This window comes from Symsagittifera roscoffensis, chromosome 2 (genome assembly GCF_963678635.1).
Source record: "Symsagittifera roscoffensis chromosome 2, txSymRosc1.1, whole genome shotgun sequence".
Lineage (NCBI taxonomy): Eukaryota > Metazoa > Xenacoelomorpha > Acoela > Convolutidae > Symsagittifera > Symsagittifera roscoffensis.
The window spans coordinates 52,975,616-53,047,704 of NC_087063.1; the positions used below are offsets into that span (position 1 = coordinate 52,975,616).

General features: G+C 33.0%; 1 protein-coding gene across 1 annotated transcript; it reads left to right on the top strand.

Annotated features, from left to right (window-relative positions):
• Positions 1–758: 758 nt before the first annotated feature.
• LOC134839874 (acetylcholine receptor subunit alpha-type acr-16-like) lies at positions 759–59,823 on the top strand. The gene is made up of 5 exons (XM_063855498.1): positions 759–975; positions 1,360–1,560; positions 35,312–35,424; positions 37,497–37,617; positions 59,693–59,823. Exons 1-5 carry the CDS (start codon positions 780–782, stop codon positions 59,821–59,823), a joined length of 762 nt encoding a protein of 253 aa, XP_063711568.1. The 5' UTR covers positions 759–779.
• The last annotated feature ends 12,266 nt before the right edge of the window (positions 59,824–72,089 follow it).

Here is a 72,089-nt window from a genome sequence, read left to right on the forward strand (position 1 = left end):
AAGATCACAGATGAATAATCTTCTTAAAATCGGAGCTCAAGACAGCTGTTACTTCCAAGTGGTGTTATTTTGGCAAAAACTCAATTTTCATTAAAACCAAAACATGACTGAAAAAAATCACCCCAGTTTAAAAATTTCTTATCTTTCTTCGGATATCGAAACATTTACAATACTTTTATGAGGGAATAGTGAGTAACTTTTCTTAGAAAACTTTATTATTGTAGGAAAACCTCGCTCAAGAGCTTCCAAGCTTGTAATGCGATAGCTAGCGAAAAGGCTACAACTTGCAGCAAATGAGACCACAAGACGAAAACATTGAGAAAACCGACAACTCGCAAAGGTTGAAAACGCGGCAATGAGAATTCCGCTGATCCATTTTGATTCGCTGGAACTAGTCCTCTAAAGTGCATGAATGAGTGTTTACTGCTACTCTAGATTGATAGTTAAAGAGTTCTTCATTTAATTGTTTATTTTCGCGAGTTACCACGTTCCTTACAAATTTCAAGTTTTCTATATTTTTGCAAGTAGAGTACTAGCTTGTTGCGAGTTGGCATTTTATGTTTCACTTTTAATTTCAAAGAAATCATAATAATCGACTTTTTTGCATATAGCATCAAAAAATGAAGCCTTATTTTGCTTGGAAACTCTCCCTTCTCACGCTCATTCTCAAAATAATGAGCGCCGAAAATGACACTAATTATGCTAACGGTGTTGACTATGAAGTAAAACTTCTTCGAAAACTTGAAAACGTTCTCCCAAAATCCCTTCCGCCATCGGACATGTTGGACCGAACTATACGAGTTTTTGTGGATATCAACCAAATTTCGGACGTGAATGAAAAAGATGGCTACTTGACTATTCAGCTGTGGATCTACTGCGCGTATGGATCACCTTCGGCAGCGTGGGACCCCCTGGAGTTCGGAAACACGACAGAGATCACAGTACCACAGAGTACTTTTTGGGTTGCAGACATTAGTTAGTTCATTTTATTTTAACAAACGATGAAAGCAAAGTTTTTTGTGCCACGGAAAAAACTTTAGCCCTGCATAAATATCAACAAAACGTAATTCATATTTAAGAAAATTTTACATTTTGATGGTTTAATAGCATAGAAAACTTGGAACACAATTGTTCATACGCCACTTGTGCTTCTCTTATCTTTATTCATATCACCTAAATGAGTTCAAATTCAAATTCAAAAAATTGTTAGTCAAAAAACGTTTTGTAATTGTTTGACTTGATGCAACTTTGGTTTTAAAAAAAAATTTAACTTCAAGTAGCCTTTTGGACTTCAAAAGTTATCAAAAAGGGGGACTCGAAGTAGCCGTGTCAGCTAAATATATTTTACTGTGTTTCTAGACGTGCTTGATGCGCTGGAGGTAAAGTATGAGTCATTTGAACGGCAGCTTGTGGACGCGGGAGGAGTTGTGGGCTTCTGGGCATCTCTGGTGACCATGAATGTGGCCTGTTCTTTTGACATCACTCTGTTCCCCTTCGATGAACACCAGTGTGACATCGTGGTCGGTGCCTGGATCATGCCACAGAGGATATACCGAATCGGTTAGTTCGAACTGATAAAATAAAAAAAATGTGAAAAAAGTTTCACGTATTAAATAGAATTAGAAAAAGAAAAGGAAATCTCTCAGTTTGAAAGCGATGGATTAAGTCAATAAAAACAATTATTTTTTAAAATGATTTTAAAACAACTTGAGATTTCCAAGCGTTTTCCAACGGTTTCGGATCAAGTTAGCACATCGCATTCCGGATCAAGGGGAGGGAGGTTTTTGACATAATTTGAACTTGACCCAGGGTGTAAAAAAGAGCAGATAAAAGGTAAGAGGTTGACACAGCCATACTTCATCAATTCACTACCTGAAAATGGCCCGTCCAGCCGTGTCTTTTACATTTTTTATCTAAATTTGCCAGTGTCAAACGTTTTCCACCAATTTGTCAGAAAAAGACTATTCAGTTCGGACAAATAACTTTTACTATTCGGATACATAAAATTATATTAAAACAATTATTACAATAACCAAAGTTAAGAACGAAATTAACCAACGAAAAATCAATAAGAAAGTATTAGTTCATTATGATGATTATAATTTTAAAAATCAGTCGACGAAACAACATCGAAATTAAATTAAAAACCAATGATTTCTGAGGTCAAAGCAGATTTCTGAAGTTCTGTGCTAATTTTCGGGCTGCCGGTTACTCGTGTAGTCTTCAAAATCGGTCTCTGATTTCACTACGACCTGCTTTTATTTCAGGTCCTCTGGACAGTGATGGATATTCTAAGCCTGGCTAAAGCGCCTCTTCGGTTTTATAAGGACCCGATCGCATCAGTAAGAAAGAGCGCACGTGGTCTGAAGGTAAGGAGTGCGCTAAGTGAACTATGCATTAAGACTTTGCTTTGAAGTAGCAAATGGCTCTTTTTATAGTTTCCCACCCCGCATAAAATCAAAATCAAAATTCGTCTGGAACTGTTTATACTGTTTTTACCCGTAAGAAACTTTGTATTACTTTGTTCAACTGTTCACGCTGGAATGTTTTATTTGCTTGGAATATAAAACACATAATTTAGAAGTTTAGAAATTTAGAAAAAATCATGGGGAACTAGAAAAGAGCTGCAGCATCAACATATCGATGATCTATTGAATTTTAACTAGTGAGTTGGGACGGATGGTCTGACTCATAGAGTAATTTCAGATAAGGTACACCGTCTGCTCGTCACGCTATCTTATTTCCGGCCGGATAGATTCGTGCAACTTCTTAGCTTAATACCGATCTTAATGTTACTCTTATATCTCTTAGTCTCAATAGATCTAGAGAATACTGGTTTTGTTACGAGTCGGTCTCTTGGAGAAAGCAACTAAATTTTAAGTTAAATTCAAAATGCTCTGGTGCTGAAATTACAAGTAATTTCAGCACTTACAACTAAGTGGGTTGTTAATTTGATGGAGTGTCATTGTTTAGTCTTAAATATTTTATAGGGATAAAATATCTAATTTATAACCAATAATAATATATAATTTGGATCAGGTTCCACTCATCCGGGGTTAACAGAGTTTTTGTTCTTTTGACTTTTATCTGTAATGGAGGATGGATGATGATCGTTTGTATTTCGCGAGCACCATCTCCATTTCCTGCTTGGAGGTGAAAGTTCCAGGAAACTGGAATCGTAAATGTCATTCAGCGATGACTGAAATCGTCAACAAAATCAATTTGATTTCCAAATGGTTTGTTAGGATCGTCTTTTCTTGATCGGTGTGGAGAACTGTGATTCGATCTTCTTTGGGAATGGCGTGAAGCTCGAGTTTGGAGAGAAAGCGTTGTAACTCGGATCTGTACGTATACTTGAACACCGAGGTGGTCATTGGTCTGTTTCAATGAAGTCCTTTGCTTCGGAGTCAAGTCGTACTTCAAATCCTTTGAGTTGTGGTTGTGAGCGACATATCGGTTGTGTTAAGCCATTGTGTGGATTGAGTGTGATGAGGTCATCTTAGCTTCTTGATGCTCGTCTTCGTGATTGTGTATGGTCTATATTACTGCATTATATAATTTACATGAAAAAATGTTTAGTTAGTTCTTCTATTAGCTATGATTTTTCATTAGTTTTTATCGCAAAAGCTTTTATTTTAGTTCAGTTATTTTTAGAGAGTTACTCACACTTGAGTACCTCTTGTCAAAAGTAAGGAGTGTGTCACAAAGCGTGTAATCTAGCACGGTGGGTTAGGCCGGCTATTAAGCATGCTCAGGACGTCCTCTTCTGGTGGGTTAGGCCAGGAGTGAGGGTATGATTGCATGCTGGTTTTTTATGGGGTCCTGTTTTGTATTAACCTTTTATGTCATGTTTGTTACTGGTTTTTTCCTTTTGTTGTTTTGGGTTGTGTCCTTTTTCTCAAAAATCGTTTGGCTTTATCTTTCGACTTTTTTGGTGTTTTTTGTTTTCTTTGTTAGACTTATCAATAGTCTTCAAGAAAATAAATTATCGGGTTCTTTAAGCTGGTTTAATCCGGTTTGGATACCGTGGGTTTTATTTTCTTAGTCATGCTGTTAGTTTGTGGTTTATGGTGTTTAGTAAGCTGCGTTGGTTAGTTGGGATTATTATATAATTCCTTTCCAACCGGGTTAAAAGAAAATTGGAAATTTGTTATTATTAGTTTGAGTTGATAGTAGTGAAAGTTAAAACTTGAAATCATTATTTTAAACAATTCGTCGTGAGCGAGCTGTGCGAGTGTGGATAGAATTTTTGCGCGAGTGAATTTGGTCTTGAAAAGGTTAGTACTGCTGGCATTTGTATAGATTTTGTACTGAAAATTTTAAATTTACTGCTTTGTGAGGATTGAAATTGATAAATTATGTTCATTGTATATAGATTTACTACATTGGGGAAAAGAATTTATAGATGAACTTACTACTGTGGAGAAGAAATTTTACTGCATCCTTTAATGCGGTTTGTTAATAAAAGTTTATAAGTAACAAAAGAATTTTTATGTTTATTTTCTGGTTGTAGATGATCGTGATCTGAAGACTAAAGAAAAAACATTTGATAAGAACTGGTTAATTTGTTTCGAAATTATTAGTGTTTAAATTATTTAATTCATACTTACCTAGTCAACGGGGAAGAAGCCATGAGGGAAGATATCTTGTGTAGCATCTGATGTGGTTAGTAGTTTTGCTAATATGCGAATGATGTTTTTAGTTTGAAGCTGTGGCCCAAGCAATTGAAGTGCTTTTATGGTCTTTAATTCTTCAGTGCCAATGAAAAATTCGTGATTGGTGTGCTGGATGAGGTTAAAAAGCTTGTGATTATATTTAGTATTGTGAATGAATTCTAATATTGGGATTTCTATAGGTTGAATATATTCATGCGGGGCAATGAGGGGTCGTGATTCTTCTACATTGAAGGTCTTGGTGAGTGGACAAAATATTTACCGTTGGGTTATTGGGTCATATATTCGGAGGGTGTCTTCAAAGTTAGCTTTTTTTATACAATATGTGAAATTTAGGAAAAATGGTGATGTGTACTTAGAGTTTATAAATTGAAATCGATGGTGGGGTTGTCGTTATGGTGTGTGTAAGTTAAAGTGATTTTGAATGAATCTATAGTAAGTGTAAGTATGCATTTGCTTAGTTCTCAGCACGACGTCGTGTGAACAGTGCAGATCTCGTTCTTTTCGAGTGAGGAAGTGGAACGTTAGTGAAAAAGTTTCAAATTTGTCGTAAAATGATTCATAAGCCTGGATGTCGATTAGTGCATCGGAAATGATGTGATCGTGTTTTTTATCCATTGAGCTTAGTGTAAAGATATAGAGTGTTCGGATGAAAATTTTTTCGGTTTGTTGCGGGTTAGCAATCTTGTCGTCGTCGAGGAATTGATCTTGGTTAGGTCTGATGATATTGTGGTCATAGTTCTCGATGGAATATTCATTAGCTCGGGGTGCGGTGAAAATTTTTAATAGCTTTTTGTATCCTACATGCGTAAATTATCTAGGTGTTAATGCTGTAGTTAGTCTAAAAAGGTCATTTTTACTTTTTTCTAATTGTTGAGGTGTGATAATTAGTGGTATACAAAGTGGGTTTGAGAAATGATAAAATGATGTCCAGTGGAGTGTGGGGGTTAGTACATGCTCATCGACATAGTGGGGTTGCTCAGTGTGAGGGTTGTAGTGACTAATTGTATATTGAGGAAAGAGAGGGAAAAAAATTTGGAGAAATTCGGCAGTATTAGCATAATCAGGGTGGTTTACATAATCGTGGCTGTTGCGGGTTTGGAGGGAAACGGGTGGTTAGGAAACTTTCTTTTGAATGTTCTATATGCACGGTTAGTAGTGGATGATGATTGGGTTGATGTTGATGATTGAGCTAAAGAAGGGGTATAATTTGAAGAGGGTGTAGGAGATGGTGGGTTTGATGATGATATGGTTGACGATAGTTGATGAATGGTTAGGATGTGAGGGTGTTGTACTTGTTGTTGTAGTGTTATTAAGTTATTTAGTTCATATGAGATTTGCGTGGTTTCTGGGGAATTGTTGTTAGAACGTTCATTGGTGAATGGGGAGTATGTCGGGGTTACTTGGGAAATATGAGAGATAGTAGAGGGGGAATCAGTTTGGGATTGGGAGTGGATGGGAGGAAAGGGGGTTCAGAAAATGTTGATGGACCGGGTTCGGAGTTTGCGAATTCGTCTGGGGTTTCTATATCTGAATTATTAAATTGGGAAATTGTATGAAAAACTGTGATATCTGAGTTAGCGTCAGAATCCATGCCGGATGATGTGTTAAGATGGGGAGATTCGGGTGGCGGGAGAGAAAAAATGGATGATGGGAACTGGGTTTTGGAGATTGGCTGGATGGGAAATTGAACGGTGAAGGGATCCAATTTATCGGCTCATCGTGAGTTAAAAAAATGATTGTTCTGAGATTGAAAATTTGTGGTATGTGGTTGTTCGATTATTTGTTCATATGTATCGTCATTTTGAGATTGTTGTGTTACTATGTGGTGAATTGGACTTTGTATATGATTTGGTCTTGAATTTGCAATATTAACGAGTGCTAAATTTCTAAAGTTTCGTGGTACCAGTGATAATGGACGGTTTCGATTTAGACTTGGTAATTATGGTGCTGTGGGTAAGTTGCTTGTGTGGTGTTGTGATTCGTCATATGTATTTGGTGTAGTTGATATTTTTGTTTTGTATTCTTTTATTTGTGCATCTAAAAGTATTTTATTTATGGATGTGGAAAATATTCCAAAAAATCCTGCAAAAAATATGCGTGCTACGCTTGCTTGTCTATTTACTTGTGTGTGTATCGCGCATGTATTATAGATTCATTTTAATAGAGAGAAAAGAAATCCAATAAAATTAAGCATTGCGTATAATATAGTCAATCTTTCTAAGATGTAATAGGGCCATCCTAGAAAAGATAAAAGTTCGTTTTTTAGGTTTACAAAACTAAAAATATTGATTGGTGATATATCTTGTGGTCGATATTTTTTGTGGTGATATATTCTTGTGGTCGCCATTTAAACAAATATAATCCTTAATATCTTTAAAATATCCGCTTTAATTTTGTGCGAAAATGTCTGAAAAGCCTGCTGTGTCTGCAAGCTTACGTAAACTTTGATCTATTGATTGTCGTTGTATTGTGCCCATTTTTGTAAGTAGTTCTTGAAATTGTTGTGTACTTATGTGGTGTTGTATGTCTGAATTCGAGTAGATGTCAATCGATTGTAAATCGATATTTGGGTTTCGGGCAAAAGCTCTAATACTTTCAGGTAAAAACTGTTTCAGTGGTGGCATGAGTGTTGGGTATGGTGTGAGTAGGTAGTATTTGTCTTCGTTCAATTGAACAACATTGTGGCTATCTTCTGATCCGCATGGGACAGCTGTATCCCAAAAATAAGTTCTTCTTGAAAGAGTATCAACAAAATGTACTTTATTTTTGTAGAATATTGGGATTCTCTTATAACATCGTTTATCTTCAAAAACGTATAAAGTTGATACTTTTTTCGTACAAGTGTAATACCATAAAATGTTTCCTTCATAATCAATGAAGTTTGATCTATTTCATGATAGTAAATATACTGTATACGGTGTTTTTAGAACTGCTAGTGCTAGTGATTGTAGAATTTGTGTTCTTTCAAGTTCACATAATTGATGTAGTGTTTCTGGTTCTGATAATGACATTTCTTGAAAAATTCTGCTTATTGTGTAGTCTAATTTTATTTCTAAATGTATATCATAATGAATTGCGTCAAAATGTGTGCTGTTCATAGGTGATAGTTCTTGTAATTGTGTACTTTCTGGGTCTTGTGGTTTTAACTTTCCACCGATCTGTCCTGTGTTCTTCTGAAATTTCTTCTGAAGTTTCTCCTGTGTGTTTTCATCAGTGAATGAGTGAGATGTGGCCATCGAGTGTACGATTAAGTTTCCTGTATTCATGTCGAAACCTTTTTCGTATACCACAAAACTTTCTGAATATTGTGTTTTGTAAATTGGTTTAATGTTTCTGGGTATAATTGAAATCGTGTTTGTTTATTTTCTATATTGTGGATCTTTCTAAACTTATGATTTGAACTTCTGATCCTGTCAGGGTTTACATCTACAAATGGGATTGATTCAATAAAATATTTTTGGTGAAATTTAATCATTCTAGCGTGTATTTTTGCTACTTGGAAAATGGTACAGGTTTCTTCGGGAAACCAAACAATGGTTGCTTGAGTGCGTGTTGTAGGATCGCAAAATCCTTGGTCGTTTTTGCAAGGGAGTCTAATTCCTTGGTAAAGTATCGTGTCCTCTTTTAAGTTGCGTGTAAGTTGTACTTTTTCAATTTATATTTTCCAATCGAAAAACATTATTTCTTGGTATCTTTTATTTTTTGTATCTGCTTTGCAATTCGAGGGATTGTTTATTCCAATGTGTGATATCCAATTTTTACCGTGAAGATCATTTGTTAATCTTCCGTGTGCTCCAGGAATTTTGTATCTAATCGTATGTGACCTTGGTATTTTTCACGCTCGGCTTGATGTGCTAAGTCTGGGAAAACTTGGAAATTTACGAGTTTTCTGTTTGTGCCTATGTTTGGTGTAAAGTTTAGTCGCTTTAGTTCGTTTTTACAGTCTTCAGGGCTGAGATTTAACAATCTTTCGATGTTAATTTGGTAGAAAGACTCGTGGTCTAAACTGTTTTTTTTTCGATTGAAACTTGTGAACATGTACTTTCTTCTCGGAAAATGTTGCTGTAAATTTGTAGCCTTTTAGTGTTGTTGCTCGGGCTTTTGAGTATAATGTAGCTATTAAATTTGTGGTTTCTATAGCTTGTGGTTCGGATTCACATTGTGTTACTTGATTTATAGAATATTTATGTAATGTTTTTTGTTCGTTTTCTTCACAATCGTAGTGTGTTACTAATAAATCCTGAGGTCCTGTGCGAGGAGAAGGATTTTGGTTAGGTTCGGAAAAAATGAGAAAAAGAGGGTAATGAAATGTGAATATCTTTAGAATATACATGTTTTTGATAATCCTGAGTATGGGTTATAAAAAGTTAAATATCCAATTGTCTTTTTTGTATATCTATCGTATTTATATATTATTTCTGTTGTTATAAATGGTGAAGGTAAATTTTGAGCTGTTATATTAGGAGGTGCTAATGGAAATGGATGTTGAACATTGTTAATTAGTCTTACTGTAAGTTCAAATTTTGGTGTGAGACTGCTTCGTTGTAGTATTTGGATGTTATGTTCTTGTATATCTTTGTTGATAGCTTATCGATATTGTAATATATTAAGTGCCCAGTTGTGTAGTCTGCTACTTTTTGATGTTGACCAATTAATGTTGTGGGTGCTACGAATGTGTTCCATTCTAATCGTAGTGGTATAATATGAGATAATTGTTGTTGATATCGTGAATCAAGAGTTGTAGGAAAATTTAGAGGAAGAGTTGATGGTGATATTTGACTTAAAGAAGGTGTTGAAGGAAGGGAAAGTGCTTCTGGTAATGTTGATAGTGTTGTATGGAATGAAACGTCAATTGAGTTTTTTACCAAATTTGGTTCACCGTGAGTGTATTTGTGTGTTACCCAATATGGAAGACGTTCTGTGGTTGCTTGGGGATTAAAAGGGTTTTCTCTAACTTGTTCTGATGTGGGGGTTGAACCTAAATAATCCGATGGAATATTTGAAGTGCTTTGTTGTGAAGCAGTTGTGGGAGTATCTGGTAGTGTGCTACTAGAAAGGTCTAAGGGATTTGATGTTGGCGATTGAGGTATATTAAATTGAGCTCTGGGAGTTTGAAAAATTCTGTTTCGTCTTGGATGTATAATTTGTCTATTTATTTCGAGTGTGTTTTATTTTGGCCATTTGGTCTTACTCTGTTAAGATCTTGTTGTAGATGTGGGTATATGTTATTTATTGATTCGTATTGTGGTTCGCTTAAAGGTGCTTGGAGAACAACTGGTTCTAATGGTTCAGATAATCGTGCGTGTCTTTCTTCAAAAGTATATGGATTGTCTTGGAAAGAAAAACGTGTAGATGATTGGGGGTTTTGGGTTTTTTTGTGGGTGTTGTTGGGTTTTCTTGGGATGTTGTTGGTGGGGAGTTTTTGGTTAGCAATTTTGAAAATTTTCTATGAGTGGAGTTTTTATGATGGAAATTTATGTTTATTCCATTATTCTTTAATAAAAAGAAACAAAATAATGGTGGCTAATGCGAATGTGATGATTGCCTTTTTTGTACATTTACATATTGTCATTATGTGTGGTTTTAAAACTGTGAGAAAAATTACGAATAGTAGAGAAACATCGGTTCTACTAATAAGATAGCGAAACATTTAAATAGTTATTAAATTATCGTACCTGAGGAGGTTATCAAGAAATCTGGAAAGGGATATATATACTTCGAATAGTGAATAGAAAATTTAAAAAAGGTTGCAAAAGATTATGAAAAGAATTATTAAAGTTTCTAAGATATCGGTTAAAAAGATTATAAAAAATTTGAGGAAGTTTGAAAGTTTTATGAAAAGGTTTGAAAAGAGTTGTTTAAATTTGGTGACTGTTGTTGAAAGAAGCATTTAGGAAATGATTTGGTTTGTCGAATCTTTTTAAATTTTTTTGGGACTAAATTCGAGTGCGGTCGAATTATTCACTGGTTTTTTTTTGACAAATGGGTTGGGTTTTGTCAAATATTGTTGAGGGGTTATTTCCAGGTGTTGGGGAGATCTTCTTAGTTTTGTTTTTATTTATTTAATGATTGGGGGTGTCCAAAAAATATTTGCACTTTAGGCTAAAAGATCATGTGCTTTTTGTTCTTTAAGCTAATTTAATATTTTTGCTTGTAAGATTTTTGAGCTCTAAGTTGGTAAAATATTGTTGATCTTTGTACTAATTGATAGGGGAGGGTTTTATTTTTGAGATTGTATTTATTTTTGTTGTCATTTTGTAGCGGTTTGCTTATTTTTGACCTGGAAGTCTTAAAGTTATAGTTATAGTTATGCTTAGAGGTGAATATGTGTCGGCTAATAAGTCGTGTCACTATAAATAAAGTGGTGATTCGGGTTGATTTCTATTGACTGATTTTGAACTAGATCTGTTCGAGTGTTTTTCAAAATAGTGAAGGTTCAAAATAGTTAAAGGAAAACCATAAAAAATGAAAATGAAAACTATTTTTGAATTTCAACTTTCTTCAATATTTTAGATTGTGGAATGAAGATTTTATAATTTTTCCGTGGCTGACTTCTAAATCGTAATGATACTCTATGTTCAGATTTGTCTTTTTGATTCTGTGGTAGATTTTTTTCTGTCATTTTCCTATTTTTTTCTTTTTGAGATATATTTGTTTTTAGTTTAGAAGATGTTTAGTGAACAATATCTTTTTGTTGGTCTGATATTGAATTCCTTTGTTGATCAGTGTGTACATTTGATTCATTTTCTGAACTGTTTTGAACATTTTTTAAACCTGTGAAAGATTACAATTGTGTTAGTTCAAGGAGTGCGTCTTTTGGGTAATAGGGTAATAAGTTATTTCGATGTTGAACATTTTTTTTATTTGTGTCAGTTAGACTGTATGTTTTATCAGTGGGTTTGTCAATTATTTGATATGGTCCTTTTTGGAGTGGTTCTAATTTTTTATAAAATCTTTTTTGTGTCGTAAAGTTGGGGATTAAAACAAATTGTCTGATTTTAAGTCTGTTGCTGGTTTAAAGCGTGAATTGATTTGATGATTTATATTTTGCCTTTGTAACAATTTTTTTGTTATTCTCTGATAACATTCGTTTTGTTTTTTATCTCTATTTAAATCCAATCGGTGTGTGTTCCGGAAGCTAATTTCAAAATTTTTGGACGATCAAAGTGGTCTTCTTTATTTGGTTGACAATAACCATGTGCATTTTTATGGGCGTTTGCTATAAAAATTATTGGTTTTCATGGTTTTTGGTTAAATACCATTTCATATGGTGACATTCCTAATGTTGTTGTAACTTTTGAATTATATGATAAGGGAAATAACTTTACATCTGTTGACCATTCAGTGTATCGTGTATGATTTCCATTAGTGATACATCTGAGATATTCTTGTAATGAACGTTTCATACCTTCGACTAATCCATTTGTCCAAGGTGGATGAGATGTACGTGGCTGATGCTTAATATTATATAAGTGGCATAATGTGATTATTTCGTTATTAATAAATTCAATGCCATTGTCTGTGACTAGGATTTCGGGTAATCCGAATTTAGCAATCCAGTGTTCGTATAGTGTGGTATATGCATAGTAAGCATTACAATGGGGTACTGGGTTAAAGGCTACATAGTGTGTAAATGCATCAGCAATGACCATTATGTATGAGCTTCCTTCTGAGGATGGTGAAATTGGTCCTTTTCTGTCAAATGACATTTTGTGATTAAAATGTAGACTTTGTCCTTTAAAATCTTGTTTTTCTGCGATTTTTTTTTGATTTGGGTAGGGTTTATTTAATTGACATATAATACAATCATTGCATAATCCCTTAATCCAAATTGAGGCATTGGGGAAATAAAAATGTTGGATAAAAATAGAATATGTCTTTTCTGATCCTGAATGTCCTTTAGTGTGTAGGGTATGTGAAGTATTGAATGCTATTAACATCATACTTAAGGGTAGACAAGGTACTTTAAAATTAGGTGTTTGATATTCTAAAATATCTGTGTTTTCATTTATAGTAGTATTATTGATTTTTCTGAAGTAACTAAGGAATGTTTTGTTTCCTAAGATTGTGGTATCAGCTTTGGTTGGCTTAGTTTTGTACTTGTGTCATGATTTTAGCTGTCTGATATCGGGATCAAGGTTTTGATATTTGTGTAATAATTATAGTGTGATTTTTTCTGTTGTTGGTAGAAAAATGTTTCGTACTTCTATTTTTGATAGGGGTATGGTTTCAAGTGGGTCATGTAGATTAAAAACTTGATTTATTGTGTTTTTTGAATCATTTGGTAACAGTCCGGATAAATTTATTGTTTCCGTTAGGTTTTCTTTTTCTATTAAAGGGAATGGGTCTTTCTTATGTGGTTGTTGTTTAATTTGCTTTTGTTGAGTGTTGTTTTTGGTCCAATTTGAATATGGAATCGGCGTAAATGTAGATGCACCTAATAAATCAACTTCATAATGGTTGTTTTGACAATCTAAATAGTGTGGAAAATGTTGTAGATTGTTTATTTGTTATTGTTCTATGTCAGTTTTTACTGCATAATTACATTCTAATCGTGGTGAAAATTCATCTTTAGCAAGATAAAATTTGATATCTTGAGGTATTTTAACTGTTATTTTTTTTAGTAGTTCAGGTAGTGTATTTCTACTGAGAGTGTCGGGTAGTGCAAGGTTTTTTCCTGCTGTTCATTTTATGTGTAAGTTTGAAAATTTCATTAAAATTAGTTGAAATCTATAAACTCTATAGTTCGGATTTGATTTTTGTGTAAAGAGAAATATGATAGGTTTATGATCTGTTGGATGTTTTGATCCAAGTATCAAAAATTCATATTCTGTTAGAGTGTGTATGATAGCTGTGCATTCTCTCATAAGTTGTCTGTTTTGATTTTTGTTGTATTGGTGAACTTGTTTAATCGGAAATTCGTAAATATATCCTGAGATTGGTTTAAGACGTTTCCTTCCTTTATTATAGAAGGGGTAAAATTTGAAAAGAATGGTGGTTGTTTATTCATTCTTTGGAAGAATGTTAAAGCAGTGTTTTGCATTCATGTATACTTATCTTTTATATTAATTTTGCTGTCTAATATATTAATTGTTGGTATGTATTTTTTGATGAATGGAATTCCAATAATTTTGTGTTTTAAATCTGTTATATGGGATGTTTGTTTAAATGGTTTATTTACGAGTTTGTTTTGTTCCATTATTTTAGTGGGAAGGAGGAAAAGTTGAATTTTTCCGTAGTTTTTTAAGGTTGAGCTTTGTGCTGTTGCTAGACTACTGGCTGTTTTACAGGTGTTAGTTGTTTCGGGTGTAGAGTTTTGATTTCATTCCAAGTTGGAATATTAATGATATTCAATTCTCTCCAGAGTCTATTAAAAAACCTATTTCAAGGTCTGGTGGTTGAAATTCTTTGTTTTTTGGACTTTCTAAAAGAAAGGGGATTGTCCAAAATTTTTCTTTTGGTAGTTTTTTTGGTATATTTTTGATGAATTTGAATTGTACTAGAACATGGTTCTTTTGCTTTTTCAGGATCGTGTAATGTCGTTACTTAATTTACTATTTGCTTGATTGGTATATTACTATTTCTAGGTCTAGTGTGATAATCTAAAAGTAATTCTAAATGGTTTTCAAAAATATGTGAATGAAAAGGTGGTTCGTATGTAACGATTTCATAGTCATTTTCAACTTCTATCATGTTGACTAAAATTGTGTTTTCTGTATCACTTTCACTGTCTGTAGATTCGTGTGATCAATTAATGTGATCTAATTGTAATTCAGTAGTTTCCGTGTTGTCAATACCAGGGGGGTCTGAATTTGTTTCTTCAGTTGTTTCTTCAGTACTTGATTTTTTTGTCGTTGTTGTTTTGGTGTATTGCTTCTATATTTGCTTTGAGAATCTGAATTACGTGTGTTATTTCTATTAGATGATTGAGAGTAGTTTTTTGTCTATTGTTATAGTTTGAATTCCTATTTTGTGAATAATCTCGTGATCTGTTTTGATATTTGTTATAATTAAATCTTTGATGATTTGATCTGTTATTTGAATAATCTCGTGATCGATTGTTATATCGTTGATTTTGATTATTCGAATAGCTTCTGTTTCTATTGTTGGAATAATTTCTATGTCTGTTATATGATGAATTTCTTGATCTATCATTTGAATAGTGTCCATTCCTAGAATGTGAATGGAACTGGTATCAAACAAACAATTTGGTCTGTTTGAGTTTGATCGTGAATAATTATTTCGATATTGAGTATTTCGACTATTTGATCGACTATATCTGTTTTGTGAGGAATTTCGTGACTTTTTTTGATTTGGTGATCTACCTCTGTAGTTAGAGTTATAATGTGATTGATTTCTTGAATAATTTGAGCTATTTGGAAGTGGTTTTCCAGAGCTGTTATTACTGTGAACGTTTTTATTTGGTAGATTTTGATCTTTTTTCATGTATTGATAAAATGATTTGTTTGGTTCTTTGTACTTTTGACGTTTATTTTGATTGTCTTGCTGTTTTTGTCTGCATTGACAATGCTATGTCCGTATCTTCGGCAATAGTTACACCATTTTTTGAAGGATGGTTTACCTTTCAAATTTGGGTAGTTCTCATTTATATTCAAAATTTCAGTAATTTTTTCGGATAAATCTGTATCTGAGTTGTGTATATTATTTATTTGTGTTGTAGTTGTTTGATTATTATTAACATATTGTAATTGGAGATTTTCTGTTTCTTCTAGTTTCATAGTGATTTCTGCTTGTTCTAGTTTATCTACTAGTTTCCTGAAACCTAAATCTGGTTCTCGAATTGAGGAAGGATATGATGTTCTCTTTTTGATTGCTATTTTTCGTAATTGAGGTGTTAGAGTTATCATTAGGTTGTCATTTTTGTATATTTATAATCATGAGTATTAAGTGAATATGCTTTTCGGACTAGTGTTTCTATTCTTATTGCAAGTTGTTTTATTGTTTCATTGGGTAGTTGTTTGTTCCTTTCAGGGTCAAACATTTTTGATAATTTTTGTGTGAATCTTTTCCAGTCTAATTTTATGTCTATAGACAAAACTGAAAACCATTTTTGAGCTGCGCCATCAAGTGTGGTTTATATCAACGCTGTGCGTCTATGTATCCATTTCTGGTGAAGTGGTGTTTTTATTGGTTCAGGTCCTATATTCGAGATTCAATTTGCTGTGACTCCATTTAAATAATCTTCTCCAGAACATTCAGGGTCTGTACCGGTGAATACAATCAATGGTTTGTTTGATGTTATTGATGATCCACCCATTAGGTATCGATTCATAGTCATTCGAAATGATTCTGCGGCATTTGGCATTTGTGAAAAATTTGTAAGTTGACTTTTTAAGATTTCATGTTGTTGTAAGTAATAAGGTAGTGGGATTTCATTTTGCATTTGCGTTGGTTGATAATACTCTGTATTAACTGGGTTTTGTGAATTAAAAATATTATTTAGAGATGCGTGATTTGGTCTAGATTGTCGCATATGTTGTTCTTGCGTATATGGTTCAAAAATATCTGGTTGAATTACGTGATAAGAGTGGAGATTTTGGTTTGGAAAATTTTGTTGATGATTTTGGTCATAAAAATCTTCATCATCTGATGAAAGATAATTAGGAGTATAATAAGGTGTTTTTTGTTTATTTTGGTTTCTCTGTTTATTGTTTTTGTTTTGTTGAAAAATCGGATAAATTCCCTTTTGGTCTTGTGATATTCGTGGGTAATCGTTAAAATTTACTGAGTTTGTTGTTGGATGTTGGAAATTTTGTCTTTGTGAAAATAAACGATTTTGCGTATTTGTGCGCGGAGATTTAGATGTTTGTGGTCTATTTACATTGTTATAATTGTGTTCTGCAAAATTGTTTCTCTTGAATGTTTTTTGTTTTTGTGTTGGTTCGTCATTGGTTCAAGCGTTTGATGATCCATATGTGAATAATTTGGGACAACGGAGGGTTTAACCGTAGACTGTAATGTTACATGGGGTAAGGTTGGTTGTTTAGGTCTTGGAGTTGTAAGATTTGGATGTATTGGTGAGATACTTTGTTGTGTTGTTGTTACTGTTGTAACTACTTCTTCATTTGTGAAATGTGATGGTGTTTGAATATCTTGTTGTGTAAGAATTCTAGTTCCATTTAGGTTTTCTTGTTGTATGAGGGTTGAGTTTAAACTATTATTTCCCATTCTTTCGGGTAGAAATGAATTATAATTTAGAGGTGTTGCGTCAGCTGTGAGTGGGTATACTTTAATTATTACTTTTTTATACTGTTAAATGAGATTGTGCTGATTGCTTGACTTGAAATATCTGTTGGCATGTTCGAGAATAGTGGATGAGACCATTCAGGGTCCCAATTATTATCTGATTGTTTTGCTAACACAGTGTCATCAGTTGAATTTTGGAGTCTAAAATTTTTTCTCGTTTGTGAGATTAAATCAATTTTGTGTGTGAAATAATCAATGATGAACAATGCTCAGATTTTTTGTAAACCTTGTTTAACATTTTGTAAGATTTCCTTACTGGTTGAATTTTCACGGATTGTGTTTAAATATTCGGAGAATAATGCAATTTCATGTCTTACAGTTGTGTGTTTTGATGTTTGACTGGTGAAGTTCCTTGGGATTCTGATTTTTCTAGTATAGATAGGTAGCTATGAAATATTTGAAATTCATCGTTAGTGAAAATTTAACTTGCTCTTTGTGAGTTTTGATAGTGAATATTTCTTATGTATTCAGTGAATACTTTTGAAAATTCTATTTCTACGTCGTCTAATTGATGTAGATATCTACCATGAAATTTACTTGGTGAATGGATTGCTATGGTATAGATTTCGTACTGTCGTGTTAGGTTACGTTTTCCTTTTAGATAGTGATCGATAATTTGTCTTTTGATTTTTACTTCTGGAAATTCTGTTGTGCATGGACTAGCTCCTTTTACAAACAAATTTGCAAATAAATTTTGACAAAATTGTGTTTGTCCTCTAGCATCAGTGAGTGAATTGATTAGAAGTGGGAAGATGGAGTTTTCATCTTCGCTTTCTTCGTTTTGACTAATTTTTGTGTTTTATAACTGTTAATTTAAAGTTTTCAGTGTGTTTTACTGGTTGATTCAAATTGTATAGACGTACTGGTTTGTTTTTAAATGTCTTTTTTTTCTTCGTTTTCCTTGTATTGATGATTTTGATGTGGTTTCTGAGTCAAAAAAATTTAGTGTATCATTAACTATGTGCTTTCTATTTACGGAGTCTTTTAATCTGTAAAGTTCTTCTAAATTACTTGTTTCTGATTCGGAGGTTGCGTTTCTTCGCTTTGAAAGTCTTCTTCGTGTAATCTGTCTTTGTTTGCTTAAAATTGTTCTGGTGATTGTTTGTCGTTTTGTTCTAATATATCCTATTGACTGTGTGTGTGGAGTGATTACGAGGTCACATTTTTCGTTGTTTATTTCACAATTTTGTAGAATGATTGTTTGTTTATTTCCTAAGTTGTCTAGTGACATAAGGTTTAGGACGACGGATGTAATATTTGGATTACTGATTTTTAATAGTTAAACTGTTAGTTCTTACGATTTGTTCGGGTTAGCCTAACTTGGGCTGTGTAGTTCAGGGTTGGAGAGAAAACTTTATATCGATTCCTGAGAATGATTGTTACTTTCTCGTGACTAGTCTAAGTTAAGGTGTTAACTTACTTAATCTTACTTAGGGGTAGTGATTGTGTTCAAGGGTTGAAGAATAGTAAATCGATCCACAAGATTCAGGTATATTTGGAACACAAGTAGTTCGTTAGATACCATTTTAAACTTTTTTAACTAAGTTTAAGTATTATCCTAGGTCAGGCAAGAGGGGGGTCAAGTGAATGATGAATAACCGAAGTTCTTCACTGTTTATCCTAATTGGAATGGTTAGTGTGATTGAAAGTTGTCTATTAGTCTTCGGTCTTGAGAAAGGGTTGGATAGTGATTCGATGTTTGAGGTCGTTAGACACTTTTCTAAATGTGTGGGGGAGAACAAAATTGTTCTATTTGATCCAACGATAAGCCTTGATGATCAGGATATAAGATTAATGAAAAGGAATTTAATTTAGGTAAAAGTGAATTAAAGATCCAAGGAAAGCCTTGATGATCTATTAAGTTTAAAAATTTATTTTAAGTAAGGATAAGAAATAGGATAGGATAGGGTAGGCCTTGATGTTTTAAGTTAACTTTTATTGATAAAAACTTTAGTTTATTACTTTTTGATGATGTTAGTGGGTTTATGATTTGCTGTTATGTTTTAGGCGTTGAAGCTGAGATGAAGAGATGATTTATATATTACTAACTATTTTTTATAATTTTATTTTCAATAAAAGTTATTTCCTGATATTTTTTAAATTTACTGCAGGTTAAAAGGAACGATTAGGGATGTTTTTATCAGTCGTTATTGTACAATAATAAGTTTAACGCCTGTTATTATCGCTGAAAAATTTTTTTCAAAGATGTTATGTTTGCAAATGAAAATCTAAATTCGTTGCTAATAAAACTCTAAATATAAAAGTTTGTGTTGGTTTTTGCCGTACGACCATGAAATTTATGGGTAAGTTCCTTTGTAGTCGTATATCGTCTCTTGTCCGAGGTCTTTTTCCAATACCGGGTAATTCTCGTATTGTTCGGAATAATGGCTCTGATCTATTGACTCGTAGCGACATTTCAATTAAATTATTGTCATGCAACACTTTTGAGAATGTTTTTTGTCTAAGTCTAATCTATTTTTGGTTAGTTTTGAGCTTTTTTTAACTTAAGGTCTTATTCGAGACTTATGGTCGCACCAGATGAGTTGGGAGGGATGTCTAACTCATAGAGTAATTTCGGATAAGGTACAACGTCTGCTCGTCACGCTATCTTATTTTCGGCCGGATAGATTATTGGCCGTATAGCAACTTCTTAGTATGATACCGATCTTACTCTTACTCTTATATCTCTTAGTCTCAATAGATCTAGAGTATATATCTGATGGAGTGTGATTGGTTGGTCTTTAAACCAATAATAACATATAGTTTGGAACAGGTTCCACTAGTTAAACGGCCCTTTTATTATCCTTGTTTCATGGTTACATTGTGAGGCATGAGCTATAAATATGATTGGAATAACCCAGACGTTCCACCTCCCAATTATTATTTCAATCGTAGAAAAAAAAGAGTTCATTCATATTTTTTTTAATTGAACAAAAAATTGCCAGTAAAAACTCGCAGGTGGGAGGTGGAGGATACCTTCCCCGCCCCACGGCTTCTAATTTTGTAAAATACATTTTGGGCTAACCAATCCTAAAACTTCTCTGAAGGCGCTTTATTTGAATATAGACATGACAAAGTTAACATGGTTTTTCAAAATTGAGTTTTAATTAAGGATGGGGAGCGGAAAAGAGTCACTTTTTTAGGCGACCAAGACAAAATGGACAGTCTGGTAGTCCACCTAGGACTCAAACGTCGGCATCTGTTCCACTTCATCATTTTCGTCGTTCCAAACGCACTTCTCTGCCTGTTGTCGGGACTCGTATTCATCATCCCGGTGGAATCTGGCGAGAAAATCACGTTCTCTATCACAATTCTCCTCGCCCAGTTTGTGTCTCTCGGGACTATTTCGGATCTGCTTCCCTCGAGTTCTCTCAATTTCCCTAAAATTGGTTATTTATGCCAGGCTGCCATTTGCCATATGACTCTGGACACTTTTGTTGTCATAATAGGTTAGTTTCCTTTTCCATTTCATTGTCTGACACATGCCTTCATCCATTGAAAAATTTCCGATGGAGCCAAAAGTACTGCTAGAACTCTTTCAAGCTGGGACTTCATAAATTCCTAGGTTAATTGAAAGCGAATGTCATAGAACAGTAACAAAATGGGTAAAACTTCAACTCATCACGAGTTCCAGTTCTGACTTTCTCGGTATCTAACCGTTATTTACTGTCAGTGTTTTTAAGCCGTGAAGCGTCACTTCGCCTATGGAACGCATCGTATGGGCCTCCGAACAAGGCATCTCATCTCATCCAACTTCACGAGAGTGTTCGGACTGCTGCCGTGTCCCATGGAGAAATCATTTCCTGGATTAGATGAGTCACATTTTAAAGAACCTCAAATTCAGGCGGACCCAAAACTAAATAGCGAATGTTCAGATGATTCTGCAACGTCACCGAAACAATCCGCCAACCAAAAAAGTCACAAGCTGATGTCATCCAACGTGGAAAGTACCCAGGAAGCGCTTCGTAATGTTCTGAAGCAAGTCGAATATCTAGAAAGCGAAGAAAATGCGGAGTATCTGTGGGCGTATTTTGGGAAACTCTTGGATAGAGTCTTTTTGTATTTCCACGCTGTACTCTCACTGGCTGTAGTTTTGTTCTCATTGTTCTGTTGAAAATTATGCACACTTCTCTAAAAGTAGTGGAACATTATAAAATTTATATTAACAAAGATTTGAAAAGTTGAACCTAAAAATTGCACAAAACCATTGTGACGTTTTGCACGGTATTTAGAATTTAGGGGCAATCTATTTTATTGAATAAAGATCAATTTTTAAGCAGTTTTTTCATAAATACTGAAAACAAATAGTTTCGTTTTTGATGTGTGCATTAAAATTGCGTGGTTCGCTTTTGTTCTGACCATTGAAAATGGCGGGGGGGGGGCAAATTTGCATTCGGGTATGTTACGCAAAATCATCTAAAACCAATCATAATTGACTAGGTCGGGTGATACATTCTATTAGGATCGTTGCAGTTATGATTTGATCAATATTAAAAGATTTTCAAAAAAGTTCCAAGCGTCGAGAAAAAATGATTTAAATGTTTTAAGTTGTAGTCCCGATTTCGAGAGAGGAGAGTAAAGCGAGACAGCAGGCTTATTGTTCAAAAAGAATGATCGGTAATTTTTTTAAGCCACTATAAACTTAGTTTACTCCAGTGGGAAAAAAACTTCAAACAAACTAACATGAATCTAGAAAAATTCACAAGTAATGTGCCTAGAGAAATTAGAATTTTCGAACAGAACATTAGCTTTATGTACCAAAAAAAAAAATTGGGTGCTCTGTATCTTCCAAACGTTTTTACGATCTTTGAAGAAATCCTTCTTCGCCGTTACGTACATTTATGCTGATAATTTCAACAAGTCCAAAAACAATAGTTTGATGTATTTAAATTCAATTTTATTTGGCAAGCAGTGGTTTTTAAGATGAAGGATAATCGGATATCAAAAATAGCTATCAAAGACAATCATCAATCAACAAGAATTATGTTATCAACTATTTTATCAATTTATTAACCAATATGTTTTATTGACATTAAACAACAGTCGAAATAATAAGGATTTCGGCCTGATATGAGCAGTCGTGTTTCACTTTAAAAACTAATGAGCGTCAGTTTAAAACAATTAAGATGCAAATAGGACGAATACACTCTTTAATTCGATAATGCGCCAATGCATTGTTTAGATGGAGAATTAAGGAAGGCTGTTAAACGTTTTTCGATTGAAAAGGAATTTGAGCAAGCAAAATGTGTCAAAAGGTTTAGCTAACAAATTAATTGATTGGACTGAGTTTTTCTGGTGTGATAAACGTTTTTCATTTTTGCTCTGATACGAACAGTCTTGTCTAATGTAAAACATACTTCATAATTAAGGCGAAGCAGTCCCCGTTTTTTAAGCTTTGCACTACAAAATTTAATGAGGGTATCAACTCGCAAAAAACTTTTGAAAAATGGTTGAGACTTTTTAAAAATTACGTCTTGAGTTGTCTTGTAACTAAGCAATGAACTCATATAAAAGCTTGAACATTATGTCTCAGCATTAATTGGAGCACATCGTCGAAACATACAGTTCGAACACAATTTCGAACATATCCCAACACGAAAATGAGAACGCTGAGCACAGACCAACCAAAGTCAATTCGAGGGTTGAACTATGGGAAACTACGAACCAGAAACGTTCATAACCTTATTATAATTAATATAAGACTTTCAACACCTATCAATTACAATCCCTTTCCTCAACATATTACAGCCTCCCATATTACAAACAAGACTGCTCGAAACAATCTAGAAAGCCCTGAAGGTTCCGAATGTCCATAAAATAGTCTCAGATAAGTTTTTGGCTGATGAGTTATAGACAAACTAAGAATTTCAAGCTGAATATAAAATCGTGTAAACAATTAATCAGACCTGCTATAATTGAATTTGTATTGATTTTGTGGTGCGGGATAATTCGCCACGCGTAAATAATGCGCGTTAAGCTTTCATCATCAAAGAATTGCATTAGTCTATTAGTGAGCGTGCCACGGCAATTTTTAAGCCAGGAGAGGAAGGTAAGCGTACCTTGAACAAAACGCCAACCCGGGCATATATATTCCGTACTTTCTTTGAAAATTGGAACAACACATCTGCTGGTATCAGTTCAAAGCCTGAATTTTTCGACTGCCTTTTAGGGTCGATAGAGCAGTGCTTGTTTTTATAAGTCTGCTCTGATACCAGCAGTCTTGTTGTTCCAATTTTCAAAGACAGTAAGGAATATAAATGCTGGGTTGCTTTTTTTAGTCAGACCAATTCTCAGAAAAAAAAACTTCTCGTGGAATTGATCCTGTGTTTTTCGTGGTCCCAGAGGCGTTGCGCTTACCACTAAAGGTTCATGGCTCAAAAAAAGGCTAACGTGGTTGTAAAAGCGCTGCATTACTTTGATGTTGAAAGCTAAACGCGCATTATTTACGCATGACGAATCATGCTGCACAAAAAGGTTGTTACAAATTCAATTGGGGAAGGTCTGATTAATTCTATTTGCGATTGTAATTATTCAGCTTGAAAGTCTTAGTTTGCCTATAACTCATTAGCCAAAAAACTTATCAGAGACTAGTTTAAGGACAGTCGGAACCTTCAGGGCATTCTAAACTGATACGAGCAGCCTTGTTTGAATATGGAAGGATGTAATGTGATAGGGAAGGGGATTGTAATTGAAAAGTGCTAAAATTAATTATATAATTTATATTAAAGCTAAGCACGGTTCTGGTTTTTGGTTTCCCAAAATTCAACCCTTGAGATGACTTTGATTGGTCTGCGGTCAACCTTCTCATTTTTGCGTTGGGCTTTATTTGAAAATGTGTTCGAAAATTATCTTTCGACGATGTGTTACAATCAAAGCTGAAACATAATATTCAAGCTTTTAAAGTAGTTTATTGCTTAGTTGCAAGACAACTCGAGACGTACTCTTTATAAAAGTCTCTACCAATCGTCAAAAACTTTGAATTGAAATCCTACAGTAAATTTTGTAGTGAACAAAATTTTCCTTTTAAAAAATCTATATCGCAACCCATTGATCGAAAGAACCTAACAGCGGGAAATGCTTAGCCTTTTTTTTGAAATATTTTTTACACTGACAAGACTCTCAAACCAGAGCCATATTTAAAAACGTTTATCACAACAGAGAAGCTTAGTCTGCTCGGTTAATTTATTAGCTATTCTTTAGACATATTTTGCTTGCTCAGTTTCCTTGTCAACAGAAAAAAGTTTAACAGCCTTCCTTACTTCTCCATCTAACAATGTATTAACCCATTATCGAATTAAAGAAAGAACTTGTTCAATTTAAAACTCTATTATTATTCCGACTTTCGATACGAAAGTAACAAAATATTCGTGCTCGGGGTGGTTTTTTTTACCTGTGACAAAATTTTTTTTACCTGTGACCAAATTCTCCTAAAACTACGAGGGTTTAAAGATTGCCATTTTGGTCAATTGAGACGTTCAAAACTGGTTGATAGAAGCTTATTTGCCATAATTGATTTGTTACAAGGAGCGAATTTTATCCTTTTGCTCTTTTCATTGCCCTTAGGGGATGATTTTCATAAAAATTTTCAAATTTTAGAAAAAAAATTTTTTAATTTTGTTTTATTTAATTTAATTTTTTTAATATTATCACTGCTCCATAAACCTTAAAATGCAGTCGGAACATCCAGGGCTTTGTCTTGATACGAGTAGTCTTGTTTTATGTGTAAGATGACATGATTGTTTCCAAAACTGGGACTTTATCAAAAATCTACAAAGAAGAATTTGTAAACGCTCCGTACCGAAAATGACTACTTTGATTTACACTCATTTTATCTTGTCAAAAATGTCTCTGCGAGAGCGACTGATTTTTGAACTACTCTTTCGAGAAATGGTTCTTCTTGTTCTACGCTTGAATTTCTTTTTTTTCCACCTCCCAGCTGTTTTCGAACTGTTTTTGTTCCAACATCTTTTGCAAACGTTTTGAGTTTTTTCGCCCACTGACAACTTCTCCAATCTCTGGAGCGGCAATTTCAAATAAATCTGCTCCGATTCTTTTTGCAGCTGGGACTATATATTTTTTAATGAAGGGAATTGCAGTTCTCCCAAGAGTTTGTGCAAGAGCACCAAAACCTCTTCCACGCTGCCTTGCATGTCCACGAAAAATAGGAAAGTTGGCTGAACTTTGAGCAACCATTTCGTATGAAGTATAAATCAAAAATGATTATCCGAAATCTTGCGAAACAAGAGGACAACTCGTGTAATTCCTACGGACACAAAAGGAATTTTTTCACCTGTAGTATCCCTTAGTTCTATTTTTATGCTGTGGAAAGAGTTTTTTAATAATTTTTTAAATTGTAGATTTGTGAAGGATTGATAGTTCATGTACTGTCCTGTAGATATTATGTCTCCATTTTTTACTTTGGAAATGAAAGGAATACAACGCAGTAATGGAGTTTTTGTATCGCCTACTATATTATATTCTATAATATCACTATAAATCATTAAGGAATGTAATCTTATAATATCGTAAGAATACTGAGGATAATGTGGTCCTTTTCCTTTCATTATAACACCTGTCTGATGTTGTTCTAAATCACAACCAAAAATGTGACTCAAATCAGCACTTTGAATTATAAACACTGATTGATCCTCAGGTAAATGAATGGCAACTTTTTGTGTAATCTTATCTACTGATACATAAATACCGTTACATTCATATTTTTGTGCGCTTATACGTTTTCGAACTTTGTCATTCATGGCTACAACTATATCAACAATACTTGGATACAATCCAGGTTCAACATGCATCGGTTGAGTTTTTCTTTTTTTTTCCTCAGGACTTTCTCGTCCATCTACGAAAGTAAACTTTCCCTCTGTAACGTTTTGGTACAAAGAAGGGTACGATATTTCTGAAATAGCAACCTCCCATTATCGTTTTAGATGTATTTGTTCCGGTAGAAAATTTGTAAAGGAACTAAGACTGTTATTCGGATAACAATTAAAAGAAGCATTAGAAACTAGCTCAATAGTAAAAGAACCCATGACAACTGATCGATAGAAATTCAATTTAAAAAATGATTTACCACTAATCTGAACTTTTTTTCAGCTCTTTTTCATAAAATTTTCCCAGAATTTTTTCTTTTTCGAGATCTTTGATGATGTACGTTGGAGGTTTTTTTGTAGATATTGCCGAAATTTCACAAATTTCATCGGTAAACTGTGGCTTGTATCCTTTTCGGAACGGAATATCATTTTTCGAAATTCTAACTCTTTCACCAACTTTGAATTTTGGTTTAGTATATTTCTTGAATGATTTGTTATACAATATTGATAAAAAATCACTGTTTTTCACATCTCTGGGAGATTTTCCAATTGATCGATTTTTGAGGCAGTTCAATGTAGAAACAAATTGCTGCAATTTGGGGACAAATTTTTCACCATGATCTTCAATGTAACGATATATTATATGTTTTAAAGATTGAATTGCTCTCTCTGCAAATGCAGCTTTTGTTTCACTCATTGTTGAGTAAACTTCAATGTCTTTGTCCTTGCAAAACTTTTTAAAAGTTCCCCCATATTCTGTTCCTTTATCAACCCAAAGTTTTTCAGGAGTGTTTTTTTTTTCGTTAAATCATTTTTCTAAAAGCTCGTAAAGTGTCTTTGGCATACTTTGTTTTCATTGTTTGAACTCTGACAAATCTCGAAAAAATATCTACAGCAACTAATAAATAATTGACTCCATTGTTTTGACTAGCTAACTTGTCTACAAAAGCCAAGTCCATACACCAGATTTCATTGATATATTTAGAAAACGCTTGAAGTCTTCGGAAAGACCGGATTGGTGGACCAAATTTTGTATACGATGTCTTGGTTTGTAAAAATTTTTCTACTTTCTTTTTTGATAAACCACTCGCTTTACTCAAGTTTTGAATAGAACCGTACGCAGCTCTGCCCCTAGAATACAATCTGTTTAATCTTACCTTTTCAGATTTTGAAAGGGATCCAAGTTCCTCTATCTTTTGCTTTGGCATTCATGTTAATAACTATTTTAGGAGGAATATGTGTTGCTTCCAAAATAGTAAAGTAAATATCTGGAAAATCGGTATTTTTTCGCTTTAGTGCACACACAAAGTCTACAATAGATTCTTTTGTATCTCGATTATCCAATATAATATTGTCTGACTGGCTGATTTTAATTTTAGGAGAATTCAAAATTAGATCAATAATATGCTTATTGTTGCTCGTTTTCAACCTCGCATTTACAGCACTGTAAGCAGAATCAAAATTTTTTGGTACAATCTCCTCTTTTTCTTGCTTTTGTTCCAATTTTAGTTTTCTTGGATGTGTACTTTGTGATTGATAAATTGAGAACGGAATTAAAACAAACTGTTCCATACTATGTCAATCGTTTAATGACAAAAGGGGTGATGATAGATATCAATTGTAACCCTTTAGTTGAACTTAACATAATTCTTCTTTTGTGTAGAGGAGTTCTTTTTTGTGTTAGTTCTAAAATTTCTTTTCGATATTTTACTACGTCTTCTTTCCGAAGGTCTCGAAGCTCTCTTCTTAATAGGTTTACTAAACACTCGCTGAGAAACTGAATGAAATTTTTTGGGCAATTGAGATTGAATTGTTTTCGAAGCCTCAGGGAAAATTTTTGAAATATTGGGAGAATAGAGACGTAATGTGTACTCATCGTCCAAAAACTTTGTTTCTATTCCAGCTGGTAAGTAAAATTTTGTTGGAACTGAGCCACTATTAGTGCAATACCTAAGTGAATCAACTGTTTTTGGGGTTAAATCAATAAGTAAATGACCATAAGGAACGGATGTTGCATCTTGATACCACACTTTCAATTGAGATCCTAGACCTAGTTGTTGACTTAATGTATTGATTTGTAAAACATACCTCGGCGACTTGAACAAGACTATGTGTGTATTTTGTAACTCTACATCTCGTCCTAATTTGCTTTGATGAAATAAATTGTGTTTGATGTATATTGTATTCAGACCCCTGTGTCTCCCCTCAGTAGCAATTTTTACAAATTGTTTGGAGTTTGATATTTCTTCACGAGAATTATCAAATATAAGCAAATACTTAGTTCCATTATTGGGGAGATTTTCAAGCAAGTCAAAATCTACTCCTTGGATAAATTTAAGGTTTTTTCTTTGCATTTTACTATAAAGAGGTTGATAATGTTGATAAAAATAAAAAGTTTTGTCGAATGCTGGTTGAAAAGTACCAATTTTCAACCAATCAAAAATAAAATGCGATTTTCCAGATCCACTTGGTCCAACTAGGGAAATAAAAATTCGTTTTTTGGTAGACATTATTTTATTCATAGCTTTGGAGAAGGTAGAATTTAACCGACTGTACTTGATAAAATAGCTACCCAAACTGTTGTTTCTTCACATGTTGTGGATAACATCATTCGAACGATTGCACATACTAGCATCAAAACTATGACAAAAAATTGGCACAAAAAAACTAAAAGAGATCTATTACATGTACGTCCAAACAATTTCCATGATTTTCGTTCATGATTTTCTTCATCAAAAACAAAATTTCCTAAATTTACGGGCTTGTCACATTGATCGACCATCTTACCTCTAAAAATAAAAATTTGACAATGAAAACTAATTAAAATTTGAAAATGGTAGTACATTAAGAAGAATATAATTTACAATTTGTTAAAAAAACATCGAGTCCATGTTCCCTATGCAAATGCTTTTCTTTGCTGCACAGTGAAGAGTTTTTGCATGATGAAATGGGTAGTTGCTACACCTCCAATCATATTCTTTATCTTTGAATATCAAAAACTGAACTTTAGGGCAAGCGTAGTCATCCAAATTAATAATCTTTGTTTCCAAAAATTCTGATAGAATCTTACATTTTTCACAACCTTTTGCAAAAAAATTCCGTGTTGGTGGCTTCTAGATTTTTCAATATTTTTTCAAGTTCAGTATATTTTTTGTAACCACTGCTCCGATTGATTCCATGAAGATGCTGTTTTCACCAAAAAGATTGGGATGTTGGTTTGAATTTTTTGGGAGGAAGAAAGGATTATCCTTCTGTTTGTCCATCCTTATAAACTCCTAATTCTTTCACTATATTGATTTCGATACATTCAATATCCAAAACAACTAGACTCATTCTGTTAACTGATTTCCCTGGAGTTTTTTGTTTAAAATGATTAACAATCAAACAATGCATATACTGATGAAGCAATTATTTTAACATATAAATATAAAAATAATCCAGTCACGTGACCAAGAAAGCATGAAATGGGGAGACTAGGTGCAACATAACAATACCCAGGACCTTTTTTTGTAGTAGATTTCACAGATCCAGCAGAGTCCATGTTCCCTATGCAAATGCTTTTCTTTGCTGCACAGTGAAGAGTTTTTGCATGATGAAATGGGTAGTTGCTACACCTCCAATCATATTCTTTATCTTTGAATATCAAAAACTGAACTTTAGGGCAAGCGTAGTCATCCAAATTAATAATCTTTGTTTCCAAAAATTCTGATAGAATCTTACATTATTCACAACCTTTTGCAAAAAAATTCCGTGTTGGTGGCTTCTAGATTTTTCAATATTTTCTGTTAACTGATTTCCCTGGAGTTTTTTGTTTAAAATGATTAACAATCAAACAATGCATATACTGATGAAGCAAATATTTTAACATATGGGGAGACTAGGTGCAACATAACAATACCCAGGACCTTTTTTTGTAGTAGATTTCACAGATCCAGCAGAGTCCATGTTCCCTATGCAAATGCTTTTCTTTGCTGCACAGTGAAGAGTTTTTGCATGATGAAATGGGTAGTTGCTACACCTCCAATCATATTCTTTATCTTTGAATATCAAAAACTGAACTTTAGGGCAAGCGTAGTCATCCAAATTAATAATCTTTGTTTCCAAACAATGCATATATGCATATACTGATGAAGCAAATATTTTAACATATAAATATAAAAATAATCCAGTCACGTGACCAAGAAAGCATGAAATGGGGAGACTAGGTGCAACATAACAATACCCAGGACCTTTTTTTGTAGTAGATTTCACAGATCCAGCAGAGTCATGTAGAATTTTGGACTTTGCAAAAAATTAATCCATACAGAAATTTCCGTATCCAATTAGTCCTCCAAACGGAAATTTTTGGTCCATTTCTTTTAAATTTATGTCCGGGTCCAAAACAATACAGGTACAAAGAAATAGTTTTTTTCTTTTTGTATTTGATGAGAAATCTTGCCTAATAATGTCAAAAACTCTTAGAAATTCATTCAATTTCTGTACGTTCATTTTCTACAGTGCATTCGTCAATAATGATACAAAATTTTTTGAAGGTCTCTACATAACCTAGTAACGAAGGAAGCATATGGAGTAATTTATCATATTTTTCTCTTTGTAGTTGTAAAGATTGATTATTTTTCCATTGATTTCCATTTCTACGATATTCTACAAGTTCTATTCTTTTGGTATCTGATCTGTATCCTATAAGAATTTTTCTTCTACCATTATGCAGAATCCACTCAAAGTGAGATATTTGTGAGTCTACATCCAAATTCTGTAAGTTTGGTAAATTTTGGGATTCTATAATTGTTAGTGAAACTTTTTGGGACTTTTCTTCTAGAACAATATGAAAAAGTCCCAATTTATTGTGAAGTTTTAAGATTAAAATTCTTGAAAAACCAATATTCCAACTCATACTGTTCAACGCCAATACTAAATGAAAAATAATTTTGAGGATAAATAGTTAAATTACAAGACAAAAAACATAAATAATACAATTTATTGTACATTACACTTCTCAACAAACATAAAGTCTCCCAAAATTTGGGACAGTTCTTTGAATTCGTTCAAAGTATAATTGACATAGGCAACTTGTTTCATTGCTTCATTATCTTTTGCGGTGAACAGTCGAATCTGAATGTAGGGAGGTTTGTTAATATTGTACCTCTTGATCGTGACACAAACTTGTCTTCTTTTGTATGTTGATATGTCATACACTTTGTTGCAGTTGGCAAGCTCCTGATCCATAGTTGACTCTTTGTCAGAAGTGAGTTCCAATATAGGAACGAGTCCAAGGTTTTCAGCATCGTGAATACCAGTATTTCTAATTGCTGAGATTGCTTCTCCTTCTTTTTCACCAAGATAGACTTGCTGTCTTTTTTCGAGTTGTCCCAACTCAATTTTCTTGAATAGTTGAAAGCAGGGTTCAAAATAACCTTTCCCTTTGTAGGATTTTTGGGACCAAGCAAATCTCCCAATTCTTGTTTGATTTTTGAAAATTCAAAGTAATTGGGTCTTGTGTCTTTTCTTGAGTACTTTTTTGAAGAACAGACTGATCAGATGAAAAGAAATGAGAGAAATGATTTTGAGATGAAATGAAACTGGAAGTAAACAATATGAGTCATTCACTGAACCATAAAAGAAAATAGAACTATAATTGGTATTTTTGAGGGAAATTTCCAAATATGGAATTGTGTAGGTGTTAGTGTTCCTATATAAATCCACAATTCTCAGCAAAAATCATTGTTTCAGATGGCTGCAGCTATGTGTCAAGCTCTTCCCTGCTTTTATTCAGAGTATTGTCAAAAATCGCTATTTATTTCCGTTTCCAGTGATTTGTACGAAAAATATTTAGTAACCAATAATTTTTGTGTCTCTACCCACAATTCTTACTGTTCTTTGGAAAATTGTAAGTTCCACATACTTCTGATTGGTTCATCTTTCGATCAAATTTTACAACGATTGGGTAATTTTCATTTCTCATACCAAATTATTGATTGTCTTTACACTCTGTACAAACACAGATTTTATTCGAATGTTATTTCATCAACTGGCGAAGTTTTCAATCAACTTGACCGCGCTGTTCATCACAATTTGAAATGGAAAGGAGCAGCAAAAATGCCAAGTGTTGCAAAGAAAAGACTGTTACGCAAAAAATTCAAACGTCACTATTTATGTTCTAACCAGAAACTAGCTTCCACACAAACTATTGGTTCAGCTTTTCTGGAAAGAGTTCGTAAAGTACAAAACTCAAAATATGAACATGATTTGTTAAAAATAAATGGCTGTTTTATTAATGGTTATGGATTTGTAAATAGGGATCATGTCAATTTTTCAATAAAAAACTTCTGATATTCCATCTATTTTCACTCATATGTTTACAAAGTTACCATTAATTACCGAAAAAAATCACCGTTGTCAAAAACATTTGCAAAAAAAATTTTCAAACATGTAAGAAAGAAGTAATTTTTCTTTTGATTTTCAAAAAGTTGCAAAAAACATTTCAAGTTTTTTAACAAGTTGTAAAATGTGCTTCAATTTTTTTGACATAATGCAAAAAGTGTTTCAACTTTTTTGAGAAGTTTCGAAAAGTGTTTCACTTTTTTTAACAAGATGCGAAAAGTGTATCACTTTTTCACTACAAATGCGAAAAATGTTTCAATTTTTTCTACAAAAAGCTAAAAGTGTTTTACTTTTTTCGATAAAATGCTAAAAGTGTTTCAATTTTTTCGACAAAATGCGAAAAGTGTTTTACTTTTTTCGATAAAATGCGAAAAGTGTTTCAATTTTTTCGACAAAATGCGAAAAGTGTTTTACTTTTTCGATAAAATGCGAAAAGTGTTTCAATTTTTTCGACAAAATGCGAAAAGTGTTTTACTTTTTTCGATAAAATGCTAAAAGTATTTCAATTTTTTCGACAAAATGCGAAAAGTGTTTTACTTTTTTCGACAAAATGCGAAAAGTATTTTACTTTTTTTCGACAAAATGCAAAAAGTGTTTCAATTTTTTCTGCAAAAGGCTAAAAGTGTGTACAAGATGCAATATCGATTAGGTAACTTTTTACTTGTGTACAGTTTTTCTAGTGTTTTTCCGAGTTTTTGTGCAAAAATTAATCAAGTTTTTTAACATATGTGCGAGTTCGGAGCACTAAATTAAGTTTTAATTGTTTTTCAATGATTTACCGTGAACGTCTCATCTATTCTCATAATTAAAATGAAATTGAAGAAATTAATTACAGAAAACGAAGTCAAAACCAAACAATCTTTATTTACCCAAACATTTAATCAAAGAGCAGTCGAGCAGCAGAAGAGTTCTGGAGGTTCTCTATAGAACGCAGAGCTGGACGAGGTTCCATTGTTGGTGGTTGTTGTGGAGGAGTGTTTTGAGGCGTCATTGTTTCTGAGAATCCCTCATCTTCATCTATTGTGATGGGGTTTTCGACTGATCCTTCCTCCTCCCAAGGAAAGAGGAAGTCGTCGACTGGTTGAGCCGCAAATCTTGAGTCCGGAATCTCGGGATAGTTCATTCCCACATGATCAGAAACTTCCCCCATCATTTGCATTGTTCCAAGTTGGTTCTCTGTGATGGGAACTTGCATCAAATGATGTTCGTTGAAATCCCTTCGCATCACTTCCACCATGTGCCAGACTTGGATTGGGATATCCATTCGTGCCAGAAAAACTCCAGAGACTGTTTCTCGCACTTGAATTTGTACTAGATCAGGAGAAAATTCTACAGAGTACATCAGATTGCTGTTTTGCACTGAGAAGATCATTTTGAGCAATAAATTGAGTACGAGAGTAAAAACAAGAAAGAGTTGAGAGAGGGGTAGATGACGGAAGATAAGTTGAAATTAAGATATTTAGAGCTGAGAGAGCAGGTAGTTGACGGTAGTTAAGTTGAAAATAAAATGATTTTTAGATAGGAGTTAGGGGTACCTTCAACTCGAACGTGTGGGTTTAACCAATCAGAATTGATTTTCCTTATTTGGATTGTAGTCGTGTCTAATCAGATTTCAGCTTCATTTTATGGGATTCTTGGATAAACGTCGTGTCCAATCGGAAACAAAGCTCCATTTTGGGAATTGTCGTTTCCAATCACAAAAAAAAAGTTCATTTTTGTTCTAGTTGTCGCATCCAATCAGAAGACCCTTTTAAGGACTTAAATCTTCCAAATAAGTAAAAATAAACACAAAAGCAATTGCAAAAGTAAATGACCAAAAGTTGTTTGCAGTAAAAATAAGAAATATTGCTGATATAAGTAACAAAAGAAAGAAAATTAATAAAAGTTACATCTCTGCAACTTTTCATCAAGTAAATTGAATTTTTTGTATGTAATCAATGAGAAATTGCTGATTTTTAAGTAGATAGTCAAGTTCTTTAATTTTTAATTAAATTTGGGAGGATAACTCAAATTTGACGAATTTTTCAAAGCAGACTTCTGGAAATCTGATTCCAAACCGAATCAAGCAGGATTTTGAACTTTGAAAATCTTTAAAGAAATGAAGGAATAAAGAACTTTGCTGAGGTGTTTTTACAATTTTGGGATTTGGATAGGGGATAAAAAGAGTTTTTGATATATTATCGTACGATTTTTTGATCAATTTCAAATTCTCGAGAATAAACAAAAGTTCTTTCCTTGTGAGGTGTAATTCAGCTGTAAGTTTAAAATTTGATACGCAATATGTGAATCAAACGTAAACTCTTTAATTGAGTAAGTTTTTCTGAAGAGACCTTTACTTAGTCGGTTAACTCTATTTTGTACAATAAAGACGTCCAAAAAATTATGAAAAAAGTAAGAGCCAACATCTATTTCATCAATAAGAAAATCAATTGGAATTTTTTCCTTTTTCTTGTAAAGTAACTGGAGGAAGCTCAAATGTTTTTTGATAGACATTTTTCAAATAATGATTAAATTTTTTTAAATAATAAACAGTTCACTTTTAGAAAATGCTGAATTATGATTGGTTGATTTCCAACAAACAGTGTTACTAAAAAAATTCTCAATTCTGATTGGTTGATTTTCTCTAATAAAAAGCAAAAAAAACTTATTTCATTCTGATTTTCTTTTACGTTAAAAGCAACTGCTCTATACTTTGTATAACTACTTGAAATAAATTTCAAATGTTTTTAACAATTCAAAGTAAGTAAAAATTATTTTTATTAAATTTTTTTGAACATTTTAAATCTCCCAATTTTGTACGTACCACGTATTTTTAATTAATTTTGATACACAATAAATATCCCACTTTTGTTCAGATGCCATCACTCAACAGGAATGAGAAAGTGAAATGCGAGGATTGTGGTAAAGAGTACAGGAGGTCCGATGCGGCTCGACATCGCAAAAACTGTCAAGCAGGGATTATTTCTTGTCCTGATTGTAAGTATTTCACTTACAATAAACAAGAAATGAATTATCACGTGGCCAAAAAACATGCTCCATCAACTTCCAAGCAATCAACGGTTTGCTCGTCTTGCGAGCAGGAGTTTCCGAGTTACTAGTCGCTCCAACAACACCGGAGAAAAGAACATGGAGTGAAACAGCGGAAACCAAGTGATACGGTGGCAGACTTGAACAAGATAGTGGAAGAGGAAGGGGATGATGGAGACAAACTCAAAGAGGAGTTGAGTGCTGGTCAACACTTCCTGGTTGACACTGAGATGGAGAATGGGAGTCATAAGGTATTTAACTTTCAAATGTCAAAGTTAGATACCAAGATTAACAACGAGAAGCTTGAAGCAGTCTTCAACAAGCTAGATTCCGCTGCAAAAATCAATATTGCTCTTGGATTTGTTCTCCGTAATGTCGAAACGGGAGAATATCGTTATTACTATGCACACGAAAACAATACTTTGTTCGAAAAATCGCATTTACTATGTACGAAAGCGGATTTGATTACAATCCAGGGAAAAGTTGAAAAGTTTGATATCGTGGAGCAATGCACCAAAGAACGTCAGAACACAAAGTGGAGGTTCAAGTTGATCACAAATGTTACTATTTTTGCTGCACTACTGAAAAACATCCCAATGGGATGTCCAGACTCTGTCTTACCTGAACCTTTACTATGACATACGCAAGTAAACTGTCTTTTATCGGACAAAGATAAACAACCATACAAAGATCATCTTTGTCTTTTCCGTGCGTTAACAATGTTTTTGCACGGTCATAGTAACCTCGATGCTCATACATCTCAGCTGTTTACAGAGTTTATATCAAAATATGGATACGATCTGAAGAATTTTCGTAGAGTGTCTATCGATGATTTACCTGTTGTAGAGGGACTAGTTGAACGTAACATATTCATTTACGATTTTGATATTCAGGAAGGAGAATATGTTGGAGAATTAGCCAGGCGAAGTATTGGATAATTCGAAAAAACAATGAAATTGCTAAGATTCAACAACCATATCATTCATACGAATGATATTGATTCTTTCTTCAAGTGTTTTCGATGTCCTAGCTGCGACTGTTTCTTCAACAGATCAGACAACTTCAACAGACATCTTATGTCTTGTAAAGATAGAGTGCGACACATTTATCCAAAGAATGTATATACACTTCGAGAAACGCTATTTGAAAAGTTGGAAGGTTTCAATATCCCAGTTTCGAAAGATAACACACTATTCAACAACCTAGCCATTTTCGATTTTGAGTCGATATGTGTTCCATCAGATGAACTGAAAGCTAACCCAAACAACAACTTGGATTGGAAAACACGTTCCAATTACTGTATCAATATCCTCGAACCTGATAGATGAACCAATTTTTCTTTATAACAAGGATCAGCAAAAGCTTATTATCGATTTTGTAATCAGACTCGAACTTTTGGCTGAGAAAAGTAAGATCGAAATGAGAACTAAGTTTCAAGATGTTGAAAGAGTAATGAATGAGCGAATGTCAAAAATTTTCCAAGAGTTCAATGAAAGATGTCAAAATCTTCCAACTGAAAACTTTGAATACGAAGATGGATGTATAGAAGATACAGAGGAAACTGATATGTCAACTCAGTTTTTGAGAATGCAGAAAAATCAGCTGATTGATTTGAAACAAAATCTGGAGAGGTATGTTAACACGTTACCTGTATTTGGGTTTAACAGTGGAAGATATGATCTGAACTTGATCAAGAGCTATCTGATTCCCTACTTAATCAATGATAAAGAAGCTGAACATATGGTTATCAAAAAGGCTAACGATTTCATATCCTTCAAGTTTGGAGATATACAGTTTCTCGATATCAAGAAATTTTTGGGTGGAGCAACACCTCTAGACTCCTTTCTTAAAGCTTACAAAGCCAGTGAGACAAAAGGGTTTTTCAGTGAGACAAAAGGGGAGAGATTTGTGCGAGAAAATTAGAGAGGATATGACGGGTGGACCATCAATTGTGTTTACTCGAAAAGCTGTTGTGGATGAAACCTTTATCCGGGATTCCTCAAACGTCTGCAAATCAATTGTTGGAATTGATGCGAGCCAGCATCCCTATTCAATATGTCAAGACATGCCAACAGGATTGTACACAAGATGGGAGTTTGATTCCGATATGCAAAAATTCAATGCTAGACATAACCAATCTCGCAATTTTGAGAACATGGTCATGTCCTACTACCAAGAAACCAGACCAGAATGCAGAATTGAGAGCTTCTTTACATCTGGAAATCAAAAGAAAACTGACTGTTTTAATGTTGATGGATATTGCAATCACTGCAAAACAGTGTTTGAAGCAATGGGATGCTATTACCATTTTTGTCCTTGCCAGGAGACTCTTCCCTCCATTAGCGATGAAGATATTGAGAGAGGAAACAAAAGGAGAGAGATGGATGACTTGAGACGTGAGTATATTCGCGAAAAAGGATACAAAATCGAAGAGATGTGGGAATGTGAGTGGTGGCAAAACTTCAAAACGAACGAAAAAATGAAGAATCATATCCGATCCAACTTTCCCTACAAAAGACCTCTCTCTACTGATTCTTTATTGGAAAAAATAAGAGATGGATCTCTTTATGGCTATATTCAGTGCGACTTAGTTGTTCCAGACGAACTGAAAGCAAAATTTTCTAATTTTCCTCCAATTTTTAAAAACACTGAAGTTGGAAGAAATGACATTGGGGAATATATGCAAAATTATGCCATTGAAAATGATCTTCTGAAGCATCCCCAGCGTATGCTAATATCTAGTTTCAAACTAGAAAATGGTTCCATCATTACTCCTCTTTTCAATTTCTACATGGAACTTGGCTTACAGTGTACAAAAGTTTACCGCTTTGTACAGTATCTCCCTCGAAAACGCTTCAACAAGTTTGTTCAGTCGGTTGTTGATGATAGAAGGGAAGGAGATGAGAACCCTTTATCCGGTGTTGTTGCAGAGACTATGAAGCTTTTAGGCAATTCATCCTACGGTTACCAGATAATGGACAGATCGAGACATACGATCACAAAGTATTTGAATGATGAGAAAACACACAAAGCAACTAATGAACCTCTCTTCAAACGATTGAACACTGTTCAGAAAGACTTGTACGAGATTGAGTTACTAAAGTCAACAATTGAGCACACAGAACCCATAATAGTCGGATTTTTCATTCTGCAGTATGCAATGCTGAGAATGCTTGAGCTTTACTACAATTTTTTTGACAAATTTTGTGATGTAAATAAGTTCGAGGAATTAGAAATGGACACGGAATCGCTTTATTTAGCTATTGCTGAGGAAAATTTGTATGATTGTATTCGTCCGGAGAAAAAAGTTGACTGGGAAAAATTGAGAGAAAAAGATTGCAGAGATTCATTCAGAGCAGATTCAAAAACAAACTTTTATCGACGAACATGTTGTAGCGTTCACAAGAAGCACGATAAACGAGAGCCTGGTCTGTTCAAAGAAGAATTTAGGTGTACGGAGATGCTATGTTTATGCAGCAATACTTATTGTTGCTATGACAACAAATCAGACAAAATGAAGTTTAGCAGCAAAGGATTGAATAAAAGAATTCTAGAGGAATCCGGTGATGGGCCTATGGAAAAATACAGGAAAGTAATCGACGAAGCAATCAACTTGACTTCAACAAACAGAGGATTTAGAACCATTAATCATATGGTTGCTACATACGAGCAAACAAAGAAGGGATTGAGCTACTTTTACCCCAAAAGACAAGTTCAGGACGACGGAATACACACAAAACCTTTGAACTTGTAAATAACTGATGGTGTAAAAGCATTCATTTCAGTATTGATTAATTAACTGTAACCTTGTGGTTACATGATTATACGAAGCAGTAATTTATATACTTCATCTTTTGAATATAATTTTTTTTCTTCAAAAAACATGATTTTTTTTCTCGAAGTTTCGTTAGGTTTCAGTTTAGCTTTAGATAGTTTTCTCGTTGAATTAAACCTATAAAACAATAACTAAAACATCTAAACCGTAGAAGCTAGCTAAGAAACGCAAGTATCGGCAAAATCGAGCTCAAAAAATTCGGGCGCCAAAAATTTTTCTGAAACTTACCATCTTACCATCTGGAACCTCGTATCTTAATACATTGGGAAACCTATTCCCTATCCTAATACATTGGAAAATCTATAGCCTAGCTTAATACATAGCCTGCTGACCGGATACTCTATAGCCTATGTTAATACATGGGGGTTAATACACGACATAAGAAAACATTCCCTAATGATTTATAGTTATTTTATATAAAATAGTATATGATACAAAAACTCCCTTACTGCGTTGTATTTCTTTCATTTCCAAAGTAAAAAAAAATGGAGATATACCTACACTACAGTACATGAATTATCAATCCTTTACAAATTTAAAGTTAAAAATTATTTATAAAACTCTTTCCATAGCATAAAAATAGAACTGAGGGATACTACAGGCGGAAAATCTTCCTTTTGTGTTCTTAGGAACTACACGAGTTGTTCTCTTGTTTTCAGATTTCGGAGAATCATTTTTGATATATACTTCATACGAAAAAGTTTTTCAAAGTTCAGCTAATTTTCACAGTTTTCGTGGACATGGAAGACAGCGTGGAAGAGGTTTTGGTGCTCTTGCGAAAACTCTTGGGAGAACTGCATTCCACTGCATTCTCAGCTGGAAAAAGAAAAAGAGGAGATTTATTTGAAATTGCAACAACAGAGATGGGAGACGTCGTTAGTGGAACAAAAAAAAACATTAGCACAAGATGTTGGAACAAAAACATTTAGGAGGTGGAAAAAAAAAACCAAGCGTAGAACTAGTAGAGACATTTCTCGAAAAAGTAGTTCGAAACCAGTCTCTCTCGCAAAGACATTTTTGACAAAATAAAACGAGTATAAATCAAAGTAGTCAGTTTCGGTACGGAGCTTTTACAAATTCGTCTTTGGAAATTTTTTATTAAATCCCAGTTTCGGAAACAATTATTTCATCTTACAGCCAAGAAGTATTTCCCAGTACATCTCTGGATGAAAGCAGTATTGAGTTTGAATTTGAGACGGACCGTAGCCTTTATTTGGATATACGTGAAACCCACCTCAGTTTAAAGCTTCAATTATTCAAAGGAAGTCTGTTTGATGCTTTTAAAAAAGGAGAAGCATAATATAAAGCGAAATCAGAAGATGACTCAGATGAGGACCTACAAACTTACTTAATTTATGTATACAATCTTCTCTATTCTCTATTCTCCAATTATAAAGTTTAATTTAACAATACAATGGTTTACAACGCCAATCGATTATATCTTCATAAAGCACAAACATCGCAAAAATTCAACTCAATGGCAGTGAGTAATAAAGGAAAAGTTGCTTGTCACGGATATGGTTTTGAAGATTTTCCGGAAGCATTTGATATGTATCCGTTCACTGATAGGACTAACTCTTTTTAGAATCAGGGATAACTTTTTCACTTTATGGCAGGCTTGCCATTGATTTTACTTGTGAAAAATTATTACTACGAAAAACTGAACTTGGAATTAAATCAATTCGAGCAAGACCTAATTTTTACATGCTGTCTAATAACCGAAAAGTTAACCTGAAATTTGTTGATTGTTCGCTGTTTACTAGAAGAACTTTAGTAACTGAACCTAATCATCAATACTTGCAATGCAATCTGGAAAAGGAATCTGCTCATTGAAATTACATGGTAACGTTAGCAAGACTCTTTATCATTCCGTCTTGTCAAAACCAGTTTATTCTGGAAATGTTTTCAATGATGCCCCAATGAGAAGAGCTGCTGCAATGAATACAAATTCAGCCGTTGCGGGATCATTTCATGGAAATCCTTTCAACTATCAACAATTTCATTTAAGAGAGCTTAGAATTATTCGGGGGTGAAAGAGCAATTATTTCTTTAGATACAACTTCTCCTTGTCGCCCCTATGTTAAAATAATGAAAGCAATGCAGTTTAACGAAGATTTTCCAGCTCTTCCTATGGGAAATTTTCAAAATCACTATAATCTAGTTTTTGACTTGACTTCTTACAGGATGCAGCTGAACAGTTGGATAAATCAGAACTTAGCAGAGAAAGCTTGAGATTTGAAATGTTTGTCCAGTTTCACTTGGAGCAAGAAACGGAAGTGATAGGCTTGGGAAAAAGACTATCAAACATTCAAATTGACAAATTGGGAACAGTCGCTAACAATGTTTATTTATTTTTGAGTTTTCAGGTTCCTATAGACACATGGTAACTTTTTTCGGGACTTTCCATCGTTATTGTCTCTGTTCTATCTATTTTGTTTTTCTTCAGAGCTAAAACTTCAGAAAAAATAGAAAATGAATGCTGTTTAATTGATAAACCGAGACATTTCTTCAACCTAGAATGTAAGACAGTGTTCAATAACATTTGCCCACTACATAAGACTTGTGTATTGGACATTGTTGATTCAATGCCTAAATACGTGAAAGTCAAACTATCAAGTTCTTTGTTTTTAGATCAGTTCATTTTTCAAGTTCACTTGTTCAAAATTATTGAAAGAATTCCTGAGCTCAGGTTTAAGTACAGTGGATCTTACCCCTCTGATAAAGTACCTCAACAAACAAAATATTCTTTTGCAATGATGAACTCAGCTCAAAGCACTGATGGAGGAGAACACTGGATCATGATAGCTCGATTGAACAAGAATTACTTTTTTGCTGATTCTTTGGAGCAAAAAAGAACAACAAAATCCTTTGTAACAAAAAAAGTATCGGCGAATGGTTACCAGAAAAATAAAAAAAATGATAATTTGTGTGGATTTTACGCAATTTATTCTTCACATTTTACTTTTTAAATTCTACTTAAACACTTGAATTGAATTCATGATGTGCATGGTTTGAATATCATCAAATAAATTTATGTAAAAGTGCACTTTTAATTTGTAAGCGTAAAATTTTGCACTAAGTTTACTATACGATGTAGTGAATTGTTTTTTTGTAAATTATTTAATTTCTCCTAACATTCCTTATTTTTTTTACAAAAAGCTTCTTAGCAACTATCCTTCAACAAAACAAACAAACTCGGGTACTAGGAGAAAGCCCTGCTCAAGACCGAACTATTGATACCCCTCTCACTTAAATCCGTCATCTCTACAACGAGTTCTTCTTAAAAAACTGATATATACTCATCAATAAAAAAAAGTACCGTAACAACAAATAAATGACCAAAAAAAGTGACTGAAAACGTCTAACTGTGAATCTGATGATAACATCATCAACACTGTTGTACTTTATGCTTAAGCTCAAAGTTTTATCATCCTAGCTTCAATATACAATGAGTTATCACATCTTTTATCGAACCCTTCAACTGGTTTTAACGTTTCACTAATAAATATGCATATATTTTTCCTAAATACTTAACAAAACAAACAAACTCGGGTACTAGGAGAAAGCCCTGCTTAAGACCGAACTAATGATACCCCTCCCACTTAAATCCGTCATCTCTACGAAAAGTTTTTCCTAAAAACCTGATGTGTACTCCTTAAAAAAAGTCCTGTAACAACAAAAAGGACTTTAACAAAAAATGACCGAAAAAAATGACTGAAAACTTTTTAACAGTAAATCTGATGAAAATATCATCAAAAATGTTGTACTTTACGCTTAAACTCAAAATTTTATCTGCCTAGCTTCAATATACAATGAGTTATCGCATCTTTTATCGAGCCCTTCAACTGGTTTTAACGTTTCTCTAATAAATATTCGTATTTTTTTTCCAAAATACTTACCAAAACAAACAAACTCGGGTACTAGGAGAAAGCCCTGCCCAAGACCAAACTAATCATACTCCTTCCACCGAGGTCCGTCATCTCTACGAAAAGTTCTTCCTAAAAAACTGATGTGTACTCATTTAAAAAAAAGTCCTGTAACATTAAAAAGGACTAACAAAAAATGACCAAAAAAAGTGACTGAAAACACTTTAACAGTAAATCTGATAAAACATCATGAATAATGTTGTAATTTACGCTTAACCTCAAAGCTTTATCATCTTAGCTTCAATATACAATGAGTTATCACATCTTTTATCGAGCCCTTCAACTGGTTTTGACGTTTCTCTAATAAATATGCATATATTTTTCCTAAATACTTAACAAAACAAACAAACTCGGGTACTAGGAGAAAGCCCTGCTTAATACCGAACTATTGATACCCCTCACACTTAAATCCGTCTTTTCTATGAGGAGTTCTCTTAAAAAAACTGATGTGTACTCATAAAAAAAAAGCCTGTAACAACAAAAAATGACCAAAAAAAGTGATTGAAAAGACTTTAACAGGAAATCTGATAATAACATCATCAATAATGTTGTAAGTTACGCTTATCCTCAAAGTTTTATTATCCTAGCTTCAATATACATTGAGTTATCACATCTTTTATCGAGCCCTTCAACTGGTTTTAACGTTTCTCTAATGAATCTGCCTATATTTTTCCTAAATACTTAACAAAACAAACAAACTCGGGTACTAGGAGAAAGCCCTGCTTAAGACCGAACTAATGATACCCCTTCCACTTAAATCCGTCATCTCTACGAAAAGTTCTTTCTAAAAAACTGATGTGTACTCCTTAAAAAAAGGCCTGTAACAACAAAAAGGACTTTAACAAAAAATGACCAAAAAAATGACTGAAAACTTTTTAACAGTAAACCTGATAATAACATCATCAAACTGTTGTCCTTCACGCTTAAACTAAAAATTTTATCTGCCTAGCTTCAATATACAATGAGTTATCACATCTTTTATCGAGCCCTTCAACTGGTTTTAACGTTTCTCTAATAAATATGCATATATTTTTCCTAAATACTTAACAAAACAAACAAAGTCGGGTACTAGGAGAAAGCCCTGCTCAAGGCCGAACTATTGATACTCCTCTCACTTAAATTCGTCATCTCTACGACGAGTTCTTTTTAAAAAACTGATGTATACTCATTAATAAAAAAAAAGTACTTTAACAACAAAAAAATGACCAAAAAAAGTGGCTGAAAACGTAAATCTGATAATAACATCATCAACACTGTTGTACTTTACGCTTAACCTCAAAGTTTTATTATCCTAGATTCATTATAAAATGAGTTATCACATCTTTTATCGAGCCCTTCAACTGGTTTTAACATTTCTCTAATAAATATGCATATATTTTTCCTAAATAATTAACAAAACAAACAAACTCGGGTACTAAGAGAAAGCCTTGCTTAAGACCGAACTAATGATACCCCTCCCACTTGAATCCGTCATCTCTATGAGGAGTTCTCTTAAAAAAACTGATGTGTACTCATTAAAAAAAAGTCCTGTAACAACAAAAAGGACTTTAACAAAAAATGACCAAAAAAACAACTGAACAATTTTTAACAGTAAATCTGATAATCACATCATCAACACTGTTGTACTTTACGCTTAAACTCAAAATTTTATCTGCCTAGCTTCAATATACAATGGGTTATCACATCTTTTATCGAGCCCTTCAACTGGTTATAACGTTTCTCTAATAAATATGCATATATTTTTCCTAAATACTTACAAAAACAAACAAACTCGGGTACTAGGAGAAAGCCCTGCCCAAGACCTAACTCATGATACTCCTCCCACCGAAGTCCATCATCTCTACGAAAAGTTCTTACTAAAAACTGATGTGTACTCACAAAAAAAAAGTCCTGTAACAAAAAAAAGGACTAACAAAAAATGACCAAAAAAAGTGACTGAAAACACTTTAACGGTAAATCTGATAAAAACATCATCAATAATAAGGTAATTTACACTTAACCTCAAAGCTTTATCATCTTAGCTTCAATATACAATGATATATCACATCTTTTAACGAGCCCTTCAACTGGTTTTTACGTTTCTCTAATAAATATGCATATATTTTTCCTAAATACTTAACAAAACCAACAAACTCGGGTACTAGGAGAAAACCCTGCTCAAGACTGAACTCTTGATACCCCTCTCCTTAAAACCGTCATCTCTACGACGAGTTCTTCTTAAAAAACTGATGTATACTCATTAATAAAAAAAAAGTACTGTAACAACAAAAAAATGACCAAAAAAAGTGACTGAAAACGTTTAACTATAAATCTGATAATAACATCATCAACACTGTTGTACTTTACGCTTAATCTCAAAGTTTTATTAATCTAGCTTCAATATAAAATGAGTTATCACATCTTTTTTCGAGCCCTTCAACTGGTTTTAACGTTTCTCTAATAAATATGCATATATTTTTCCTAAATAATTAACAAAACCAACAAACTCGGGTACTAGGAGAAAGCCCTGCTCAAGACCAAACTATTGATACCCCTCTCACTTAAATCCTTCATCTATACGACGAGTTCTTCTTAAAAAACTGATGTATACTCATTAATAAAAAAGAAAGTACTGTAACAACAAAAAAATGACCAAAAAAAGTGATTGAAAACGTTTAACTATAAATCTGATGATAACATCATCAACACTGTTGTACTTTACGCTTAACCTCAAAGTTTTATTATTCTAGCTTCAATATACAATGAGTTATCACATCTTTTTTCGAGCCCATCAACTGGTTTTAACGTTTCTCTAATAAATATGCATATATTTTTCCTAAATACTTAACAAAACAAACAAACTCGGGTACTAGGAGAAAACCCTGCTCAAGACCAAACTATTGATACCCCTCTCCTTAAAACCGTCATCTCTACGACGAGTTCTTTGTCAAAAACTGATGTATAATCATTAATAAAAAAAAAGTACTGTAACAACAAAAAAATGACCAAAAAATGTGACTGAAAACGTTTAACTATAAATCTGATAATAACATCATCAACACTGTTGTACTTTACGCTTAACCTCATAGTTTTATTATTCTAGCTTCAATATACAATGAGTTATCACATCTTTTTTCGAGCCCTTCAACTGGTTTTAACGTTTCTCTAATAAATATTCTTATTTTTTTTCCAAAATACTTACCAAAACAAACAAACTCGGGTACTAGGAGAAAGCCCTGCCCAAGACCAAACTAATCATACTCCTTCCACCGAGGTCCGTCATCTCTACGAAAAGTTCTTCCTAAAAAACTGATGTGTACTCATTTAAAAAAAAGTCCTGTAACATTAAAAAGGACTAACAAAAAATGACCAAAAAAAGTGACTGAAAAATCTTTAACAGTAAATCTGATAAAACATCATGAATAATGTTGTAATTTACGCTTAACCTCAAAGCTTTATCATCCTAGCTTCAATATATAAACAATGAGTTATCACATCTTTTATCGAGCCCTTGAACTGGTTCCAACGTTTCTCTAATAAATATGCATATATTTTTCCTAAATACTTAACAAAACAAACAAACTTGGGTACTAGGAGAAAGCCCCGCTCAAGATCGAACTATTGACACCCCTCTCACTTAAATCCGTCATCTATACGACGAGTTTTTACTTAAAAAACTGATGTATACTCATTAATAAAAAGAAAGTACTGTAACAACAAAAAAATGACCAAAAAAGTGACTGAAAACGTTTAACTGTAAATTTGATAAGAACATCATCAACACTGTTGTACTTTACGCTTAACCTCAAAGTTTTATCATCCTAGCTTCAATATACAATGAGTTATCACGTCTTTTATCGAGCCCTTCAATTGGTTTTAACGTTTCTCTAATAAATATGCATATATTTTTCCTAAAACCTTACCAAAACAAACAAACTCGGGTACTAGGAGAAAGCCCCGCTCAAGATCGAACTATTGACACCCCTCTCACTTAAATCCGTCATCTATACGACGAGTTCTTCTTAAAAAACTGATGTATACTCATTAATAAAAAGAAAGTACTGTAACAACAAAAAAATGACCAAAAAAAGTGACTGAAAACGTTTAACTATAAATCTGATAATAACATCATCAACACTGTTGTGCTTTACGCTTAATCTCAAAGTTTTATTATTCTAGCTTCAATATACAATGAGTTATCACATCTTTTTTCGAGCCCTTCAACTGGTTTTAACGTTTCTCTAATAAATATGCATATATTTTTCCTAAATAATTAACAAAACCAACAAACTCGGGTACTAGGAGAAAACCCTGCTCAAGACCAAACTATTGATACCCCTCTCACTTAAATCCTTCATCTATACGACGAGTTCTTCTTAAAAAACTGATGTATACCCATTAATAAAAAAGAAAGTACTGTAACAACAAAAAAATGACCAAAAAAAGTGATTGAAAACGTTTAACTATAAATCTGATGATAACATAATCAACACTGTTGTACTTTACGCTTAACCTCAAAGTTTTATTATTCTAGCTTCAATATACAATGAGTTATCACATCTTTTTTCGAGCCCATCAACTGGTTTTAACGTTTCTCTAATAAATATGCATATATTTTTCCTAAATACTTAACAAAACAAACAAACTCGGGTACTAGGAGAAAACCCTGCTCAAGACCAAACTATTGATACCCCTCTCCTTAAAACCGTCATCTCTACGACGAGTTCTTTGTCAAAAACTGATGTATACTCATTAATAAAAAAAAAGTACTGTAACAACAAAAAAATGACCAAAAAATGTGACTGAAAACGTTTAACTATAAATCTGATAATAACATCATCAACACTGTTGTACTTTACGCTTAACCTCATAGTTTTATTATTCTAGCTTCAATATACAATGAGTTATCACATCTTTTTTCGAGCCCTTCAACTGGTTTTAACGTTTCTCTAATAAATATTCTTATTTTTTTTCCAAAATACTTACCAAAACAAACAAACTCGGGTACTAGGAGAAAGCCCTGCCCAAGACCAAACTAATCATACTCCTTCCACCGAGGTCCGTCATCTCTACGAAAAGTTCTTCCTAAAAAACTGATGTGTACTCATTTAAAAAAAAGTCCTGTAACATTAAAAAGGACTAACAAAAAATGACCAAAAAAAGTGACTGAAAAATCTTTAACAGTAAATCTGATAAAACATCATGAATAATGTTGTAATTTACGCTTAACCTCAAAGCTTTATCATCCTAGCTTCAATATATAAACAATGAGTTATCACATCTTTTATCGAGCCCTTGAACTGGTTCCAACGTTTCTCTAATAAATATGCATATATTTTTCCTAAATACTTAACAAAACAAACAAACTTGGGTACTAGGAGAAAGCCCCGCTCAAGATCGAACTATTGACACCCCTCTCACTTAAATCCGTCATCTATACGACGAGTTCTTCTTAAAAAACTGATGTATACTCATTAATAAAAAGAAAGTACTGTAACAACAAAAAAATGACCAAAAAAGTGACTGAAAACGTTTAACTGTAAATTTGATAAGAACATCATCAACACTGTTGTACTTTACGCTTAACCTCAAAGTTTTATCATCCTAGCTTCAATATACAATGAGTTATCACGTCTTTTATCGAGCCCTTCAATTGGTTTTAACGTTTCTCTAATAAATATGCATATATTTTTCCTAAATACTTAACAAAACAAACAAACTTGGGTACTAGGAGAAAGTCCCGCTCAAGATCGAACTATTGACACCCCTCTCACTTAAATCCGTCATCTATACGACGAGTTCTTCTTAAAAAACTGATGTATACTCATTAATAAAAAGAAAAAACTGTAACAACAAAAAAATGACCAAAAAAGTGACTGAAAACGTTTAACTGTAAATTTGATAAGAACATCATCAACACTGTTGTACTTTACGCTTAACCTCAAAGTTTTATCATCCTAGCTTCAATATACAATGAGTTATCACGTCTTTTATCGAGCCCTTCAATTGGTTTTAACGTTTCTCTAATAAATATGCATATATTTTTCCTAAAACCTTACCAAAACAAACAAACTCGGGTACTAGGAGAAAACCCTGCTTAAGACCGCACTAATGATACTCCTCTCACTTAAATCGAGCATCTCAACGGCGAGTTCTTCTTAAAAAACTGATGTATACTCATTATTTAAAAAAAAAAGTACTGTAACAACAAAAAAATGACCAAAAAAAGTGACTGAAAACGTTTAACTGTAAATCTGATAATAACGTCATCAACACTGTTGTACTTTACGCTTAAACTCAAAATTTTATCATCCTAGTTTCAATATACAATGAGTTATCACATCTTTTATCGAGCCCTTCAACTGGTTTCAACGTTTCACTAATAAATATGCATATTTTTTTTGCTAAATATTTACCAAAACAAACAAACTTGGGTACTAGGAGAAAGCCCTGCTCAAGACCGAACTATTGATACCCCTCTCACTTAAATCCGTCATCTCTACAACGAGTTCTTCTTAAAAAACTGATATATACTCATCAATAAAAAAAAGTACCGTAACAATAAAAAAATGACCAAAAAAAGTGACTGAAAACGTCTAACTGTGAATCTGATGATAACATCATCAACACTGTTGTACTTTATGCTTAAGCTCAAAGTTTTATCATCCTAGCTTCAATATACAATGAGTTATCACATCTTTTATCGAACCCTTCAACTGGTTTTAACGTTTCACTAATAAATATGCATATATTTTTCCTAAATACTTAACAAAACAAACAAACTCGGGTACTAGGAGAAAACCCTGCTTAAGACCGAACTAATGATACTCCTCTCACTTAAATCCAGCATCTCAACGGCGAGTTCTTCTTAAAAAACTGATGTATACTCATTATTAAAAAAAAAAGTACTGTAACAACAAAAAAATGACCAAAAAAAGTGACTGAAAACGTTTAACTGTAAATCTGATAATAACGTCATCAAAACTGTTGTACTTTACGCTTAAACTCAAAATTTTATCATCCTAGTTTCAATATACAATGAGTTATCACATCTTTTATCGAGCCCTTCAACTGGTTTCAACGTTTCACTAATAAATATGCATATTTTTTTTGCTAAATATTTACCAAAACAAACAAACTTGGGTACTAGGAGAAAGCCCTGCTCAAGACCGAACAATTGATACCCCTCTCACTTAAATCCGTCATCTCTACAACGAGTTCTTCTTAAAAAACTGATATATACTCATCAATAAAAAAAGTACCGTAACAACAAAAAAATGACCAAAAAAAGTGACTGAAAACGTCTAACTGTGAATCTGATAATAACGTCATCAACACTGTTGTACTTTATGCTTAAGCTCAAAGTTTTATCATCCTAGCTTCAATATACAATGAGTTATCACATCTTTTATCGAACCCTTCAACTGGTTTTAACGTTTCACTAATAAATATGCATATATTTTTCCTAAATACTTAACAAAACAAACAAACTCGGGTACTAGGAGAAACCCTGCTTAAGACCGAACTAATGATACTCCTCTCACTTAAATCCAGCATCTCAACGGCGAGTTCTTCTTAAAAAACTGATGTATACTCATTATTAAAAAAAAAAGTACTGTAACAACAAAAAAATGACCAAAAAAAGTGACTGAAAACGTTTAACTGTAAATCTGATAATAACGTCATCAACACTGTTGTACTTTATGCTTAAGCTCAAAGTTTTATCATCCTAGCTTCAATATACAATGAGTTATCACATCTTTTATCGAACCCTTCAACTGGTTTTAACGTTTCACTAATAAATATGCATATATTTTTCCTAAATACTTAACAAAACAAACAAACTCGGGTACTAGGAGAAAGCCCTGCTTAAGACCGAACTAATGATACCCCTCCCACTTAAATCCGTCATCTCTACGAAAAGTTTTTCCTAAAAACCTGATGTGTACTCCTTAAAAAAAGTCGTGTAACAACAAAAAGGACTTTAACAAAAAATGACCGAAAAAAATGACTGAAAACTTTTTAACAGTAAATCTGATGAAAATATCATCAAAACTGTTGTACTTTACGCTCAAACTCAAAATTTTATCTGCCTAGCTTCAATATACAATGAGTTATCGCATCTTTTATCGAGCCCTTCAACTGGTTTTAACGTTTCTCTAATAAATATTCGTATTTTTTTCCAAAATACTTACCAAAACAAACAAACTCGGGTACTAGGAGAAAGCCCTGCCCAAGACCAAACTAATCATACTCCTTCCACCGAGGTCCCTCATCTCTACGAAAAGTTCTTCTTAAAAAACTGATGTGTACTCATTTGAAAAAAAGTCCTGTAACATTAAAAAGGACTAACAAAAAATGACCAAAAAAAGTGACTGAAAACACTTTAACAGTAAATCTGATAAAACATCAAGAATAATGTTGTAATTTACGCTTAACCTCAAAGCTTTATCATCTTAGCTTCAATATACAATGAGTTATCACATCTTTTATCGAGCCCTTCAACTGGTTTTGACGTTTCTCTAATAAATATGCATATATTTTTCCTAAATACTTAACAAAACAAACAAACTCGGGTACTAGGAGAAAGCCCTGCTTAATACCGAACTATTGATACCCCTCACACTTAAATCCGTCTTTTCTATGAGGAGTTCTCTTAAAAAAACTGATGTGTACTCATCAAAAAAAAGCCTGTAACAACAAAAAATGACCAAAAAAAGTGATTGAAAACACTTTAACAGGAAATCTGATAATAACATCATCAATAATGTTGTAAGTTACGCTTATCCTCAAAGTTTTATTATCCTAGCTTCAATATACATTGAGTTATCACATCTTTTATCGAGCCCTTCAACTGGTTTTAACGTTTCTCTAATGAATATGCCTATATTTTTCCTAAATACTTAACAAAACAAACAAACTCGGGTACTAGGAGAAAGCCCTGCTTAAGACCGAACTAATGATACTCCTTCCACTTAAATCCGTCATCTCTACGAAAAGTTCTTTCTAAAAAACTGATGTGTACTCCTTAAAAAAAGGCCTGTAACAACAAAAAGGACTTTAACAAAAATTGACCAAAAAAATGACTGAAAACTTTTTAACAGTAAACCTGATAATAACATCATCAAACTGTTGTCCTTCACGCTTAAACTAAAAATTTTATCTGCCTAGCTTCAATATACATTGAGTTATCACATCTTTTATCGAGCCCTTCAACTGGTTTTAACGTTTCTCTAATGAATATGCCTATATTTTTCCTAAATACTTAACAAAACAAACAAACTCGGGTACTAGGAGAAAGCCCTGCTTAAGACCGAACTAATGATACTCCTTCCACTTAAATCCGTCATCTCTACGAAAAGTTCTTTCTAAAAAACTGATGTGTACTCCTTAAAAAAAGGCCTGTAACAACAAAAAGGACTTTAACAAAAATTGACCAAAAAAATGACTGAAAACTTTTTAACAGTAAACCTGATAATAACATCATCAAACTGTTGTCCTTCACGCTTAAACTAAAAATTTTATCTGCCTAGCTTCAATATACAATGAGTTATCACATCTTTTATCGAGCCCTTCAACTGGTTTTAACGTTTCTCTAATAAATATGCATATATTTTTCCTAAATAATTACAAAAACAAACAAACTCGGGTACTAGGAGAAAGCCCTGCTTAAGACCGAACTAATGATACTCCTTCCACTTAAATCCGTCATCTCTACGAAAAGTTCTTTCTAAAAAACTGATGTGTACTCCTTAAAAAAAGGCCTGTAACAACAAAAAGGACTTTAACAAAAATTGACCAAAAAAATGACTGAAAACTTTTTAACAGTAAACCTGATAATAACATCATCAAACTGTTGTCCTTCACGCTTAAACTAAAAATTTTATCTGCCTAGCTTCAATATACATTGAGTTATCACATCTTTTATCGAGCCCTTCAACTGGTTTTAACGTTTCTCTAATGAATATGCCTATATTTTTCCTAAATACTTAACAAAACAAACAAACTCGGGTACTAGGAGAAAGCCCTGCTTAAGACCGAACTAATGATACTCCTTCCACTTAAATCCGTCATCTCTACGAAAAGTTCTTTCTAAAAAACTGATGTGTACTCCTTAAAAAAAGGCCTGTAACAACAAAAAGGACTTTAACAAAAATTGACCAAAAAAATGACTGAAAACTTTTTAACAGTAAACCTGATAATAACATCATCAAACTGTTGTCCTTCACGCTTAAACTGAAAATTTTATCTGCCTAGCTTCAATATACAATGAGTTATCACATCTTTTATCGAGCCCTTCAACTGGTTTTAACGTTTCTCTAATAAATATGCATATATTTTTCCTAAATAATTACAAAAACAAACAAACTCGGGTACTGGAAGAAAACCCTGCCCAAGACCAAACTAATGATACTCCTCCCACCGAAGTCCGTCATCTCTACGAAAAGTTCTTACTAAAAAACTGATGTGTACTCACTAAAAAAAACTCCTGTGACAATAAAAAGGACTAACAAAAAATTACCAAAAAAATGACTGAAAACACTTTAACAGTAACTCTGATAAAAATATCATCAATAATGTTGTAATTTACGCTTAACCTCAAAGCTTTATCATCTTAGCTTCAATATACAATGATATATCACATCTTTTAACGAGCCCTTCAACTGGTTTTTACGTTTCTCTAATAAATATGCATATATTTTTCCTAAATACTTAACAAAACAAACAAAGTCGGGTACTAGGAGAAAGCCCTGCTCAAGGCCGAACTATTGATACTCCTCTCACTTAAATTCGTCATCTCTACGACGAGTTCTTTTTAAAAAACTGATGTATACTCATTAATAAAAAAAAAGTACTTTAACAACAAAAAAATGACCAAAAAAAGTGGCTGAAAACGTTTAACTGTAAATCTGATAATAACATCATCAACACTGTTGTACTTTACGCTTAACCTCAAAGTTTTATTATCCTAGATTCATTATAAAATGAGTTATCACATCTTTTATCGAGCCCTTCAACTGGTTTTAACATTTCTCTAATAAATATGCATATATTTTTCCTAAATAATTAACAAAACAAACAAACTCGGGTACTAAGAGAAAGCCTTGCTTAAGACCGAACTAATGATACCCCTCCCACTTGAATCCGTCATCTCTATGAGGAGTTCTCTTAAAAAAACTGATGTGTACTCATTAAAAAAAAGTCCTGTAACAACAAAAAGGACTTTAACAAAAAATGACCAAAAAAACGACTGAACAATTTTTAACAGTAAATCTGATAATCACATCATCAACACTGTTGTACTTTACGCTTAAACTCAAAATTTTATCTGCCTAGCTTCAATATACAATGAGTTATCACATCTTTTATCGAGCCCTTCAACTGGTTTTAACGTTTCTCTAATAAATATGCATAAATTTTTCCTAAATACTTACAAAAACAAACAAACTCGGGTACTAGGAGAAAGCACTGCCCAAGACCTAACTCATGATACTCCTCCCACCGAAGTCCATCATCTCTACGAAAAGTTCTTCCTAAAAACTGATGTGTACTCACTAAAAAAAAAAGTCCTGTAACAAAAAAAAGGACTAACAAAAAATGACCAAAAAAAGTGACTGAAAACACTTTAACGGTAAATCTGATAAAAACATCATCAATAATGTTGTAATTTACGCTTAACCTCAAAGCTTTATCATCTTAGCTTCAATATACAATGATATATCACATCTTTTAACGAGCCCTTCAACTGGTTTTTACGTTTCTCTAATAAATATGCATATATTTTTCCTAAATACTTAACAAAACAAACAAACTCGGGTACTAGGAGAAAACCCTGCTCAAGACTGAACTCTTGATACCCCTCTCCTTAAAACCGTCATCTCTACGACGAGTTCTTCTTAAAAAACTGATGTATACTCATTAATAAAAAAAAAGTACTGTAACAACAAAAAAATGACCAAAAAAAGTGACTGAAAACGTTTAACTATAAATCTGATAATAACATCATCAACACTGTTGTACTTTACGCTTAACCTCAAAGTTTTATTATTCTAGCTTCAATATACAATGAGTTATCACATCTTTTTTCGAGCCCTTCAACTGGTTTTAACGTTTCTCTAATAAATATGCATATATTTTTCCTAAATAATTAACAAAACCAACAAACTCGGGTACTAGGAGAAAGCCCTGCTCAAGACCAAACTATTGATACCCCTCTCACTTAAATCCTTCATCTATACGACGAGTTCTTCTTAAAAAACTGATGTATACTCATTAATAAAAAAGAAAGTACTGTAACAACAAAAAAATGACCAAAAAAAGTGATTGAAAACGTTTAACTATAAATCTGATGATAACATCATCAACACTGTTGTACTTTACGCTTAACCTCAAAGTTTTATTATTCTAGCTTCAATATACAATGAGTTATCACATCTTTTTTCGAGCCCATCAACTGGTTTTAACGTTTCTCTAATAAATATGCATATATTTTTCCTAAATACTTAACAAAACAAACAAACTCGGGTACTAGGAGAAAACCCTGCTCAAGACCAAACTATTGATACCCCTCTCCTTAAAACCGTCATCTCTACGACGAGTTCTTTGTCAAAAACTGATGTATACTCATTAATAAAAAAAAAGTACTGTAACAACAAAAAAATGACCAAAAAATGTGACTGAAAACGTTTAACTATAAATCTGATAATAACATCATCAACACTGTTGTACTTTACGCTTAACCTCATAGTTTTATTATTCTAGCTTCAATATACAATGAGTTATCACATCTTTTTTCGAGCCCTTCAACTGGTTTTAACGTTTCTCTAATAAATATGCATATCTTTTTCCTAAATACTTTCCAAAACAAAGAAACTCGGGTACTAGGAGAAAGTGCTGCTCAAGACCGAACTAATGATATTACTCCCATTTAAATCCGTCATTTCTACGAAAAGTTTTGCCTAAAAAATTGATGTATACTCATTAAAAAAAGACCTGTAACAACAAAAATTGACTAAAAAACCTGACTAAACCTATTTTAACCGTACTCATGATGCTAACATCATGAACACTGGTGTAATCTACGCTTAACCTCGAAGTTGTATCATCCTAGCTGCAATATACATAGAATTCAAGTCCCATATAAGGATAGTCAACTAGCATGGAGGTCATCACGAAAAAAATTCAAAGACCGGTCAAAACAAGCAAAAACGGGTACTGGAAGACAGTATAGACCACGACTGACTGACTGATAGCTTTCATTATCAAACAGGTCAAAATAGCACGGTTTTTATAATATGCACTACTTATAATTCTGTTTTTAAGAAAAAAAAACACTTTTGAGTCGAGTAAGCACAAAAAGCGCCTACCCTAAGTGCTTAGTTGAAAAACATGTACAAAGAAAAAACTGTGTAAACGTCAGTTTTTAATCATCCAAAGGAACATTTCGATCATATATAAATGTTTACAGGTGACAAATGCCTTTGAAAGCGAAAATTCAGATCACATTCTGCTGAACATCATGGACAAGTTAAGCATAAACTAAAGCTTTGGGTTTATCAATTAAAAAAAAAACTAAACCAATTTTTAATGCTTACAGCACAATTTAATGTGCTTTAATACTAAACCTGCTTCTGAAGTCACTCCGAGAGCTACCTCGTTTGCTCAAACTGAAAATTTGTTTAGATGTAATTGCAAAATTCAATGTGTTATTTTGCTACTTTGCATAAATTTTTTTGTTTTTGGTACGGCTTCCCCAATATGTTTTCTTAGAAACTAAAACTACAATAGGTTCATCGTAATCACTCACTTACTCTGTTTATCAACAACACAATTGAGCTTCTAATCACCTTGCATTCCTCAGTAAAAAGCAAAACTTCAAAGACACGAGGAAAAACTCAGAATTGGTATAAAAGTCAATTTTCGCAAAAGTTGCGATTAGACGAAAACATCTTTTTCTCTCTAAATTGGCAAAAAATGGGAGTGCTTTAGAGAGCTCTAGCCATGATCTTTTGATTGAAACTACAATCAAATCATGTTAAATTTGACTCATAGTCCAAGAAAAAAAATATTGATAATAGAATGACTGGCAGCAGAAAAAAGATTATCAACGGAAACTTATTGGATTTCAACAAAAATGGTATGGTTGAGCTTCTCTTGAGCTAACAATATATTATAGTACCATTTTAAGAGCTTAAAATTTCATTTTTTTGTTACGTCCTAAAAGAAAACATTGTGACTAGGAAAAAAAATTTGGCTATTTGTTAGCCTTTTGTTCATCCCTGTATAAAAAACTTCTTTTTTTGATTTTCTTTGGCTTTGAATGAGTTCTAGGAAACCAAATTATAATGAAAAGATTAAGAAAATTTAAAAATATTGAACAAAACATGAGAATTCCGGGATTCTTATGATGACTTGAGCGGTCAGGACTTGAGATAAATGTAAAAGCGAGGTTTTAAGCCTTAATTAAATATTATTACAGCTATAGTTGTTGCTGGTAGCTGGACCAATCGATTAGTGATTGTTGTATACTTGATCAGTATGAATAATTTGGTGATAATAATCAAACGGCAAAATTTCCTTTAAGAACAATCCACATATAAATAGTGATAACTATTTCTCTTGGATAATGTTTGATATTACAGTTCAATGACATCATGATTTTCTAAGATTACGACACAACTACTCTTTAAAAAATTTTTACGGTTTTTGATTTTTCACTGGTCGAACAAACCACTGATCATTTGGTCTAAGACAATGTCGATGAAAATGACATGGCTGCTTCCGTTTTTAGACAATCTACTGGGCCTCTGGATGTTAGAATAACTGCTATCAACCCTTGAGTGGATTTCTTTCTTCTTTTTCTTCAGTAGTCTCCTACTTTGGGGCTATCCTGAATTGGCCCAATCTTCGTCGTTGGTGATGATGGCTGTTAGAAGACGTCAGCTCCATGCAAAACTCCTCAAAATTGCCAGGATTTAATGAATTAGAATATCCGTATTCTTGTTTTTGTCTTCTTCCGCAAGAATTCGTATCGCTTTGATGGCAATCCCACACTCCTGTTACCAAATGATGACTTAGAGGTCAGGACTTGAGATTAATGTAAAAGCGAGGTTTTAAGCATTAATTATATATTCTTACGGCTATCGTTGTTGGTGGTAGCTGGATCAATCGGTTAGTGATTGTTGTATACTTGATCAGTATGAACAATTTGGTGATATTTACAGTATTATATAATAATCAAACAGCAAATTTTCCGTTAGAAACAATCCACAATTAAAAAAAGATAACTATTTCTCCTGGATATTGTTTGATATTACAGTTCAATGACATCATGATATTCTAAGATAATGACAATTATCTCATTTCAAAGCAAAAAACATTTGAAACCGTCTTTTGGCCTAAATTCTCAAAAAATTGAGATAAATCATGAGTATCACTTGATGAATGGATGGACAAACCTGTTTTGTTTTCCCAAAGACGAATATTGTGTCAGTTATTCAGAGTTGATCCAAAGAGAATTGTTCTGGCTAGAAATTTGTTTTTTTTTTTTTCAATTCTTTTTTCCAAAACTTGTGAAAATATTATTATTGAGAAACCCTAATCCTAACCTAACCCTAACCCCAACCTACCCCGAGTAGTTTTCAGAGAAGAAGAACTGCGTGGCTCCGACCTTCGAGATCTCAGTTTTACTCGTCGTAAGCTAACAATTTGTGACGATTAAAACTGAGCAAAAAAAGACCTGGCTTTAAAACCTCGTTTTTGATAAGCAAGGTATTTGAAATTGAGCAAAAGCACTCTTAATTACTGTAAATTTGGTTAAAAACAAGTTTTTACATAATTCTGAACATCTTGCCTTTTATGAAAAAATGGTTATCATACAATTTTCATATATGCAAATTGTATGATAACTATTTTTTTAGCTTCAAATTAAATTTTCGTTTTTGATGAGCAATGTCCTTTAAGTTCAGCAAAAGCACTCTTAAATAATATAAATTTGTTTATAAACAAGTTTGAACAATTTCTGAAAATCTTGGCTTTCATGAAAAAATGGTTATCATACAATTTTCATATATGGAAATTGTATAATAACCATTTTTTTTCAAAAAAAAAAAAAATAAACGTAACTATTTTTCATCACCAGACTGTTGTGTTTGGTTCAAATAGCCGGAGAAACTAGATTGAATCTTTTTTCAATGGTTTTTTGAAATTGTATGAAAATTGTATGATTAGCATTTTTCCATACATTTGAAGCAGGCAATTGTATGATAAGGTTTTTCGGTGTGGGGAAATTTAAAATAAGCATTTTCGGTTTATGGATGTCAACCCGGGGTAACATTACCTTTCCAGGCCTTTTTGTTGGTTTTAATCGGTTTTCTTTATAAGACCGCTCAAAAACCGCTCAAAAACCGCTCAAACCGCTCAAATCTTGCTTGAAAAAAAAACGTTCAAAAATCACCGCAAGAAGTGAGCGGTTTTTGAGCGGTTTTTTTACCAAGATTTGAGCGGTTTGAGCGGTTTTTCTAAAAAAACCGCCCAAACCGCCCAATTCGCCCAAACCGCTCAGACCGCTCAAATCTTGCTGAAAAACCGCTCAAACCGCTCATATCTTTAGCGGTTTTTGAGCGGGATCTCGACCCGGGCAGATGATCAGGTGCAATCGAAAAAGCAACAGGATTTTCTCGCTACTCTGCGTAATAATTGGGTGCATCTTTCTCGCCATTATCCTCCTCTGTTACATTCGTCACTTGGTTGTGTTTGGAGTGAACTTCCCCTGTTCAGATTTGAAGACAGACTACTTCGGCAGACCATATGCAGATGCTGCAGATCCAGTTCCTGATGATGTCGAAGCACAGGAATCCGCACGGGGTCCTTTTGATCCGGAAGAGGTTGCCAGTGGTAAGAAAAATTAAACGCTTGTTGCGACCAAAGCCGTGTTTTCAAATCAAATAAATTGAAAAAAAAATCGAAATTTCTTATTTCTTAAAAAATGTTTCCCCTTTTTATAATGGGCGGGTATGAAACCAGATATAAACAATTTTTATTATTGGTTATAAATTGGATATTCTATCTCTATAAAATGTTTAACATTAACCAATCATGATCCATCTAACTAACAACCCACTTATTTGTAAGTGCTGAAATTACTTGTAATTTCAGCACCAGAGAGATTTGAATTTAACTTAGAAATTAGTTACTTCTCCAAGAGACCTTCAGCAATCGCAATAAGCCAGTATACTCTAGATCTATTGAGCCTAGCAGAGACTAGTTAAACACCCTGAGACTAGTAGATATAAGAGTAAGACTAGGATCGGTATTAGACTAAGAAGTTGCACGAATCTATCATCTTGCCGAAAATACGATAGCGTGACGAGCAGACGGTGTACCCTATCCGAAATTACTCTATGAGTTACGCCTCGAACCTAACTCATATTGTGCGACCAAAAGTCTCGAACAAAACCTTACAAAACAAATTAGCTTAGAACTAACAGATAGATTAGAATTAGACAAAAACATTTTCAAAAATGTTATATGACAATAACCTAATTGAAATGTCTCTACGACTCAACAGATCAGAGCCGCTATTCCGTACAATACGAGATACCAGGTATTGGCAGAAGACCTCGGACGAGAGACGATCTACGACTACAAAGAAACTTACCATTAAGTTTCATGGTCGTACGGCAAAAGCCAACACAAACTTTTATATTTAGAATTTTACTAGCCATGAATTTAGATTTTCATTCTTAAACATAGAAACCTTGAGAAAAAAGCTTCAATGATTATTTCAGGCGCTAAACCGAATTTACTATTGTACAATAACGATTTATATAAACACCTCAAATCGTTTTCTTCAAAACTGCAGTAAAATTCAAAAAGATATCTGAAAAATATATTTAATGAAAATAAAAAACAAAAATTAGTTAACATGATCATAAATTATTTGTATATATAAATCATCCTGGCATCCCCAGCTTCATCACCTAAAACATAACAGCAATCATTTAACCACTAATATCATATAACACTAAACCTTTCTATCAATTAAATTTAAATTATCTTTAAAAACTTATCCAACTTTTTACCCCTTTTTATTTTCAACTTATTCAATCTTAAATTAGATCATCAAGCCTTTCCTTGGATCTCCATTAAATAATTAAATTCAATCCATTTTATACCATAAAAACTTATATCCTGATCATCAAGGCCTATCCTTGGATTAAATAGAACAAATTTGTTCTCCCCCACCCAATAAATAAAATGTCTAACGACCTCAAACGTCGATTCACTACCCAACCCTTTCAAAGACCCAGGACTAATAGAAATTTTTCAACACTCTAAACATTCAAATTAGGCTAAACAGTGAAGAACTTCGGTTATTCATCCTTCACTTAATCCCCCCTCTTACCTGACCCAGGCTAAATCTTAAATCTTAGTAAGTATTAAAATAGTACCAAACGAACTACCTGTGTTCTAATTATACCTGAACCTTGTGGATCGATTTACTATTCTCCAACCCTTGAACACAACCACTACCCCTAAGTAAGATTAATTAAGTTAACACCTTAACTTAGAATAGCCACGAGAAATTAACAATCATTCTTCGGAATCGATATATACTTTTCTCTCCAACCCTGAATAAAAGACCTAAGTTAGGCTAACCAAAAAATCGTAAGGACTAACAGTCTAGGATATTAAATTCATTAATAACAATCTTGCACCCTTCATCCTAAACCTTATGTCACTGAACAATTTAGGAAATAAACAAACAATTGTACTACACAATTTAGAATCAAATAACGAAGCATAGGATCATGTAATTACACCGCACAAACAAACAATCGGATATATTCGAACAAAAACACAAACAATAAAAAGAAAAATTTTAAGTAAACAAAGACAAATCACACAAAAAATTTTTTCAAAGCGTAGAAACGCAGTCTCCGAATCAGAAGTCAGCAATTTAGAACTAAAAGACACAGTAAATTAAAATTTTCCAGTTCACGATCAATTATACTTTTCCGATTCAGAAGCTACATCACGTTCATCAAAACAAAGAAAAAGAAGAATAAAAAAGATATAAAAAAATAAACCAGTACGTTTATACAGTTGGAATCAACCAATCAGACACATCGAACATTACGCACTGACAGTTATAAAACAAAAAAATGAGCCAAAGTCCAAGTGATGAAAGTCCAGACGAAAACTCTGTTTTCCCCTTTATCATAAATTCACTCACTGAAGATAGAGGACAAATACAATTTTGCCATAATCTAATCGCAAATTTTTTCGAACAAGGAATTAGCCCATGTGAAGCAGAATTCCCAGAAGTAAAAATCAAAAATCAAAATGTCGATCATTATATAAAAAGAATATGTAACTTAACACAACAATATGGAATATACACCTTAGAACTCAGTACAGCAAGTAAATTTCATGGCAAACATGTTAACCAAACAGACGATGTCCACTTAGAATTTTCAAAAGTATTCGCAGAATAAATTAAAAACATACAACATCAAAATTCACAGAGAGCAAATTCAATATTCACTAAAAATGTTTTTGCAATAATATATAGTTATTTATCTATACTAGAAAAGACAGAAACTTAGAGCACGTCACCGGTTCAAACATCAAGACACATGAAAGTAAGAAATAAAATTGCCGCATTCTCAGCATTTTTAAACACAATCCGTGAAAAATTTTCAAACAATGAAATTTCACAAAATGTTAAACACGATTTACAAAAAATCTTAGCATGGTTCATAATCGACTATTTTACACATAAAATAGACTTGATTGCACAGGCGAGAAAAAGTTTTAGACCTCAAAGTAAAAACGATGACACTGTCATTGCCGAACAATCAGACTACATTTGGGACCCTGATTGGTCTCATCCAATATCCCTGAACATTCCACTAGACATCTAAAGTCAAGCAATCAGTAAAAAAGCTATTCACAAAAACTATGTAAAAAAATCCCACTTACAACAGATGCAACACCTTTAAACTATAACTCGTTTTTACCCGATAGAAGACAAAATAATAGTTTAAATTCAACTCTTGTACAACAAGAAAATTTAAATGGAACTAGAAATCTTACACAACAAGATATTCAAACACCATTACATTTTATAAATAAAGAGATAGTTGGAACAATTGTAACAACTACACAGCAAAGTATTTCTTCAATACATCCAAACCTTACAACGCCAAAACCTAAAACTTCAATATTACCACAAGTAATATTGCAATCTACGGTTAAACCCTCGGTTGCTCCAAAATATTCACATATGGATTACTAAACATTTAGACCAATGACGAAACCAACACAAAAACAAAGAACATTCACAAGAAGTAATTTTGCAGAACACAATTATAACTACGTAAATAAATCATAAAAATCTAAACCTCCTCGTACAAACCCTCAAAATCAACGACAAAACTTCCAACAACCAACATCGAACTTAGTAAATTTTAATGATCACCCACAATTTCCAAAAAACCCAAGTGAAAATTACCCATTTTTTCAACAAAATAAAAACAGTAAACAGCCATACCAAAACAAACAAAAAACACCTTATTATATACCAAATTATCTTCCATCAGATGATGACGATTTTTACGAACAAAACCAACAACAAAATTTTCAAAACCAAAAACTTCACTCCTATCACGTAAACCAACCAGATATTTTTGAACCATATACACGAGAACAACATATGCGACAACCTAAAACAAATCACACATCTCAAAATAATAATTTTTACTCACAAAATCCAACAAATACAGATTATTACCAACCAACGCAAATGCAAAACGAAATATCACTACCATAAAATTTACAACAACATGAAATAACAAAAAATCAACTAACAAGTTTTTCACAAATGCCAAATGACGCAGAATCACTACAGATGACTAAGAATCCATACCTCATGGGTGGATCGTCAATAACATCAAATAAACCATTGATGGTATTTACAGGCACAGACCCTGAGTATTCTGTAGAAGACTATTTAAATGCAGTCACAGCAAATTTAATTTTGAATATAGGACCTGAACCAATTAATACACCACTCCGTCAAAATTAGATACATAGACGCACAGCGTTAATACAAACAACACTTGATGGCGCAGCTCAAAAATGGTTTTCAGTTTTACCAATGGACATAAAAACAGATTGGAAAAGATTTACGCAAGAATTTTCAAAAATGTTTGATTCTGAAAGAAATAAACAACACCAAAGAGTTTTATGTAATGACATTCGCAGACTACCAAACGAAACAATTAAACAATTGGCAGTTAGAATCGAAACACTAGTTCGAAAAGTATATTCGCTTAACACTCATGATTATAAAAACACGAAAATGACAGAAATTTTAATGATGACTCCAACACCTCAATTAAGAAAAATAGCTATTAAAAAGAGAGCATCACACCCCTCATCAATTCGAGAACCAGATTTAGATTTTAGAAAACTAGTTGATAAACTAGAACAAGCAGAAATCACAATGAAATTTGAAGAAACAGAAACTCTCAAACTACAAAACGTTAATAGAATCGAAACAAATACTTCACACATAAACAACATACAAGATTCAGATGTATATCTAACTGAAAAAATTACTGAAAATTTAATCATATATGAGAAAATTCCCGATATTAAAGGTAAACCATTTTTCAAAAAATGGTGTAGTTATTGCCGAAGATACGGACACAGCATTGCCGAATGTAGACAAAAACAACAAGATAACCAAAACAAACCACAAAAGTACAAAGGACCAAATAAATCATTCTATCAATACATGAAAAAAGATCAAACTTTACGAAACAAAAATACACATAGTAATAACAGCTCTGGTAAACCACTACCAAATAATTCAAATAATTCGAGAAACCAATCACCTTATAACTCAAGTTATAGAGGTAGATCACCAGAACAAAGAAATACGCAAAATTTCTCACAAAGTAGATATAGTCGATCAAATAGTCAAAATAATCAGTATAGAAACAACTATTCACGTTCAAAATCAAACAGAAGAGAATATTCATCTAATACAATTCCCATTCAAATTCTAGGAATAGACACTACTCAAACGATAGATCACGAAATTCATCATACAATATAAATGGAAACTATTCAAATAATAGGAATAGAAGTTATTCAAACAACAGAAATCAACGTTACCAAAACAAAAGATCAAGAAACAATTCATACAACAGATCTAATTATCAACGAACCAATAACAGTTACTTTAATAGATCACGAAACAATTCACAAAATAGGAACCCCAATTATAACAATCAACGACGAAATTATTCTCAATCTCCTTATAGAAACAATAATCGCTACACCGATTCCCAACACCAGTATAGAAGTAACACACCGAAACGTCAACGACAAATTAATCAGGTACAAGCAACTGAAGAAACAACTTCAGATCCCCCTGGTATCGACAATACAGAAAGTACCGAATTACAATTAAACCACATTAATTGTGAATTAACAGACAGCGAAAGTGATACGAATAATACCATCTCAGTTAATATGATCACAGTCAAAAACGACTACAAACCCATTGTATACGAACAACCCTTCACTTCACACATATACGAAAATCAATTGGAATTTCTTCAAGACTATTATACTAGACCTATAAGAAACAATTTACCAGTTGAACAGAACGTAAATGAAATTAACACAGTAATCAATGACAAAATACAACGCTCAAGTACAAACCACATTTACCAAAATATACAAAAAGAACAGCCAAGAGAAAAAATTTGGACAATTCCATTTCTCTTAGAAAGCTCAAAAAGTAAAGAATTTCAACCACCAAATCTTGAAATAGATTATTTAAATGACTCAGAAGCAGAATCGAATATTATTAACATCCCTACTTGGAATGAAATCAAAACGTTACACCCAATCTTAACACCTAAAAAAACAGCCAGCAAATTAGCAACAGCACAAGGCTCAACATTAATAAATTATGGAAAAATTCAACTTTTCCTTGATCCCACTAGAACAATGGAACAAAACAAAATATTAAACAAACCATTCAAACCAACATTCCACATAACAGATATAAAACACAACATCAATGGTATACCACTTATAACCAAGTATAATCCCACAATAAACAATTTAAATAGCAAACTCCATATAAAAGATAAGTACACAGGAATGAAAAACACATCCTTAACATTGTTTCAAAGATAAAACAAACAACCACCATTTTTCTCCAAATTTTTCCTATATACAACCAGGAACGAAAATACCTGAAACCACTATCAGGAAAGGTATATAACTTTTCAATCAAACAAGTTCACCAGTACGATAAAGACCAAAACAAACAACATTTCTTTATGTCAGATCTTGAATTTAAACCCATCCATAATTTTTTTCGAATCACAATTTCATCCATAAAATACAAGAAACATTCAAACTCGGATAATATTTCATTACACATGTGTAACAATTCACCATAACAGATAACACTACCCTTAGGACTCTTAGGATACTGTGAATCAAATGCCACAACCTTACCCACAAACGAAGTAGCATATCGAGTCAATAATATATTACAATTATTAGATATATGCCAATCCACAATTCTTGATGAAGAATTATCAATAAAAAATATAATAAGCAACGAAAAAAGAAACACCGACTATTCACAAAAACACCATATTTAAAACCAACGTTTAAAATATCACATGATACAATAGAACAACAAAAATTTCCAACGATGTTTAATTTTCAACATTCTCAAATAACACAAAACGAATTCGACAAATTAGCCGAACTACTATTAAAATATCTAACAGTTTATGCAACATCAAAATTCGATGTTGGAAAAATTAGTTCACCACTACATTTACCTTTAAAACCTGACGCTGTTTTCAGAAAGCAAAAAGCAAGTAAAGTACCAATACACTTACAAGATAAAGTAAACAGACTACTTGACATTTTAGAACAATATTAAATTATATCACCAGTAAATAAAGAAGAACAACCAAAAGGTAATACCTTTATCAACCCAGTTATCATCCTAGCTAAAGGAGAATCACTAAAAATTGTTCTAGATGCTAGATATCTCAATTCACTAACTGACGAATCTAAAAGCAATTGGCCCATTGAACCTATTCAAGTAATCCTAACAAAAATAAATGGTAAATATTTCACAACCGCAGATATGAATAGTGCATACAATCAAATGCCACTAGATGAACAATCACGACGGTTAACACAATTCGTTATTGGAAATCAACAATACGAATTTATTAGATTGTTCTATGGAATATCCATAGGACCAGCAGCTTTTTCAGCCTTTATGAGTAAAATTTTTAGACCACTTATACTCAAAAAAGATGGAATCACATACTTAGACGATGTTTTCATGCAGTCACAAGTTAAAGACGAAATGTTTATAATTTTAGAACAGTATCATCAAATACTCAAAAATGAAAACATGAAATCAGCCTCTGACAAATCACAATTTTTCCTAACACGCGTAAAATTTCTTGGCCACATTATTGAAAGAAACACTATAACTCCATTAAAATCACGAATACATGCAATTCAGAAACTTCAACCACCCACAAATAAAAAGAAAATCCAAGAATTTCTTGGAATGTTAAATTTTCTAAGTAAATATGTATACAAAATGCAATTATACTTAAGACCTTTCTATAACATCCTTAGACAGCAGAATAACTTTGAATGGACTACCGAACATCAAACAATATTCAAAGAAATTAAAAAATTGTTAACAGAACAAATATCAAATACAATCCCAGATCCAAATCAACCATTTTACGCAATGTGCGATGCTTCAAATTTTGGCATTGGCGCAGTATTACTAAAATCACACAGTGGAACAAATAAAAAGAATCTCATATCAGCAAACTCTCGCTTTTTTACACAAGCTGAACTACAACTCTCTACTCTCATGAGAGAATGCACAGCTATAATATACACACTTACAGAATATGAATTTCTGATAGTTGGATCAAAACATCCAACAGTTCTGTTTACAGATCACAAACCGATAATATTTCTTTTTACACAGAAATCAAATCCAAACCATAGAGTTTACAGATTTCAATTACCTTTAATGAAATTCTCAAACTTACATATAGTTTGGACAGCAGGTAAAAATCTTGCACTACCAGATACATTAAGTATAAATACACCACCTGAACTAATTACACGAAAAACTACAGTTGAAACACAACAGAATATTAAATTCTATCTGCAAAAAAATGAAACATCACCAAGATTAGAATGCAAATATGCAGTAAAAACTGATATAGATCAGTCACAAATAAATCACTTACAATATTTCCCACTCTATTTTCATTGTCAAAATAATCACTATGAAGTAGATTTACTAGGAACATCCACATTTAAACCAATTCCTTATTCACATTTGATCAAAAATAATACCCAACAAAAGACAATCAAACAACAACCACACAAAAAAGATCCCTTCCCATTGATAGAAAAAGAAAATTAAACTGACAAAATAAAATTATCAGGACCGCCAATAAATGATTTAAAATACATTATAAATCAAGTTTTTGACCTTCATGACGCACTCGACACAATCCCCTTATCAAAATAAGAAGTCGAAAATATTTTTCTATCACCAACAGAAAACATAACACTACAATTATTACAAAAATACCAAAACTTTGATCCCGTAATTCGACAACTCAAATCGAGGCACAAGTATAAAACTAAGCCAGCAAAAGCTGATGCAACAATCTTAGGAACTAAAACACTCCTCCGATACTTTAGAAAAATTAATAATACAACTATTAATGAAATCATAGACCTTTTATGATATCAGACAACTGATTTTAAAATACCCTGTCTCCCCCTCAGTATGATGCTGATAGCATTCAACATATTACACAATAACATACAAAAGAACACTCCGGATCAGAGGAGACATTTTCAAATTTTAAACAAAAACTTTACTTCCCAAATGCACCAATTTGGATTAAAGTATTATGCAACGATTGCATAATATGTCAATTAAATAAACCTTATCCAAATCAAAAACAAATAGCACCAAAACAAGATTTTAAAGGACAAAGTCTACATTTCAATCATAAAATTTCATTTGACACAAAAGGACCAATTTCACCATCCTCCGAAGCAAATTTTTATATTATGGTAATTGCTGATGCATTTACACACTATGTAGCACTCAACCCAGTACCACATTAATTTGCTTATTAAGCATATACAACACTTTACGAACATTGGATAGCTAAATTCGGACTACCCAAAATACTAGTCACAGATAATGGAACAGAATTCATCAATAATGAAATCATCACACTATGCCACCTATAAAATATTAAGCATAACCCACGTACATCTCATGCACCTTGGACAAATGGATTAGTCGAAGGTATGAACCGTTCACTACAAGAATATCTTCGATGTATCATTGATGAAAATGTGACACGATACACTGAATGGCCAACAGATGTCAAATTATTCCCATTATCTTATATTCACAAATCACAACAACTCTAGGAATGCCACCATATGAAATGGTTTTTAATCAAAGGCCACGAAAACCAATTATGTTTACGGCAAAAGTCCATAAAAATATGCAACGATATTGCCAACCAAATAAAGATTCAATTTGTTATAAACTACCCTTACATACACATGATGAAGACCACTTTCATCATCCACAAAATTTAAAGTTAGCTTCCGGTACACATACCGAATGGATTTTAAATAGAGATAAAAAAACACAATGAAATCTACCAAAAAGTAACAAAGAAATTGTTACAAAGGCAAAATATAAATAACCAAATTATTTCACGCTTCATGCCAGCCACAGACTTAAAAATTGGAACATTTGTTTTAATACCTAATTTTAATACACAAAAAGGAATCTCCAAAAAATTATAACCACTTCGAAAAGGACCCTACCAAATAATTGATAAACCTTCTGAAGTAACATACCAACTTACTAATTCAATTAAAAAGAAGTCGTTCAACACCGCAATAACTTATTACCTTATTACCCGAAAGAATAAGCACTCCGCGAATTAACTCAACTATATATTCCTTCACAGGTTTACACATCATTCAAAATAACCCACAAACTGAACAAAATCAAAACGTTAATACCCAAAGCAATCAAAAAACAATCGAACAGCAAAATTCAAACCCTCAAATATCAAAGATACCACAACCCAAAACATCTTATAAAGAGAAAAAAATAGAAAAATGACAGAAAAAATCTTACCACAGGATCAACAACAAAAACCAGAACATGGAGAATCATCACGACTTAGAAGTCAACCACGAAAAAACTATAAGACATTCATTCCACAATCTAAAAAATTGAAGAAAGTTGAATTCCAAAACAACTTTAGTTTGATTAACGTCAATATTCTTCTTAATCACCTTCAATTTTCACATTTCCGTACTAACATGCTGAAAATAAACTCGATAAATTCTAGTTCAAATTCAGCCAATAGAAAACATTCAAATTTGTCACCCTACTATCTCTAACACAGACTCATTAGCCAACAGATATCAATCTCCAGGCATATCTATAACTACAACTTTAAGACCTCCAGGTCAAAAACAAGCAACTTGCTAAAACTTGACAATTAAAATAAATACCACTTCAATATTACAACCCTCCCTTATCAAATTATGCAAAAATCAATAATTTTTTCCCTTCCCGGTTCCAGACCTCAAAAACCCTCTAACCAAAATTGGCAAAGTAAAAAAGACTCATGATCATTTGGCCTAAAGTACAAATATTCCAAAGATACCCCCATTTATCTAACAAATGAAAACAATACTATGAACACCTCCCAAACACCGAAAAAATAGCCCTCAACACTTTTTGACAAAACTAAACCCACTTGTCAAAAAATCAATAAATAATCCGGCCACACTTGATTTTCGCCCCAAAAATTAAAAAATATTTGACGAAACAAATCATTTCTTAAGTGCTTCTTTCTATAACAGTCGATAACCATAGACAAAAACTTTCAAACCTTTTCACAAAATTTTCTACAATATTCAAATTTTTGCTATTCTTTTTCATTGAAACTTTTGAACCCCTCATAATCCTTTCTATATTTTTTTGCAATCTTTTTTTAATTTTCTATTCCCTATTTGAAATATACTTCCAACTCTCCCAAATCCTTAACCACATCTACAGGTACGAATAGATAAAATCTATTCAAATGATACGAACTATTTTCAGTCGAACAGATATTTTTCTGTTATTCTAATTTTCCTCATATTTTCAATCTCCCTCATCATGACAATGTGCAAATGTATAAAAAAGGCAAAAACCACCTTTGCCCTAGCAACTATTCTCTTGATACATTTTATTGAAGAATATTATAATAAACATAAATTTTCCCAATAAGAATTAAAAATTCAGACACCTTTTCAAAATTTCTAATCAACCACCGCCAAATCAGCCCCACTAACTACATCCCAAGACAGTCCAAAAACACCTACAACTACCAACAATCTCCAACCATCAACACGCATTTTTTTTCAAGACAACCCATACACTTTTGAAGAGCGACACGCACAATTATCTGAACCATTAGAACCAGTTAATCGCCAAGCATCTTTAAGCGAACCAACATATAATTTATATCCCACCTTACAACAAGATCTCAATCGAGCCAGACACATTAGTCAAAATCAAAAAATACACCTAAAATACGTAGACAAATTATAAATCCGCGACGAAATAGAAATTTTCAAACCCCCAGAGTTCATTTTAATATACCCCAATCACCAACACCAACTACCTCAGAACTTTCAAGCAGTACATTACCAGAAACTCCCCTTTCACAACATAGCACCTCAAATATTCCCTCAGACTATCTAGGTTCAACCCCAACATCACAACAAATCCGAGAAAACCCTTTTAACCCCCCAGACACCACCGAACGACCACCATATTGGACAACACACTTTTATACTCAAGGCGAACCAAATATAGTAAATGAACCAATAGATATTTCTTCTGATACAACGCTATCATCCATGCCAGAAACACTTTCACTCCTATCAACGCCATCTTCAAGTCAAATATCACCAACACTATTCCCTCTTATTTTCCCCACCAACCTTGACGCTAGATACCAAGAACAATCAT

Bases quoted from the DNA above. Each gene is read 5' to 3' on its own strand.
- LOC134839874 (XM_063855498.1), top strand. From the start codon at position 780: ATGTTGGACCGAACTATACGAGTTTTTGTGGATATCAACCAAATTTCG. The intron at 976-1,359 runs GTTAGTTCATTT...CTGTGTTTCTAG, and splicing joins TTTTTGGGTTGCAGACATTA to ACGTGCTTGATGCGCTGGAG. The intron at 37,618-59,692 runs GTGAGTGGTGGC...TCCCCTGTTCAG, and splicing joins AATCGAAGAGATGTGGGAAT to ATTTGAAGACAGACTACTTC.